At 34.0% G+C, this 72,089-nt stretch overlaps 2 protein-coding genes and 1 pseudogene across 2 annotated transcripts; 1 reads left to right on the forward strand and 2 right to left on the reverse strand.

Annotated features, from left to right (window-relative positions):
• Window positions 1-25,131: 25,131 nt before the first annotated feature.
• On the forward strand, window positions 25,132-25,708 carry LOC116422565 (annotated as a pseudogene).
• A 3,179-nt stretch (window positions 25,709-28,887) lies between these two features.
• Window positions 28,888-30,036, reverse strand: LOC105749654 (gastrula zinc finger protein XlCGF49.1-like). The gene has a single exon (XM_031959883.1). It carries the CDS (start codon window positions 29,869-29,871, stop codon window positions 29,221-29,223), a length of 651 nt encoding a protein of 216 aa, XP_031815743.1. The 5' UTR covers window positions 29,872-30,036; the 3' UTR covers window positions 28,888-29,220.
• Window positions 29,916-30,722, reverse strand: LOC111719628 (zinc finger protein 114-like). The gene has a single exon (XM_031959882.1). It carries the CDS (start codon window positions 30,595-30,597, stop codon window positions 30,043-30,045), a length of 555 nt encoding a protein of 184 aa, XP_031815742.1. The 5' UTR covers window positions 30,598-30,722; the 3' UTR covers window positions 29,916-30,042.
• Window positions 30,723-72,089: the final 41,367 nt, after the last annotated feature.

Here is a 72,089-nt window from a genome sequence, read left to right on the forward strand (position 1 = left end):
GCAAAATTTTCTCTCTTTATTGGGTAGGATTCAGTAAATTAGTCACCAGTTGGCTATCTGCTTAAAAGCTCTGAAAATCTTCCTCCTGGAAATGATAGTATATTGTAATTTGGAAACCTTTCCTGGAACAATGTTTGTAATGCTCTGGAAAAGAAAGGGGCCATGGAATTTTAAAAGATTGATCTGTTACTAATACCTAATGACTAGTATTTGTAAGGAGTCACTATCTTTTAATGTGGTTGCAGATTGATTGGATTAGACCAAAAGATCCAGGTGAAAATTCTTGATAACTGGCAAGAACAACTTCAGGGCTCTTATGTTTCTGGATAGCTTTCCTTAAATGTATTTCTTTTGTTAAATTTCTGCATATCTTTGTAAAATATAGTTTAACATGTTATCCCTTCTACATGTAAGGTATTTTTAAAAATATTTCTGTCCTTATAAATCATGTATCAATTATTCATCCAACAAGATGTATTGATTACCTTTTATGTGCAAGAAAATGCTTAGGGATACAAAAACAAAAAATCAACAATTTCCCCAAGAAGCTTAGGTTATTGGGGGAAAAGATTATTTATCTAAACAAGTGACAATTACAATTTGGAATTTGGAAACAGAATGATGAAAATATTAATAGTTGTTGAGATCAGGATTAACCCCTTAAAGGAAGCGGCAGTGTGGAGAATAGAAAATAATTGGGTTTGCTTTGAACAGAGAATATGAAGAAGAATATTCAAAAATAAAAGCTTCGAAAGACACAAAAGAAAGAAGCAACACATATTTGTGTATCAAAAGACATAAGAAATATGGCAGAGAAGTGAATTACTTATTTATCTATTGAAGTGGTATACTGGATAGACTGTTGGTTCTAGAATCAAGATGTGTTCAAATTTGGTTTTAAATACTTCTAAAATATGTGACCATATGCAAAGCTTCAGAATGCTACTTCAGATCTCTCATCTATAAAAGGAGTATAAAAAACCAGTACTTTCTTCCCAGTTTTATCATGGGGATTTTAAAAAAGGAAAATATTTCTATAGTACTTTATATATTCTAGCTATGATTATTATCTAAGAAGAATAATTCACTGGAACTTTTTGAGTAAAGGAGACACTATTGCATCAGGAACACAAAGTTCCATGACTTCCATCTAATATAGTCATACCCACGTAATTGTCAAGGGCTTTAAATGTTGAGGACCATGTCATCATTGACCTGCTAGCATAGTCACCAACTATTACCAACATTTGTAATATTTTCTTTGTTTGGGATCTCAGGTTGTAGAAAAACTTACATGCATTAGTCTTCTCCTTTGATTCATAAAACATTTCAAAGGATTCATACACATAGAGAAGAGCACACATAAAGAAAATCACTCAGGAGCAATAGTTCTCTATAGGCATACTTCTGTCACAAAGAAGTCTTGCCTAGTTTTGGGCTTTTTTTAATTTTGTGACATACAATTCAACTACAACTTTTTTTATCTCTCTCTCTTTTTTATTTTATTATTATAGCTTTTTATTTAAAAGATTACATGGGTAATTTTTCAGCATTGACCCTGGCAAAACCTTCTGTTCCAACTTTTTCCCTCTTTCCCCCCAACCCTCCCTCAGATGGGAGGTAGACCAATACATGTTAAATATGTTAAAATATATGTTAAATACAATATATGTATAAGTATCTATATAGTTATTTTGCCACACAAGAAGAATCCTGTAGAGGGCTGAAACTTCTGAGTCTTTGCATTGAGGTCCGTTCAAGCACTTAGGGCTAATTACCGATTGGACAATACTCTATGAGCATATGCTTGGAAAATGGTCCTTCCCACTATTCTGTGCTGGCTCAATGATTGATGTATACAGAGGATTGTAGGAGGGACTAGGGGGTGGAGTAAGACTAGCCAGAGACACACTTTGGCGGTAGATGAGCGAGAAGGCGGTGGCAGAGATTATGCTTTCATCTTGTTCAATCCTGCATCTAAGGACCAAGAATAAAGACTAAGGACTTTTACTTATCCTGACTCCAGATGATTCTGGGGTGTCCTGGGGTGCTAGCATGGTCGTCACAGAACTGGACTTTGAAATAAGGTAAAATTAACCTGAGAAGGAAATAAACAATACAAGCAGATAAAAACGTATGGATTGCAAATGCTATGTAGTGGTTCACACTCATTTCCCAGAGTTCTTTTGCTGGGTGTAGCTGGTTCTATTCATTATTGAACAAATGGAACTGATTTGCTTCATCTCATTGTTGAAGAGAGCCCTGTTCATTCAAATTGCTTATCATATAGTATTGTTGTTGAACTATATAATGATTTCCTGATCCTGCTCATTTCACTCAGCATCAGTTCATGTAAGTCTTTACAGGTCTTTCTGAAATCTTCCTGCTGGTCATTTCTTACAGCACAATAATATTCCATAACATTCATATACCACAGTTTATTCAGCCATTCTCCAATTGATGGGCATCCATTCAATTTCCAGTTTCTAGCCATTACAAAAAGGGCTGCCACAAACATTTTTGCACATATAGGTCCCTTTCCCTTCTTTAAGATCCCTTTGGGATATAAGCCCAGTAGTAACACTGATGGATCAAAGGGTATGCACAGTTTGATAAATTTTTCAGCATAGTTCCAAATTGCTCCCCAGAATAGTTGGATGTATTCACAATTCCACCAACAACATATCAATTCCCAGTTTTACCACATTTCCTCCAACATTCAGTATTATCTTTTCCTGTCAGCCTAGCCAATCTGAGAGGTGTGTAATGGTATCTCAGAGTTGTCTTAATTTGCATTTCTCTGATTAATAAAGATCCAGTCTGCTATCCACCTCCACTTTATGGGAGACTTCATCCCATTCACATTTATGGTTAAAACTATTTATTCTGAATTTTCTGCCACCTTATTATTTCCAGATTATGCTTTGCTTTTTCTTCTCCCCCTTACCCTTTCCCCAATATTAAACTTATGGGCACCACTTGCTTCATGCAGCTCTCCCTCTTTAGAATCACTCTCACTCCCTTTGAGTTTCTTCCTCTTACTTATACCTTTCCCTTATTACTCTTTTCCTTTTCCCTTTTTCTCTCCCACTTTTTAATCAGGTCTGAGAAGTTTTTTATGTAAACCAAATATGTCTAATATTTTCTCTTTGAAGCAAATCTGATGAGACTAAGGTTCACATAATGTTCCTACCCCTACCTAAATTCCCTCAGATATGATAGGTTTCCTTTGCTTCTTTATGGGATGTAATTTCCCTCTTTTTATCTCCCCTTTTCCCTTTTTCTGATACTCTCCCCTTTTCACCTCTACTTCCCTTTTTTGTATTATTACACTAAAATCAAATTATACATGTGCTCTTTATGTGTGACCATAACAAAAATACAGTTCTCAAGAGTTCTTTTTATCTTTTATGCTTCTCTTGAGTCCTATATTTGGAGGTCAAATTTTTTGTTTAGCTCTGGTTTTTTTCATTAGAAACAAATGGAATTCACCTGTTTCATTAAATGCCCATCTTCTTCCCTAGAAGAAAATGCTCAATTTAGCTGGGTAGTTTATTCTTGGCTGCATTTCAAGTTCTTTTGCCTTTCAGATTATCAGATTCTAGGCACTTCGATCCTTTAATGTGGAAGCAGCTAGATCTTGAGTGATCCTTATTGTGGCTCCTTGGTATTTGAATTTTTTTTTGCCTCCTTGTAATATTTTTTCCTTAGTCTGATAGTTCTTAAATTTAGCCACAATATTCCTTGGAGTTCTTATTTTGGGGTCTCTTTCAGAAGGTGTTTGATGAATTCTTTCAATGCCTATTTTACCTTCTGATTCTATTACATCTGGGAAGTTCTCTTTGATGATTTCCTGTAAGATAGTGTCTAGGTTCTTTTTTTTTTTTTTCATCATAATTTTCAGGAACTCCAATAATCCTGCTATTATCTCTTCTAGATCTATTTTCCAGGTCTATTGTTTTTCCAAGTAGATATTTAACATTTTTCTATTTTTTTCATTTTTTTCCGTTTTGCTTGACTGATTCTTGATGAATCATTCATTTCTATTTGTTCAGTTCTTATTTTTAATGACTTATTTTCTTTATTAGTTTATTTCTTTTTGTATATGTCTAATTAAGTTTTTAAATGAGTTGTTTTGCTCTATGGAATTTTTTCCATTTCATTTTTTTTTTACTGAGTTATTTTCTTTTCCCAATTCCAAATCCTACTTTCCAGGGAGTTCTTAACTTTTCCAATTCACATTTCAGGAAGTTGTTTTCTTTTTCCACTTTATCAATTTTTTTCTTTTAATGAATTATATGCCTTTTCTGTACCCTCTTGCAAAGCTTCTCTTTCTTTTTGCCATTTTTCTTCTAGCTCTCTTTTAAGATCTTTTATAATTTCTTCTAGGAGGCTCTAGGAGAGCCTTGTGTGATGGGGATCAGGTTACATCCTCTTTTGGGGAGTTTGTCTGAAGACTTTTCTATCAGTCTTATTGGGGTTGGAAACCTGCTCTCCTTCTGTATAGAAGCTATCAATAGTTAGAGTTCACTTGGCTTTTTTAATCATTTTTAAAAAATCTTTTAGGGTCTGCCTTCAGAGCAAGGAGGTTATCAGCTTCCTCTACAGAACAGGGATAAATAGATGGACAGTAGCTGTCCTGCAAATGGGCTGCAAAGAGCAGCTGAGATGTGGAAGTGCTATGTGAAGAGCCCTGCAGTGGAAGTTCCACTGCCCTGGGCAGAGCCACCCTCTCTTCCCCAACTTGTGCAGAATTGTGGCTGCCCTGGTCAAAGCCCCACACTGCAGAATGCAGGTGCACAGCTGTGTTGTGGTCCATGCTGAGTCACTTCAGGTGCTGGGTGGGTGTAGCCAAGTCCTATTAAATTCTGGCGCTTTGGAGTAAACTCTACCTTTGGCATTTGTGTAATTTCTCTGCTGATCTACTGCTTTGCAACCAAAGCAGAGCATCCAATCTGTAGTAGAGTCCTCCCTGCAAATTCTCTACCTGTGGAGACTGCTCCTGCCCCTGATCCACTCAGTGTGCTAGCCTCTGTGTTCTGCCTCCCTGCCTATGCTGGCCTGCTCCCTTTGATCAGGACAAACCTTTTCTGGTGATCTGCCAGATTATCTTCAGCTTGTAATTTGTTGTACTCCCAATATTCATGAATTTTACCAGTCAAGCACTATTTCATAGGCTGAATTTGGTAATTAGTAGTGAGGGTAGAATGACAAGTATGTCTTCTCTGCCATCTTGGCTCTGCCCCCTCCCCCCTCTTTTATTTTATCTGCAGGTAACATTAGGTTGAAAAACAGATTTGAAAATTGTTAAGAGTTATTGTTGTTTACTTCTTCCTTCAGTTCAGCCATTCTGACTCCTTAATTTGTGCATCAGTGTTTTGCCTTCTCAAATTCCTCTTTGCTTCTCCTCTTTTGGAAAAGGAATATATACCTGCAGTGAAATAACATTACACTTATTATTTATTGACATTAACATAAGTGTATTTTTTTTACTGAGGCAATTGGGGTTAAGTGACTTGCCTAGGGTCACACAGCTAAGAAGTGTTAAGTGTTTGAGGCCAGATTTGAACTCAGTTCCTCCTGACTTAAGAATTGATGCTCTATCCACTGAGCCACCTAGCTGGCCAATGTAAATTTGTTAACGGGATTCATTTGCTCTATATCAGCAAGTTGAGATTATGACACAAAGGATTGTTTTTTGGGGAGGATCAAAAGGATAGAAATAAGATGAATTAATGCTCTCTAGGATGGGTAGTCTTGAGTAGGAGCCCTAAAATGCATGGAAACATCTTAACATAAATGAGGACCTTAAAAGGCAGTGAATAATGAAATATGATAGGAATCAAAAAGGAATAAGGGAGTGTTTAAGACAAACTTCACCTTTCTATTTGTGGCTGAAAATCCTCCTTTAGTTTGTGCAAGTGTACTACAATTGCAGCATTTTCTAGCCACAAGACCCTTATCGAAACAATCTGTCTGGAAATCAATCTTATTAATTAGATGATGACAACTCAGAGAGGTTGACATGGATTGATATAAAACAACATTTGGCAGCTCACTACTGCCACTAGAAAATATGATTGATGGGACTAATCTGAACTTTCTTCAGTCAGGACTCAACTGCATTAGGAATCTGGTGCAACCTCTTCTTTTCCAATAATTAAAATAGTGTCTTTTTCTTCTTCAGTAAGAGTCCCAGCCACTAAAAAATACAGCCAGATACCAGAGTTTTCATCTATCAGTTTGCTAGGGGTTTGCAGGTTTAGTTTAGTTTAGTTTTGTTTATATTTTTGTGAATTCTAGTCTCTCACTAATGCCATGAATTTTGTTGTCAATCTCCCAGGAGGAAATAAAGTAATGACATGTGAGGCTAGATTTCTTAAGCAAGCCTTTACAGAGAAATTGAGACTTCCAAACTCATAATAAAAAAAAAAAAAAAAAAACTTTTCCCTTTAAGAATGCCATAGAATCTTGAAGTCAGAAAGGTCCTTAAAGGTCATCTAATCTAATCTGTGATATAGAGGAATTATTCTTTCTACAGTAGCTTTAATTGGTTATTGAGTTTCTTATTAAAGACCTCTAAGAATGGGAAGCAGACTGGTCTATGAAGATACCACTCCTTTATTAGCTATTCCTAATTTTCATTAAGTTCTTCCTAATATTTTGTAAAAATCTATCTCTCAACAATTTTTATGTAGTGATACTAACTCCTACCTTGAAAACAGCTAAAACTGGCTATTTAAATTGTGAGTTTTGGTAGTAGAGAGAAACCATTCTCTCCCCATCCAGTGAAATAATTCCAGTGATGAGAATGATAACAATGAGGGTTGGAAGGATTTTATTTTTTTTATCTTGGAGAAAAGTAGATGATGGAGTTTTCTGACAGAAAAAGCAAGAGATCCAGATGATCAATTGTGTACAGATATTAAGATTTTGGTATAGAAATGGTTGCTTCATGGGTGGATAAGAGGTGATGGAACTGTTCCTAAAAAATTAAGGAACCAGTGAAATTTTTTTTAAATTTATGTTTTCTTTGCTTCCGGTAAAATGGCTGCATTTTTGTCTCTTTTTGTTCTTTAAGTCTGCTTATAATTGCTGATCTAATCCATAGCTTTGAAAGTATTGTTCTTTGACACAAAATCTATGATTGATTAAATCAATTTGCAATATAGCTGTATGTGACTTCAACACTGCGGAGAGCAAATAGAAGACCCCACACATTTTTTTTGAAATACAGAGGATAAAAAAATGATCAGCAACTTAGAACTTTCCCTGATCATTAGGATCATATATGACCTGGTGGCTCCACAAAATGCAGGGGAGAAGAAAATCAAGTATTTATTAAATATCCATTGTGTGTGAGGCATTGTTATAATTGATTGAGAAAGCCACCTTTGTTATGATATTTTTTATTAACAGTGATTACTTATAATGTTTTGGGAAAAAAATGAAGAGGGAAAGACCTACATTAATACATTAATAAGAATCACTTTACTCCTATGCTAAAACCCAGATAAGAAGTCCATGTATTAAGGATTTGGTGACAAATACTCTCAGGCAGATTTTTCATTTTGAAACAGGTTTGTGGAGGGCCAGAGAAAATAGAATTCCTCTAAGAGAAAAGAAATGTTTATTTTTTCCCTTTTTTTAATTAAAACTTTTTAATTTTTAAAACATATGGATGGCTAATTGTTCATCATCAACCCTTGCAAAACTTTGTGTTCCAATTTCCCTTTCCTCCCCCCCATACCCTCTTCTAGATGGTAGGTAATCCAATTTATGTTAAACATGGTAAAACTATATGGTAAATCCAATATATGCAAACATATCTATAGATTATCTTCTTGCTCAAGAAAAATCAAATCAAAAAGAAAAAAATGAGAAAGAAAATCAAACTCAAGCAAACAACAATAAAAAAGATTGAAAATAATATTTGTGATCCATATGAATTCCCACAGTCCTTTCTCTGTGTATAGATAGCTTTCTTCATCACAAGATAATTGGAATTGGCCTGGTTAATCTCATTATTGAAAAGAGCCATGTTCATCAGAATAAATTATCATATGATCTTGTTATTGCTGTGTATAATGATCTCCTGGTTTTGCTTATTTCACTTTGCATCAGTTCATGTAGGTCTCTCCAAGCCTTTCTGAAACCATCCTGCTAGTCGTTTCTTACAGAACAATAGTATTCCATAGCATTCATATACCATAATGTATTCAGCCATTCTTCAATTGATGGGCCTCCATTCAGTTTCCAGTTTCTTGACACTACAAAGAGGGCTGCCACAAACATTTTTGCACATATGGGTCCCTTTTCCTCTTTTAAGATCTCTTTGGGAATATAGTCCCAATAAAAATACGACTGGATCAAAGTGTATGCATAGTTTGATAACTTTTTTTTAAAATTTTTAATTTATTTTTATTTTTAAAAATTTTAATAGCTTTTTATTTACAAGTTATATGCATGGGTAATTTTACAGCATTGACAATTGCCAACCCTTTGTTCCAATTTTTCCCCTCCTTCCCTCCTACCCCCTCCCCTAGATGGCAGGATGACAATTTGATAACTTTTTGAGCATAGTTCCAAACTTCTCTCTAGAATGGTTGGATCCATTCACAGTTCCACAACAATGTATCAGTGTCCCAGTTTTCTCATATCCCCTCCAATATCTGTCATTATCTTTTCCTGTCATCTTAATCAATCTAACAGGTGTGTAGTGATATCTCAAAGTTGTCTTAATTTGCATTTTTCTGATCAATAGTGATTTAGAGCACCTTTTCATGTAGCTACAAATAGTTTTAACTTCTTCATCAGAAAATTGTCTGTTCATATCTTTTGGCATTTATCAATTGAAGAAGGATTTGAACTATTATAAATTTGAGTCAATTCTCTATATGTTTTAGAAATGAGACCTTTATCAGATTCTTTGGATGTAAAAAATATTTTCCCAGTTTATTGCTTCCCTTCTAGTCTTATCTGCATTAGTTTTGTTTGTTTGAAAACTTTTTAATTTAATATAATCAAAATTATCTATTTTATGATCAATAATGATCTCTCGTTCTTCTTTGGTCACAAATTCCTTCCTCCTCTACAAATCTGAGAGGTAAGCTATCCTATGTTCTAATTTGTTTATAGTATCATTCTTTATATCTAGATCATGAACCCATTTTGACCTTATCTTGGGATATGGTGTTAAGTGTGGGTCTGCACCTACTTTCTGCCATACTAGTTTCCAATTTTCCCAACTGTTATTATGAAAAAGTGAATTCTTATCCCAAAAGGTGGGGCCATTAGGTTTTACAAATACTAGATTGTCATAGTAATTGTCTATTTTGTTCTGTGAACCTAACCTATTCCACTTATCAACTAGTCTATTTCTTTGCCAATACCAAATGGTTTTGATGATCACTAGTTTATAATATAGTTTTAGATCTGGTACAGCTAGGCTACTTTCATTTGCTTTTCTCTTCATGAATTCCTTTGAAATTCTTGACCTTTTGTTCTTCCATATGAATTTTGTTATTATTTTTTCTAATTCAGTAAAATAATTTCTTAGGAGTTTAGTTGATATAGCACTAAATAAATAGATTAGTTTAGGTAGTATTGCCATCTTTATTATATACACTCAATATATCCAATAGTTTTGGATACTTTCCCAATTGTTTGGATTTGACTTTATTTGTGTGGAAAGTGTTTTGTAGTTTTGCTCATATAGTTCCTGACTTTTCCTTGGCAGATAAATTCCCAAATATTTATATTATCAACAGTTATTTTAAATGGAATTTCTCTTTATATCTCTTGCTGTTGGATTTTGCTAGTGATATATAAGAATGCTGATGATTTATGTGGATTTATTTTGTATCCTGCAACTTTTCTAAAGTTGTGGATTGTTTCTAATAGCTTTTTAGTTGATTCTCTGGGGTTGTCTAAGTATACCATCATATCATCTGCAAAGAATGATAATTTGATTTCCTCATTACAGCATATAACTATTTAGGCTTGAAAGATTACTGTTTTTGCACTAATTCCCAGCACCTACTCTTTTTGCATTCCTTCCCCAATTATGAAACTTTCATCCTAATTCAAAATGCAGAAAATTAAATAAGTGTTCAGGGCTTGATTCTCTGAATGTCTGTATGATTTATTCCACCAAGTTAAGTAAGAAATTATTCCCTAAATTTATACTAAAAGTGTAATTTTCTTTTTTATTATTTAAAAAAAAAGTTGGATTAGATGATGAGACCACAAAGAGTACACTCAGGCAGATAAAGTTCAGCAAGAAAATCCAGATATTGATGGAGAAGGGTTAAGAAGAAGATTATTATGTGCACTTGTTGTAGATATTATATATCTATTATTACCATTTAAATTTGTCTTATTTACCAAAAAAAAAAAAAAAACTGCCACACTCCTGACTATTGAATTTATAGTCATTGTGATATAGTTAACAGTGAAATAATAGAATCTAACATAACTACTTTGACTAAAGGACCATATCTTGGAAGATTTTTGATGATTTACTTGTTTTATAGGTAACAGTTTTGCTAAATAACGATGTAAAGTAAGCAAAAATTACTTTCCCAATACTTCTAAGTCAAACTTCCAAGATATCCTCCTTTCTGATAAAGCATCATAGCAGTTCCCAGAGAGTAAACACTAATCTTGGGAATTGAGGTGAGGATAATGAGTAGCAATTTTGAAGAAAATACTTTTAAGAAATATATAAGAATTTAGATGACAGTATTTCCTTAAAAATAATGTTACGTTGGGAATATGAAAAAATAATGGAAAAAAACATTACATTTAAAAAATGGAAGCAACTATAAACAATTCCCAAGAACTTAATGTTGTTTGACTTGAGAAATCACTGGATCCAGTGATATGTGTGTATTTGACATATATAATGCAAAAAAAATGTATCAAAGGAATAAGCTATAATGTAATTGCAGACTATCTGGGAATCTAGGAAAGATTTTTCTTTTTTTCCCCAAAGGAATTTCTCTGAGTAAATTAACATTTTATCATTAGAGTTTGATTTTTGATGAGAAGGGTCTTTAAGGCTTTTTGGTCTCCCAGATTTTCCTAATAAAATGAAGATGTCCTCAAGATAGGGTATAGAATTATACAATTTAAATGTTGGAAGGGATATTATATAACAATCTAAATCCTTCCTAAAACAGACTGTCCCTACAACCGAGCAAAAAGGAACCATCATTTTTCTTGAAGAATTCCAATGATAAGGAATTCTTTATTTCATGGGGTACTATAATACAATTTGGAAATCTCTGAGTGGTTTTAATTAAATATATATTAAGATAAACCATTATTTTTTAAAAATCATATCATTATAATTATATTATTATATTATTATATATCAAGTCCTGAATTTCTGTGGGATATACAAATTGCAATTAATGAACACTCAATAAGTGTGATCTGCAACTTAAATCAACATAGAAAAATCTAATAGATGAATAATGGGTATGATTCAGATTAAAATATACAGCTAATTAGGTAAATCACTTGGTGTATATAAAGGATTGTTGAGCAGCATGGACAAGAATTGGTCAATATTTGAGCAATATTTATATTGCTCAGAATGTTCTATATTTCTATACATAACCATATTGATGAAATCATGGATGTTTTGTCCTTTAAAAACATGTTATTGTGTCCATCTATTTCCTCATGATCTATATACTTAATTTTATATGTGTATAGATAAATACATTTATATGTATATAAATGTATTTATCTACACATATGTTTATATATAGACATATTACTTTGGAAGAACAGGTGAAAATCTTGGTATGTTTATTAAATTGATTTGACTTTCAATTTTGGTATCTCTATAAAAGCCTTTAATTTTTTTGTGTTATGGTCCATAAATTAAAAATTAGATAAACAATACAGAATTCCAAAAAAAAAATAAAGGAAAAACCAACACTCTGTAAAGGCAATTCTATGATATTACATGTCTTGTGAAAATATTTCTGATTCAGGTTAGAATTACGTAAGCCTGAACTTTTCTTATATTCCTAATAATTTGGGAGTAGTTATTTGAGCTAAGATTTGAATATCTATCACCAGAAAATTTTAAATTTTAATTTAATTAAAATTTAATAACGTTCTTAGATCCTCACAATGAAATGAAATTTGGAATCTCTTTGGCCTATAATCTTATCTTGAGATTCCATTGTCAAAACTTGGTCATATACAAAGGTAAATTGGCTTAACAACCTATGATGAGAACTATAAAGAGTATCCCAAGGCCCCATTTGATATCTCTCTAATTAGATTTCCTAGTGCCAGTTTCTTTTTCTTCAGGGCCCCCAAATTTCAACCATTAAAATCACCAAAGGGCTAGAGAACAAATCAGGAGTATTATGGCCAGAACATCATGACTCCCCTGCCCCCACCATAATGTCTGGTAGATTACTTTTTGAGTGTGAGGCAACTGGGGTCAAGTGACTTGCCCAGGAACTTTCAGCTAGAAAGTGCCTGAGTCCAAATTTGAACTCAGGTCTTCCTGCTCTATCCACTGCACCATCTACCTGCCTTAGTAGATTCTTTTTTGATTAATATACAGGTATAAATAAATTTAAATGATTATCTGTCTCATTTAATTCAGGTCAATGAAAATTGACTAGACATTCTGTGTATGTGTATTGACTTGAATACTTTTAATTGTTTCCCCTTGGGCCTAAAAAGAGGAATATAGAGGGAAAGAAAAAAAATATTGACATATTGCCTGATCATTTCTGATGATCCTAGCAAAGAAAGAAAAATAATTGCATCTCCCTTCTTATCTAAAATCTTGGTGAGCCTCTCATAATAAAAGCACAACTTGCATAAAAAAAAAATGATGTTCTGGCCGAGATTTTTCACTGTACTTCTTCCTTTGATCTTGTTCTCCTAACTTCATTAGGATAATAGTCTCTGAGTAGAACACAAGGCTTTGATGCCATGAACAAAAAGATGACCAAGAAGGAGACAGCAGAGTCAGAAGATTCTATACTTTGAAAATATATTGCTCTATGGACCAGTTTTACCTACAATCGATGAAAGTCAACAGATCTAGAATCCCTGTTATAACAGAGTGAGGGATTTGTATATCTCCTATTACATTCTTTTGAGATAAGCATTTATGAATTGGAAACATTTCCTGTTTACACAAAGTCCATTAAGAGAAGATAAAAAATAAATTAAGCGAATAAGTGAATAAATGAAAGTAAATAAAATCATCTTGTGCTTATTATGTGCTAGATATTATGTTGAATCCTGGGGTTACAAATAAAAAAGTAAAAATTGTCTCACTCAATAAATTTATTTTCTAATAGAAGGAGAACATGTATATAAGGGAATGGTGTTCAGGAAAGAGAGCTTGAGTCTGGCGACTCACAAAAGTGTTGAAGAGCTTTCTTCATTCCTAATCTGACTTGGATATCTTTCCTATGAAACATTACTTGACTTGTCATTTATATCACCTGTATATTTTCAAAACTCCCACAACTGTGTACTGAACCCCCTTATTTACTTAGAAATTCACAAATTTTGCATAGTTTCTGTTGTTTTGCCTTCCTCCCTTTCCTTCAAACAGATTGTAAACACATAATAATACCTGGTATAGTATAAGTCACATATGACATTGATTCCCTCAATAGTGTCTTGGATTATACACCTTAAATGCCATCTTCCTTAAATTTATAGAAAACTATCTTCCTGTTAATCCTTTCCCCAGATTTTCTACATGAATGGGAAGTGTTCCCAATACATGCATATACTAATATCCCATAAAAAAGTAAATGTGATGATTAAATCTTTACATCACTATCTTAGGTTCTTAAGTTGGAAAATAGATATAGAAAGAAATACCTAAATAACTGCATCACCAGAAAGAGGAATTCTTTTTTTTAAGGACCTGAATAGATTTATTTTTATTTTTTTATTTTTTTTCATAATTATAGCTTTTTATTGACAGAACCCATGCCTGGGTAATTATTTACAACATTATCCCTTGCACTCACTTCTGTTCCAACTTTTCCACTCCTTCCCTCCACCCCCTCCCCCACATGGCAAGCAGTCCTATGCATGTTAAATATGGCACAGTATATCCTAGATACAATATATGTATGTAGAACTGAATAGTTCTCTTGACTCACAAGAAGAATTGGATTCAGGAGGTAAAAATAACCCGGGAAGAAAAACAAAAATGCAAGCAGTTTACACTCAATTCCTAGTGTTCTTTCTTTGGGTGTAGCTGATTCTATCCATCATTGATCAATTGAAACTGAGTTAGATCTCTTTGTCGAAGAAATCCACTTCTTTCAGAATACATCCTCATACAGTATCACTGTTGAAGTATATAATGATCTTCTGGTTCTGCTCATTTCATTTAGTATCAATTCACGTAAGTCTCTCCAAGCCTTTCTGAATTCATCCTGCTGGTCATTTCTTACAGAACAATAATATTCCATAACATTCATATACCACAATTTACCCAACCATTCTTGAATTGATGGGCATCCATTCATTTTCCAGTTTCTAGCCACTACAAACAGGGCTGCCACAAACATTTTGGCACATACAGGTCCCTTTCCTTTCTTTAGTATCTCTTTGGGGTATAAGTCCAGTAGCAGCATTGCTGGATCAAAGGGTGTGCACGGTTTGATAACTTTTTGACCACAGTTTCAAATTGCTCTCCAGAATGGCTGGAGAGAAAGAGGAATTCTAACAATATTAGTCTTCTAGGTGAAGTCTAGCCACAGAAATATGTGTATCACTATAAAAAATCCATCAAGAAGATTTAGTTATGAGTACAAAATCTAAATTGTTAATAATTGGTCCTCTATTAGAGCTATAAGCTGAATCCTTGTCATTTCCTGCTACATGTATGAGATATATTTTCCCTAACATACTAGATAGCTTATTCACACAACAAAGTCAGGGGACACTCCTGAGAGTTCCTTTTGTGCTTTCCATGACTTTTCCAACAAGTATACATATACAAGGAAAATAAAGTTGCTGCAGGCATTAAACTGACTCAATTGACTAGATAAAATAAGTAAGAAGCTATAATTATCTACATATGCCTTCTTAGCATAGCTATAACTACCCAAATGATCTTGATATTCTTGTAGTTTCAGAGAGGACAGGCTGAGAAAGAATGTTCATCCAGGACCATTTGATGGGTCCTCTCTCTCTCTCTCTCTCTCTCTCTCTCTCTCTCTCTCTTTCTTAGCAATATGTCAGGTCTTCAAATACTTTCTCAGTAAATAGTACCACAGCACAGGACCCTATTACATTCATCCTCTCCACATTTCCTGCACCAAGATTATAAAGGATGATTGAAAGGAGAATTTTGGTCCTAAAGTGGCACCAGGGGGCTGCTACCCAAATAGTAAATGAGAGAATTCAAAATGATACCAAGAGGGAAAAGTGTGACCTGGAGAAAAGAGGAGCTTATAGGTTTAATATGAATGGTAATCCTGGAACAGGTATATAGAGGATAAATGCTTAGCGCTTTTGGTTCAAAACATTGGCAGTAATAGACTTCCTGCTTTAACCCCCAAGATATACATACCAGTACATGTTTTTGAAGCTGTATTGGGATCAGTCTGGTTAAAATGGCTTAAAATTTAGGTAATTACATGTTGATAATCACAAAGACCACTCTACCCAAGGGAAAAAAATAAGTGAAAAGAATAGGGTAAGATAGAGAAAGGGAGAGCACTTTGATTAAACCAGAACAGAGAATGAATCAAAGGGAGTTGTGATTCAGACATTCAGCTGATAAACATTATTAAGGGATTTCTCTGTGCTAAGAACCATGAAACTACAAAGAAAAACAAAAACAAGCAAATCAATCCCTATTTTAAAATAAATTCTAGAAAGGGAAAATCATGTAAATAACTAAAGAGAAAAGATGTATGCAAAGTAGATGCAAGATAATTTCAGAGAGAAATGGAATGATTTCTTGGGATAATGGGAAAATAGGTTATAATAAGATTGTAGAAAGCCTTGAATAGCAAGCGAAAGAGTTTCTATTTTATGTTGCAGAAAATCAGGATCCAATGACATTTTTTGGAGCAAGGAAGTTACCTATGCCTATAGGAAGATTATTTTGACAGTAGTGTAAAAGGTGTGCCCACTTACTGGAATATACTTCTATATTATCCTTAACTGTTAGAATGCCTGGTTTAATTCAAATTTGAGGTCAAGCACCACATTTTGCATGAATCTTTTCTGGGTTTTCCCAGCTACTAGTAACTTCCTATGTAAAATTATTCTGGGATGATCGATTAACAAACATTTGTTGAGAATTTTTAATACTCTAGACATGTGCTAAGTGCTGGGGATGGAAAAAGAGATAAAAGATAGCCCCTTCTTTCAAGAAGGTTGCAATTTAGAGGAAGAGACAACATGCAAACAAATATATACAAAGCAAACTATATACAGGAAAAATAGAAATAGTTAAGAGAGAAAAGGCACTGGGATCGAGTGATTGGGCAAAGTTTCTTGCAAAAGATGGGATTTTAGTGGGACTTAAATGAAACCAGGGAATTCAGCTGTGGAGATGGGAGAGTGTTCTAAGCATGAAGAGCATCCAACTAACTAGAAATGAGACAGAAGATTTTATTTGTGGACAAACCAAGAAGCCAGTATCACTAATGTCTTTTTGTTATGCAGTGACTTAATTTTATTTTTTATTTGTTTAAAAATTTCCAATAGTTACATTCAAAACAATTTTTTTCACATTTCTTTTTAAAACTTTTTTTTTTTTTTTGAGTTTCAGGTGCTCTCCCTTATCTCCACCCTAGTGAAAGTAAAAACCCTCAAGGAAAAATGAGTTTTAAAAAAAAGAGAGAGAGAGAGAATGCTTCAAAATCTAACCAGATAGATACAACCATTTCCTTCTTTGGGTATGGACAGGATTTTTCATCATAAATCCTTCAGAGTAGTTGTGAATAATTGTACCACTCACTGAGCATAGCAAAGTCATTTATAGTAAGTCGTTCCTGAACAGTGCCACTCCTTTGTATACAGAACATTTCATTTTGCTTGAGTTCATGGAGAATTTTCCAGGTTTTCTTTTTTCTTGCTCATCCTGCTCATCCTTTCCCATAGAACAATAATATTCATTCATACAGACACCTCACAATTTATTGAGCCATTTCCTAATTGATGGATATCCCTTCAATTTCAAATTTTTGGCCCTGAGAAAAGAGTTGCTATGAATTTTTTTGTACATATAGGTAATTTTCCTTCACCCCCCAAAATAAAACTCTTTTGTTATTCATGACAAGTAGTAGTGTTGTTAAGTCAAAGAATATGCATGAATTTATAGACTTTTGGGCACAGATTATATTTTTGATGATTTATCAATTGAGGCATGGCTCCTATTTTTTTTATAAAATTGATTCATTTTCGTCTATGTTTCCTTTATCAGGGAAAGTTGCTTTGAAATTCTTTTAACCATCACTATTGTTAACAATATTCTCTCCTATGTTTTTTCTCTCTTCTCTCATTCTGCCCCTCCTTAAAAGCGTTTTGGCACTGACCAATCCCTCCCCTAATATTTCCTCTCTTTTATCCTCCTTTCCCCTTCCTCTATCCCATTCTCTCCTATATTCCTGCAGGGTAATTCTATACATATATTGAGTATGTATGTTATTTCCTCTTTGAGTCAATTCTGATGAAATTAAGTTTTACTCTCTTATCCCCTTCTTCTCAACTATAAAACCTTTTTCTTGCCTCCTTTTTATGGCAGATAATTTACATCATTACACTTCTTCCTTTTTCTTTTTTCCCAGTACCTTCTCCTCTCACCCCTTAATTTGTCATTTTTTGTAAGTTTATTTTTAATAATTACTTTAGGAATCAAAGTTAGAGCAAAAGGGGAAAAAACATGGGAGAGATTAAAAATAAACAGGAAAAAAGAAGGGAATATAGCATATGTTGATTTACAATCGGTCTCCTTAGTTGTTTTCTGGATGCAGGTGGCCTTTTCTGTCCAAAATCTATTGGGATTGCTTTGGATCAGTGAAGTACTGAGAAGAACCAAGTCTTTCACAGTTGATCATTGCAAATTCTTTTTTTTCCCCTGAGGCAATTGGGGTTAAATGACTTGCCCAGAGTTACACAGCTAGATAGTGTTAAGTGTCTGGGGTCAGATTTGAATTCAGGTCCTCCTGACTTCAGTGCCAGTGCTCTATTCAGATCATTGCAAATTCTTGCTGCTACTGTATACAATGTATTCTAAGTTCTGCTTGTTTTGCTCAACATCAGTTCATGCAAATCTTTCCAGCTCTTTTTAAAATCAGTTTGCTCATCGTTTATTATAGAACAATAATATCCAATTACTTTCATGTACTACAGCTTATTCAGCCATTTCCCAATTGAAGGACATCCACTCCTTTTCCAATTCTACAAAAAGAGCTGCTCCAAATATTTTTGCACATGAGGGTCCTTTTCCCTCCTTTAGGATTTCCTTGGTATCCAAATCCAGTAATGGCATTGCTGGATCAAAGAGTATGCACAGCCCTTTGGGCATAGTTCCAGATTGCTCTCCAGAATGATTGAATCTTTCACAACTCCAACAACAATGCAGTTTTCCCATTTCCCCTCTAACATTTATTGTTATCTTTGCCTGTCATTTAGCCAATTGGAGAGGTGTGAGTTGGAACGTCAGAATTATTTTAATTTGCATTTCTTTAATCAAAAATGATTTAGAGTATTTTTTTCATATAACTATAAATGGTTTTAATTTTGTCATCTGAAAATTGCATGTTCATACCTTTTGACCATTTATCAATTGGTCATTGACTTGTTTTCTTATAAATTTGACACTTCTATATACATTTTAGAATTGAGACCTTTATCAGAAACACTAGCTCTAAAGATTTTTCCCAGTTTTGTACTTCTCTTTTAATCTTGTTTCTGTTGGTTTTGTTTGTGCAAAACCTTTTAAATTTAATGTAATCAAAGTTGTTGATTTTGCCTTTCATAATGTTCTCTAGTTCTTCTTTGGTCATAAATTATTCCTCCCTTCTCCAAAGATCTGATAGGGAAATTATCTTTGTTCTCCTAATTTGTTTATGGTATCATCCTTTTTGCCCAAATCATATATCCATTTTGAACTTATTTTGTTATGGTATGGGAGACGTAAGTCTATGTCAAGTTTCTAACATATTATTTCCAGTATTCTCAGAAATTTTGTCAAATAGTGAGGTCTTATTCCAGAAGCTAGAGTTTGAGGGCTTATAAAATACTAGATTGCTATAGGCCTTCATTATTTTGTTGTGTGCATCTAATCCATTCCACTGATCTAGCACTCTATTTCTCAGCCCATATGAAATAGTTTACTTGATTGATGTTTTGTAATATACTTTTAGGTTTGGTTTTGCTATGCTACTATCCTTCGTATCTTTTATTTTTCCCCATTAATTCCCTTGATGTTCTTGACCTTTGATTCTTCTAGATAAATTTGGTTATTATTTTTTCTAGTTCTATAAAAATGATGTTCTGGCGAATTGATTGGTATGGCATTGTACAAGTAGACCAATTTAGGCAGAATTGTCATTTTTGTTATATTAGCTTGGCTTACTCATGATTGAGATTTTCCCACATATTTAGATCTGATTTTATCTGAGTGAGAAGTGTTTTATAATTATGTTCATGTTATTCTTGGGTTTGTCTTGGCAGGTAGACCTACAGGTATTTTATTTTCTCTACAATAATTTTAAATGAGATTTCTCTTTCCATCTCTTGCTGATGGGTTTTGTCAGTAATAGAAATGCTGATGATTTGTGTGGGTTTATTTTATATCCTGAAACTTTCCTATAGCTGTGAATTGTGTTCAGTGGATTTATGGATGATTTTTTAGGATTCTGTAAGTATATCATCTACCTTTAGATGGAAAAATGTTCTATTACATCATTTTAGGTGTTCTAATGTAAGGTATGGTATTGGAATAGTTGGAAATTGTAAAAAAAGAAACAAAATATCTGACCGAGAACTCCTTTGGCTCATTGATGACTGGAAGAAAGATTTATTTTACAATCCTACAAGAATGACTGCCTAGGCTAGTAGACACACTTTTGGAACCACAATGGTAGTGTTTTATTTCCTATCCTGAAGAGAAAGTCCCTCCTCCAATTCTCCATTTATTGGGTTTTATAGAAATTAGAGAATGTGAATCTCCATCTCATTATATAGCCAGTTCCTGCCCCCAAAGAGCTCATATTTTTATAAAAGCAAAGTTTAGAGGGCTCCTGTTGAAATCTAAAGGTTCCTCCCATCATGATTAGTCTTTGATGTTCTTGTGGGTTTTAGTTCCATTTCTTCCATTTAATTTTCATAACTTTTTGGAAACCCAATAAATTCCCATTCATTTCTCATAAAGGGCTAAATTATGATGGGCTTTGAATGATGATTGTCTAGATAAGAATAATGACAATGAGAATGGAATTAAGAGATACATAAAAGACTAAAGGAATAATATTCATAAATTAGTGACTGCTTTTGTAATGAGGAAGAAAGAATAGAAAAGTCACAAATGACACTAAAGGATTAATAGAAGGTGCAATGATATATCATCTGACCCTGCTCTTATATATGTGAATATGACTTGCCTGCCTAGCCACCTTTTTTCTTGCTCATACATTTCACAAATTTTGAGGAAATCATCTAATTACAAAGAAGCTTTTCTTTGATTGTATCAATGTTTCATGAATACCAGCATATTTATCAGTTTGTCCCTTTCAAAACATATGCCTCTCATCTTTCCTTCTATGGTACAGGATATATGTCCTTATTGACTTATTTTGTGGCATTTTTGAGGAACACATTCATTGCTGGCAATATACCAAGAATCACTTATACACATTATGCATTTTTCCTTTGTTTCTAGAAGCCAGGAAAAAGAATGATGTCATTAAGTCAAATGGACATGCTGAAAGTAAAAGGCAAATGAATGTAGATTAAGGAATCGAGAGTTTAAGTGATAGTGGAATATTCAAGAGAAAATGTCATGGATAAAGCTTTAAATAAAGACTTGAACCTGGTTGTGGCAACATCTTAGGACTAATGGTTGGCAGAGTGTTACTTCTTATATTTATGATCTTGTCCATATTACTGAGCTTCTCAGTTCCTTGGTTTTCTTATCTGTAACATTAGGAATATGGATTAAATATTATCTGAAGTCTCTCTTTTAGTTCTAAAGTTTATGATTCCACTTCTCTAAGGAAGAAAATATATGAAGAAAACGATTGATAGACTAAACTTTGGGAACTCCCCACTATCAAAATAAAGGGAATGTCAAGACTTCGGAAGTTATTGGAGTAGACATAAGAGAACTCTGAAGAAAATATAAATAACATAGCTTTATAAAAGTTGCAAGAAGAGTTTCCAACAATATAATGAAGCCTTTTTTTTAATATAGAAGGAGATGTTGTTATTTTTCTGATTATTCTTAGTCAAGGTGTTCCACTTGTTTCACCATCAGATTGCAATTTATAATATATAGAAACTCACAGATTCCCTTTTGAAGCAAGTGTTTGAAAAAAAATTCAGCAAGTAGTACATTTTTTTCTTAGCAAAACTAGCTTTTAAAGCAAAAATATAATAAATTTATCAGAATGGTATTGTTTAAAAAAAAACTTTAACTCAATTAAGAACTTTCTGTTTTAATACTTTCTCATTTTAGAATCTGTTGTGGCATAGCAACTTGTTTAATTAAAGTCATGCATTCCCAGAGCTCTTCTTATTCTGAATCTACTGCTCTTTCCAGCACACCATTACTTCATAGTTCTATTATTCTGTCTGAATATCTTAGAAGATTAACTAAGAATTACCAAATTCTTCTAAGTGTTTCTGTGGCTTGTGTATTTTGATTTGGTTTGATGCCAGTAAGTTTTCCTATCTGGTCTTCTCATTAATTTCTTTTGTTTAATCTTCATTTTAAAATTTTTCTTATTTTTTTATTGGCACACCCCTGTAACACTATCATATATGTCTACATATGCATGTGCCCTTACATATACCCATATATACCCACATATATTGACACACACACATATATGTATACATCTGCATTTTCCCATAGGTAAACATGAATCTAAAACTGTTTTAATATGGCTGACATATAATATAAATTTCTCCCTTGATTGAAACTTTAAATTTGACTTTGTCTAAGATCAATGATTACTAGTGTAGAGGTCTGAAACTCCAAAAAGGTATACTTGAATCAGACAACTGAGCACTTAAGGCTAATTACCTATTCAATGTGAGATAATAACTCTATTAGCATATATTTGGATAATGGACCTTCTCACTATTGGTGCTTGCTGAATTTTTGGTGTTAAAATAATTGTAGGCAAGGATAAAGGTGTGTGTGTGTGTGTGTGTGTGTGTGTGACCAGAAGCATTTGGCAGTAGGATGAGGAGGAGAGAAGTTGGTAATTCTAGACTCCAGAATCCAGGATTCTGCTTGCCTGCCTCCTTCACTTCACCCCCTAACGATCAAGGGACTTTAATTTATCCTGACTCTGGCTATTGCCAATGCCCTCCAGGGAGCTAGCCCATACTTTACAAACTAGACATACTTTTTTATTCTAATAAATTCTACTCCTGATCCTTGTTATTTGTGTATATCTCTATTTCCTATCCTTGTTAAGTCTTCTGCTTTAATTCTCCTCTTTAACTTGTTTTGCTATTACTTAATATCCCTCCACTCTTGAATCCTTCCTTTATCTTCCCCCACCACTCTCCCCCTTTATTCCTTTCCCATTAATCTATACACATTGTCTCACTGCCATAAATCTACCCATTTTTCTATTCCCCAACTTATTCTATTCCTTCCCCCAGTTTCTTTATAGATTTTAGAGGGTGCTATACTCTCATGGGTATATATACATATATATATCCCCCATTAAGCCATTCCCAATGAGTAGGTTTTCACGAATGAGTTCTTCTTACCTCTAATGCCCCTGTGTCTATTTTTCCTCTGCACCTTATTTAGATAACCTAATTTCTATTTTAACTTTTTCCTAGACAATTTTGATTTTCACTTGGGTTGTACTCAACTCTGACTAATCTTTCTTTTAATCTACCCAGTTACTGAAAGAAATCTTAAACATATAGAATATCTTTCCATGTAAATAAAACAATTAGCACATGTTGAGTTTGAGTTTTTTGGAATTAATCTTTGATGTTGGCTCTTATATGTTAAATTTTCTATTAGGTTAGGATTTGATTGAGACAAAGTCCTAAAAATTTGCAAATTCATTGAATGTTGATAGGGTTTTTTGGTACAATATTATGGATAATTTTGTAGGATACAATATTTTTGGCTGCAGGACTATTTTTTTTGATTACTACTATATATTATTCCAGGATCTTCAGTCTTTTATTGTAGCTGCTGATAAATCTTATAGAATGTTAATTGTAGCTCTGACCTATCTGAATTTTTGTTTGTTTGTTTGCTTCTTGAAGAATTTTCTCTTTGATTGGGGCTTTTTTAAATTTGGCAACAATATTCCTATGTATTTTCCAAAAAGGACGTCTTTGAGGTGGTAGTTGGTGGATTTTCTCCTATTTCTACTTTACCCTCCTGTTCTATTACACCATGACAATTTTCTTTAATTATTTCTGTTCTATTGGGTCAAGGTTCTTTCTTTTTTTTCTGATCATAACTTTTAAGTAGTTCAATTGTTCTTATATTTTCTATTCTTGATCACTTTTCTAGATCTGTTCTTTTTCTTATAAGATTTTTCATATTATGTTTTATATTTGCATTATTTATATTTAGTTTTGTTACTTCTTGGTCTGTTATAGCTTCATAGCTTCACTGGCTTCTCCCTGCTCAATTCTAATTGTCAAAGGCTTATTTTCTTCTTTGAAACTCTGTACGTCTTTTTCTAGTTGGTTAACTTTTTTTCATCATCTTGTTTTTCTTATATGATTTTTAATTTTAGTTTTTTCTCAATCTTTGTCACTTGATTTTCAGTCTTTTTTTGAGTTCTATAAATTGTGGGTAGGTATTCCATTTGATGTTACTTTTTGGGGCAGAAGAAGTTTTTTAAACTTTACTCTCATCTTCTGAAGATGAACCCTGGTCTTCCTTATTCCCATAGTGAGTTTCTATGGTTTTGTTCTTTTTTCTTGGTCTATTTTTTTAAAAATGAGAGCAATTGATATAAGCACCTCTAATAATGGGGTGAGAGAATGGTGCCTCTAGCTTCACTTTAGTTTTCCCCTCTGACTTGTAACTCCAAACCAAAAGCTCCACTTTCCTGCAAGTTCCTTTCCATTGCGAGCCAGCTATAAATCTTTTGAAAGGCTGAAGCAAGGAGAGGCTGTTTGGAGAACTTTAGGAGATTTGACAAGTCCAGTTTCCCAATTCACAACTCATATCTGAGCTCCTTGGGATTATTTACTGATAGTTAACATGACCAAAGTTTATTTTGAGACAGGATGCTTTTAAAAATGAAAACAAATAACAGGATAACATTTGTGTATGTATAAAAGAGAAAACTATGCTTATGGTGGAATATGAAAGGGAAGCTTTAAGAAATAAATTAGTTTAAGATGTAACTTTGAAGTTGCCTGACTCCACCTTCATTTCACTCATTGCTTCATCCAAGATTCATGACAGTTGCTTGTATCTGACTCACTGCTTCTGCACTCACCTTATGCTGCTTTCTTCTTACCAAAGGCTGTGTCTCTGCAGCACAGTTGGGTTTGGCATTCCTAATTAGCAGAGATTCCCTTGGTCTTTCTGCTGATTTCCCATACTGTCCAGAAGGGGAAAGTTCCTGTAGTTGGGGTTGAGGCTCCAGCCAAACCCAGACAGTTCCAGGGATCCCCCTAGCTGTTCTGTGGAACTAGACTGGTGATGTTTGCACCTCATATGGAATAAACTCCAGCCTGGATTCTTTCTTCAGATCTCTTCTGGTAATTCCAAAAGGACTCTTGTTCTGCCCTAATCTTCTTTATTTTTTACCAGTCTATGTTTGCTCTGAGACTCAAATTTGTTCTATAAGTGGGGGAAATCTGGAGAGCTTGAAGTTTACTGAGTTAGCACTTTTCCTGTGGTGAGACACAGTCCCTGCTGGCACTGGAACCATGGACTGTTATCCTGTGTGCTGTTGTAGGACTATAAAAAAAAGCCGTATCCAAATGGGAGTTCTTCATGCCAAGATAAGAATCTTTGATATTGGTAGAAAGAAAGCAAAACTGGATGAATTTCCATTGTGTGGCCATATGGTGTCAGATAAATATGAACAGCTGTCATCCTTAGAAGCCACTTGGATCTGTGCCAATAAATACATAGTGAAGAGTTGTGGCAAGAATAGCTTTCATATTCATGTGTGGTGACATCCTTTTCATGTCATTTCCATCAACAAGATATTGTCATGTTCTGGGGCTGATAAGCTCCAGACTGGCATGTGGGGAGCCTTTGGGAAGCCCCAGGACACTGTAGCCCATGTACACACTGGCCAAGTTAATATGTCAATTTGAACCAAGGTCCAGAATAAAGAACATGTAATTGAAGTTTTCCATAGGTCCAAGTTCAAGTTCCTTGGCTGCCATATGATCCATGTCTCCAAGAAATGAGGATTCACCAAATTCAATGCTGATGAATTTGAGAGATGTGATAATTGAGAAGTTTCTCATTTCTGATTGCTGTGGGATTAAGTAAATCCTCAGCTAAGGTCCCTTGGATAAAATGGTGGGCACTCCACTTGTGAGGGGTGTGTGCTATATTCTGACCTTTTGAAGGCATAAATAAACCTAGACAATTGCTAAAAATAAAATTACTGAGCTACTCTGTTACCTCCCCCAAATCCTCCCACTTCTTGTTAATTTCTTTAGGAAATATACTTAAGTGATAATCACCAAGTTTCTCTAGTTTTCTCCAGAATATAGGTTGGATATGCATTAAAAAAATAACCTCAAGTTTCAATTCAAAATGAATTTCAATTGAGTAAAACATTCTTTGTTTCTTCACCTGATTTTCTGTTTCACTCAGGATACTTTGGGGAAACAGCAGATTAGCCTAATTAACCACATGATCAAGAGGTTTATTTGATTAAATATATATGCAATTTAATTATGATTTATTACATTTTCTATAAGAATTAGACAAAAAGAGCCAACTCTCACAAATTTTACTTCCCAATATGTATAAGACATATCAAACATTTATATGTATTTTATCTTATTCCAGATGAAAATACTAGCAAGACTTAAATTTCTTTTCTGTATAGCAGACCAGTTGTACTCTTAAAAATTGATATTGATCTCTTCCAAAAATATCCATAGACTGAAGTAACCAAGAATAATGCTGAGTGGAAATTGTGGTGATGGGGTACACCTTTTTTTCTCCTAGAAAAGGTAACTCTTTTACTGATGATAATAACAGACAAGTAGGATATGGGAGAGGGGGGAAATATGACTATCAGCCACCAATTCAAATAGTATTTGGAGTATTTATTTACTTTCTCCTTTTATCTTCCTGTGTCAAGATATTTTCAAGGGACAATAGGCGACTACCCTTTAATTCTTACCAAGGAATGAAAAAATATTAATCTGATTTGTTTGTTGAAGACAGTCTGGACCAGCTAATTATCTGTTTATTCTTCATGATGAATCTTGAAAGATTGTAAGACCCAGCTGAGCACAACAGTCAACTTTGTGAGTTAGAAAGAAAATTGTACAGAAAAAGGCAAAGATATTACTGTATTACAGAAAATTTTTCCATTCCCTTTTCTCTTCCTTAAAAACCAGGATAGCAAATATTTGCATTTGTGATGACTGCTTCTTATGGTTGAGGCCAGTTGTGCAAAGAAGTATGCATCTGCCATAAAAAGAAATAAAACAAAAACTAAGCAGTCACTTCTCCCTGTTTCAAAAAAACTAAATGATTGATTCTAAAAGAAAAAAAGAAAAGACAAATAAACATTATTCTTGTGTAATACTCAATATTGAATAGGCCTTTCTCTGTACTATGTGGTTTATATGTATATTTTTAAAAAGGCCATATGTTTCTTGTCAAGGAATACTAAATTTGACATACAACTGGTTTAAGGGCCCTAATGTCAAAGAAGATTGGAGTGCCTTCTATATTTCAAACAGTGGAAATTAAGTCAAAATGATAATTTTTCCAATTTGTTTCCAACTCTTATACATGTATAAAATATAGTTTATGTTCAAATCTATGATGTCTACATTGGAGAGTTTTATTTATAAATTCATTGATTCCTTTTTAAATGAAAAAAAAATTCCACATTTGCTCTAATGTATATTTATATGATACAGAAGATTTGACTTTTTTAATGTGTCTATTTCTTGGTTGTGGATATTCTCTGCCATTGCCTAATTATGATAAAAATGATTTTAAAGGTTCATATAGGGCTAGAGCAATCATTCTCAAAGTCTGGATTGGAGAGGTCTGGGAGTCCTAAGATCTTTTTAGTGAGCACGCTGTAATAGATCCATCGTCATCAATATCACCACCATCATGATTATTATCATCAGCTATTTTTATTTCTAATAAATATTGATATAGTTCACATAAACATTTGCCTGATCTTTAAATCTTTTTTGAGTATAAAGGAACCAATTTTTGTGGTGTGGTATTAGAAAGGCACTAAAAGCTGAACTAATGGAAGTTAGGAAGTTTGAGAAACTTGAAGGTCAAGATACTTTAAAAAGGAAGCAATTGTGGTGGGAAAGTCTCTGAGACAGATTCTGAACTTATTTTTGAAGGAAGTAAAGTGACCTATGGATACATTAATGGTAGAAATAAAGATTTCAATAAATTTAAAAAAGAAGTGGTTGCTTACAATTGGTTAGTAGTCTCCAAAAGTGATCTTGGACAATAAGGAGTACATCAACCCCTTTTGACCATTTGTATCAGAAGGAGAGATCATTTTAAAGAATATGTTAAGAAACAGAATATCTTTAGGAGATAGCTTGATTTTATTGATCACCAAAAAGAAGAAATATAGGATAAACATGACAAGGCTGAAAAGGAGTTTAGTGATGGGAAAAAATTATCAAAAGCAAGAGAAAGAAAGTTAAGCATAACTTTTAAAGTGAGAAGGTGCTGGAAAGGGGAGGATATTAACAATTCCAGGGTAGAAGATTCACCCCCAATCCTGCAAGTAGCTTGATACTATTTTGTTTTCAGTAGAGTTACAATGAATAATAGCAAAGGATTAAGAATTTATTTTTTTTCAGCAAGTATACAGGGCAAGAAGAATATGACATGATTGTCATAAAGAATATGATAATACATCTAGAACAACCTCATCTCTCTCTTTCTTTCACAGATCTCTTCACTTTTAAGGTTAATAGGAAGAATAAAGTCTTCTTGAAATAAATAAATAAGAGGAAGAGGAGTTTCTTTTCTTTTTTCTTTTTTTTTTTTGACATTTTTCCCCCTCTTGGAGATTTATTTTATTTGATAAAACAGAATAAGAAAAAAAGAAAATTAGAAAACAAATACAAAACAAAATAAAGCAAAACAAAAGAGAACATTGCCATGTGCCCAGCAGAAAATCAAGGAGGATTCAAAATACATAACAACAAATTACCACATCAAAAAAGGATATATTAGTAGAAGAAATTATATTCCTGAATGTCCTTTTAAAAATTTTCCTTGTAAATTTTTCTTTGGCTCTCTGCTGTGCACCTTATTTACTTTATTTTTTTCTCTCACTTTCATCTCCACCATCCATAAGCAAGATACAGTTAAGAAAAGATATATTTATGTGCGTGTGTGTGTATATATATATATATATATGTGTGTGTGTGTGTATATATATATATATACACACACACATACATACATATACATTCTCTTTTTTTGTGTTTTCTTATGAATTTATTTTCTTAAATATTTCTAAATTACATTTTAATCTGGATCAGCCCATTGGAGTGTTTTTCTTCAATGATTAAAGTAATGAGGTTTTTCACCATCATGAGTTCTATAGTACTGAGGATGTGCTTTAATCAGAGGGACTATGTATTCTCTTATGTCAGGAAAGACCTGAATTCAGGATGTAGGCTTTCCCACATTCAGTGTGCTGGGAGGGTTTCTCTCCAGTATGAATTCTCTGATGTCAAGTTAGCATTGTGCCCCAGAAAAAGGCATTCCCACCACCACTGCATTTAAAAACTTTCTCTCCAGTGTGAATGCTGCTGTGATTAGTAAGAGCAGACTTCTGAGAGAACGCCTTCCTGCACACACTGATGAGGTTTTAGTCCCAGGTGAGTTCTCTGATGCCGAACCAGGTGTGGCCTTGTTTGGAATGTCTTCCCACATTCACTGCATTCATAGGGTCTCTCCCCAGTGTGAATTCTCTGATGTTGAATCAGCTTTCTGTGCTTGGGAAAGGCTTTCCCACAATCACTGCATTTAAAAGGCTTTTTTCCAGTATGAATGTGGCAACGTTGTCTGAGTTCAGATTTCAGGAAGAAGATCTTCCACCATTCAGTGCATTCACATGGTTTCTCTTCAGTGTGAATTCTGTAGTGCTGTGTAAGATATATTTTCTGCCGGAAGGCCCTTCCACATTCACTGCATTTGAAAGGTTTTTCTCCAGTGTGAATTCTGTAGTGATGTGTAAGATTTATTTTCTGACGGAAGGTCTTTCCACAGTCATTGCATTTGAAAGGTTTCTCTCCAGTGTGAATTCTGTAGTGCTGGGTAAGATTGGCTTTCTTTTGGAAGACCTTTCCACATTCACTGCATTTGTAGGATTTGCTTTGACTTTGAATACTAGAATGTTGAGTCAGATCTGCCTCCTGACAGGATGGTTTCTTACATGGAGTCTTTTCAGAGGACTTGTTTCCCATATGAGTTCTCTGCTGTAGACTAAGTTTGTAATCCAGGAGAAAATAATTCCCATTTTCATGAAATTGCTCTTCAGCATGAATTCCAGATGTCTTAGTGTGGTCTAAATCAGAATGGAAAGCTTTCTGACATTTCTTCCCCTCAGAAAAATTCTTTTGTGCATAGATTGCAGTTCACTGTCTTTGGTCTGACTCCATGGTGAAGCTCCTTCTCTGATTATCACTGTTATGGAGATCTCTTACTACAGATTGTCCCTGTTGTGGAACGAGGACTGGCTTTGGGCTGGAGGTTTGGCTGTACGCACAGGATTCAGAGGCTCTGACTTCAACAGCAGCTTCTGTTTGGATTTCTTTTCCTTCCCTACAATGTTTCCCCTTATTGTTTTGCTCTTGCTTGAACCTGCCATAATACTCCCGGGCTTTTCCCATCTCAGAGGTGCAAGGGTCATCCCATAAGGATCTAGTTGGGGATAAGTCTTTCATAAAAACACTTAACTTTGGAGTTGACTCCTTAGTCTGAGGCCTAGTGCCCCCATCTAGGCAGGCCAGGTTCCTGTAGTTCTCCAGCATCACGTCCCAGTAAAGTTCCTTCTGGGAGGGGTCCAGGAGGCCCCACTCCTCCCGGGTGAAGTCCACAGCCACATCCTGGAATGTCACCGATCCCTTGGGGGAGCTAATGGTGAGGAACGTAGGGGCCAGGATGGCCCTGCTCTCCCCTGCACCCGGCATGTGGGGTCCCTGAAGGCTGAGCTTGTCTCGGACCCAGGACCAGGGCTGCAGCGCGCTAGGACAGAGGTGAGTGGGCTCCCGCCGGCTCCCGCATAGAGGATCTAGAGCAACCTCCACATCACCATTGTCGCTCGCTGGGCCGGGGGCGCACCATTGGCCGGCGGCCGGAGGCGGGGCGCCCCCAGACCCCGGCCCTTCTCCCTGGGCTGCAGTTGAGGACCATACATACACATTCTCAACCCCCCCCCAATACACGTCTTTCCTATCCCTGCTGTCTCTTTAATCAAATTCTGCTCCATAACTTTCCTTGAAATTACTTAATCTCCTTTCACTTAAGAATTTTTCCATTGTCTCCTTCCCTCATCCTTTGTTTCCCCACCCACTCTTCCCTTCCTCTTATTTCTTTATGGATTTTGAAGGGTGCTATACCCTTCCTGGTACATATGTAGTGTTGTCTATTGTACCTATTCCTAATGTGAGTAGGTTTTTCAGAACTATACGCCCTCCTCCCCCTTCTAATGTTTCTGTGTCTCTTTCTCCTCTGTAAACATGATTTGTAAAACATGATTACTGTTTTTACCTTGAATCTGGCAATCTTTCTTTTGAGCTATCCTTTTGTTGATGTGAATCTTTTTTTTTTATTTAATAGCCTTTTATTTACAGGTTATATGTATGAGTAACTTTACAGCATTAACAATTGCCAAACCTCTTGTTCCAATTTTTCACCTCTTACTCCCCACCCCCTCCCCCAGATGGCAGGATGATTGATGTGAATCTTAAACTTACATTTTGCAAAGTAAAAAAATAAACAAACAACAACAACAAAAACCCTACAATTTGTCCATGTTTAAATAGTTTGTTCATGTTAAATTCCTTAAAATTGACCTTTCATATTAACTCATATATTAAATGTTCTGTAATTTTGGATTTGGTTGATAGAAAGTCCTGAAAATCTACAAGTTTGTTGAATATCTGTTTTTTCTCATTCAGAATTATAGAGAATTTTGCTGGATATGACATTTTTGGCCACAGTCCTAGTTCTTTTGATTGTTAGTAGATATGATTCTAGGACTGAGATATATCTATTGCAAGTTGACTAAGTAATTAATGTACATGAATTCAGTTGGCAGAGAAACATTACATATATATCTATATCTATATCCATATCTATATCCATCTCTTTCTCTATATATGTATATATAAATATGGATATAGATATAGATATAGATAGTTTGTTTGTTTGATTGATTTTGTTTTGTGCGGAGGCAATTGGGGTTAAGTGACTTGACCAAGATCACACAGCTAGGAAGTGTTATATGTCTGAAGCCAGATTTGAACTCATGTTCTCCTGACTTTAAGGCTGGTGCTCTATCCACTACACAGCCTAGCTGCCCCAAAATATTACATTATAATAACATTTGTAAGAAACCAAATTGGTTGCTTGCCATCTGGGGGAGGGGGAGGAGGGAGGGAAAAAATTGGAACAGAAGTGAGTGCAAGGGATAAAAAATTACCCTGGACAGGGTTCTGTCAATAACAAGTTATTAAAAAGAAAAAAAGAAACCAAATTGGGAGTGGTGATGAGAGAATCTGCATGAAAATAAGTCCAATCAGAGTGATAATACATTCCCATCTGCCTACAAGCAATCTCTAATATAAAACACTTTTCATTCATAGATAAGGGGAAGCCTTATGAAATAGCCCAAGATCCAAATGAACCATTTGCTTATTTCCTGGGACATCTGTAGACAACTGTCATATGAACTGTTGGTGAAATGTAGCAATAGAAATTATGATAAGACAACTTGCCAGAGAAAATGCTAATGAGGTTTGTAGAAGAATTATACTAGGACTACACAAAGATGTTCCTTTAGAGGAGATCAATAAGATACTGTGCCACAGTGGGCACAAATGCCTTTTATACCCAGGCTATGATGCAGAATATGGAGCGATGTTAGGATTCTTAAAAGGTGCTAAGTAAGTGGAACTGATGAGATAATGATTCTCTAATTTACATGTACTTAGTACTTACTAAAATTACACAAGATTCATACCTTTAAGAGAGCATATATAAGGAAGAGCTGTCAGGGTCAGAGATGACAAGCCCACTAGAAGTTCTGGGAGCCTCAGCCAGACTCAGGATTCAGTCGAGTAGATTCACAAGTCAGAGAAGGCAGATTAAGCTCTCTCACAACCAGGACTACAGAAGGCCTTTAGAAAACTAGCTGAGCCCCAAGTGAAGGACACAAAACTTTAAAGGAGACAATACAGGATTTAGACTTTAATACCTGGCTGCATTTGTGGTGATTACTCACAACTGAAATTCAAGCTACCTTCAGAAGCCCCCCAAGAAATCTGCTCCTAGAGAACATTATATTTTACAGAAGAGAATATTACATTTTGGTGCCAGAACATGGGACCAAGAACTTTCATCTGTGACCCAGAAATTAGGGTGAATACAACAAGGAAACTTTGTTAAAGGGCTAAAATAGTATTTCAGCTAAAATGGGACAAATGTTTAGAAAACCGCCTTCTTTTCCTCTTGAAGGAAAATGTGTCAAAAGTTTGGTCAGAAAACAGCCAATAACTTTAATTATTTTGTGTCTTACAAACCCAAAGACCCCAGATTTTGGGATAAGAATGCATTATTTGACAAAAATTGCTGGGAAAATTGGAAAATAGTATGGTAGAAATTAGGCATTGACCCACACTTAACACAGTACACCAAGATAAAGTCAAAATGGGTCCATGATCTAGGCATAAAGAATGAGATCATAAATAAATTGGAAGAGCATAGGATAGTTTACCTCTCAGACCTGTGGAAGAGGAAGAAATTTATGACCAAAGAAGAACTAGAGATTACTATTGACTACAAAATAGAAAATTTTGATTGTATCAAATTGAAAAGTTTTTGTACAAACAAAACTAATGCAGGCAAGATTAGAAGGGAAACAATAAACTGGAAAAACATTTTTACAATCAAAGGTTCTGATAAAGGACTCATTTCCAAAATATATAGAGAATTGACTCTAATTTATAAGAAATCAAGCCATTCTCCAATTGATAAATGGTCAAAGGATATGAACAGACAATTTTCAGATGATGAAATTGAAACTATTACCACTCATATGAAAGAGTGTTCCAAATCAATATTGATCAGAGAAATGCAAATTAAGACAACTCTGAGATACCACTACACACCTGTCAGATTGACCAGAATAACAGGGAAAGATAATGCAGAATGTTGGAGGGAATGTGGGAAAACAGGGACACTGATACATTGTTGGGGGAATTGTGAACACATCCAGCCATTCTGGAGAGCAATTTGGAACTATGCCCAAAAAGTTATCAAACTGTGCATACGCTTTGATCCAGCAGTGTTTCTACTGGGCTTATACCCCAAAGAGATGCAAAAGAAGGGAAAGCGACCTGTATGTGTCAAAATGTTTGTGGCAGCTCTGTTTGTAGTGGCCAGAAGCTGGAAAATGAATGGATGCCCATCAATTGGAGAATGAGTGAGTAAATTGTGGTATATGAATGTTATGGAATATTATTGTCCTGTAAGAAACGACCAGCAGGATGAATACAGAGAGGATTGGCGAGACTTACATGAACTGATACTGAGTGAAATGAGCAGAACCAGGAGATCATTATATACCTCAACAACAATACTATATGAGGATGTATTATGATGGAAGTGGATTTCTTCAACAAAGACAAGATCTAACTTAGTTTCAATTGATCAAGGATGGACAGAAGCAGCTATACTCAAAGAAAGAACACTAGGAAATGAATGTAAACTGCTTGAATTTTTGTTCTTCTTCCCAGGTTTTTTATACCTTCTAAATCCTATTCTCTCTGAGCAACAAGAGAACTGTTTAGTTCTGCACACATATATTTTATCCAAGATCTACTGTAACCTATTTAACATGTATAGGACTGCTTGCCCTCTTGGGGACTTTGTGGAGGGAGGGAGGGGAAAAATCGGAACAGAAGTGCGTGCAAGGAATAATGTTGTAAAAAATTACCCTGGCATGGGTTCTGTCAAAAAAAATTATTAAAAAAAAAGTTTGGTCAGACTGATAAAAAATAAAGTTTTAATTGTAACCTGGGAGCAGATCATTGATTTTTTAAAAAACTGTACAGTATACATCTCCTTGGTTCTTTATGGAAAAAGAATCGGATCTAGAGGAATGGAAATTAGTAGGAGAGCAACTATGTCAATTCTACAATGAAAATGGACCTGACTCAATTTCCAAAGACACACTTAATACATATAATTTAAAACAACTGGCTTTAAGAAATTATATAAATGTTAGAATAAGGAAAAAGATGTAAGAGCAGGAGGGGGATGTGCCAAATAATCTAGGTGAAAAAGATGAAGAATCAGATAAGAATGGAGTTAAGTACAATTCCAAGTGTGGCACTTCATAGCAGGAGCATTTCCTATCCCCTGACCTATGTCCCTCAACTAACTCTTCATGGTTGGAGGGAGGAGGAGGGGGAGAGTCAGTGACACAAACAGAACCACCTATTAAGCAGCCTATGACAGATTACAAAAGGTATTGGTTAATGCAAATCATGAAGGACAGGATATATCTGATTTAAAAATAAATGCATACACAGTGATTGAAGAGCTTGACTCTTCAAGTCAAAAAAGGAGAAGATACACTCTTTTTGATCTGGGAAAAATTAAGGATTTGAAAAAGGGTTGCACTATTTATGGGACTACATAGTTTTATGTTAAAATGTTACTAGATAATTTGGCTTATGAAATCTTAACTCCCAGTGATTGGAAATCCATAGCAAAGACATGTTTAGAACCTGGACAAACTTGTTGTGGCTTTTGGAGTATCATGAATTATGGAGGATTCAGCCAATGAAATAGGCAAACAGGAGTTAATATACAAGTAACTTTTGACCAACTAGCCAGTGAAGGTCAGTATGGAGAGAATTCAGCACAGATCATTTACCCCACAACAGTTTATGAACAGATTGCTACTGCTGCTATAAAAGCTTGGGGTTTCCTCTCAGGGAAAGATGAAGTTGTAAAGCCTTCACAAAAATAGAGCAAGATCCCAATGGACCTTTGCCAATTTTATGGGATGTTTGCATATAGCTGTCTCAAGAACTATTGGAGAAAATGCAGCTACACAAGTAATGATCAGACATCTGGCTAAGGAAAATGCCAATGAGGTTTGCAGAAAAATTATAAGGGAACTACATAAAGATGCTCCTTTAAAGGAGATCATAAGAGGCTATGCCACAATGGGCACAAATGCTTATTATACTCAGACTATGAAGAACATGGGAAGATAGGGTCCCTCTTGGCAAGGGACTTCTAGAGAAAATCGTTGATGTTTTCAGTGTGAAAAAAATAGGACATCTGAGAGCTCAGTGTAGATATAGAGTGAGAGGACAGGGAGATAGAATAAAACCCAAAAGCCTATGTACAAAATGCCACAAGGACTTCCACTGGACCTCAGAATGTAGATTGAACCAGGTAAATAAGAGGCAGGGCCCAGCTCCAAGATATCATACAAAAGAGAGATGGGGCATGATGGCAACTGAGTTTACACCTAGAGAGTCTTTAAAAGGTCAGGACTCTGATGTGATCAATCCACTGAAAAGCAATCAGATAGCAGAAAGGAATTACAATTGGGGAAAATACAGGCTTTTTAAACCAAAAGGGCAATGTCCAGTACAAATAGCTCCAATGTAACTGCCAGATGATGAGGAGAGATTTAGAAAATGGTAAATAGAAGGGAATTAGATAGGTTAACTTCTTGGGAGAAGAGGGTTTGCTTGTATTCCTACAGATGGAAAAGAAAACAGATGAGACAGAAAAAGAGAAAAATCAGCAAATAAAGGAGAGGACCTAAGAACAAAATCCTCAGGAATCATTGGACTCCCTAATACAAGATGAAACTGTTGAAGAATTTGAAAATCAGCAGTAATCATTGGATTCCTTGAGATGAAAAATTGTTCATGAGACTATTGCAGTACTTCAAAGCTTACAGGAATTATAGGATTCCTGGCACATGAACTAATGGACAATGGATTACTTTTGGACTATTTCTAGGACTTATGGACATGTATAAATTCTCATGTTGATTCAAATTATTTGTTACATCACTACTAGCCTGTGTTATATTGCTATGTGCTTATGTAATTTTGTGTAATGCCTCCCATATTGATGGATTTATGTCTACCTGTTTCAAGTGAGCCCCTTCAGAAACCCACTAATCTGATTTGATTTCCCATTTCCTTTGTTGTTTTCATCTCCCTTCCTGAGACGTCAGGGAGGGTGTGATTTCTGGTTTTTTCACCCCTTTTTTGAACAGTCAGGGAAGGCATGATCACCTTCTTTTTTGGGATTCTCACCTCCTTGAGAAGTCAGGGAAGTCATGACCACCTATGTTCTAAATCAAAAGAAAGCAGGAGATGTTAGGATTCTTACAAGGTGCTAAGTAAATGGAATTGATGAGATAATGATTCTCTAATTCCCATATACTTAGTACTTACTATAATTCCACAAGATTCACACCTTTAAGAGAGCATATATAAGGAGGAGCTGTTAGGGCCAGGGAGGACAAGCCCACTAGAACACAAGCCCACTAGAAGCTCTTGGAGTCTCAGCCAAGATCCAGTCGAGGAGATTCACAAGCCAGAGAAGGCAGCTTAAGCTTTCAGAATCAAGACTACAGAAGGCCCCCAGAAAACTAGCCAAGCCCCAAATGAAGGAGACAAGACTTTAAAGGAGACAATAAAGGATTTGAACTTTAATACCTGGCTGCATTTGGGGAGATTACTTAGAACGGAAACTAAGGTTGCCTCCACAAGCCCCCCAAAAAATCTGGTCCCAGAGAATATTATATTTTAAAGAAGAATATAACAGGAAGACAGGATCCCTTTTGGCAAGGGACTTCCAGAGAGACTCTACAATGCTTTCAATATGGGAAAGTAGGACATCTGAAAGCTCAATATTGGCAAAGAAGACAGAGTGGGACAAGATCAAAAACCCTATGTCCAAAATGCAACAGAGGTTCCCATTTGGCATCAAAATGTAGATTGACTCGGGGAAAGGAGATGCAGGGCTCAGCTTCAGGACCCCAGGCAAAAAACACTTAGGGCATGATGGCAGTTGATGTTACACCCAGAGCGTCTTTAGAAGTTCAGTACTCAGACATGACCAATCAGCCAAGAAGCAATCTGATGGGAGAAAGGGATTACATAATAAATCAGCCAGGAAGCAACCTGATAGGAGAAAGGGATTGCATTTAAGGAAAATAGAGTTGCATGCAGCAGGGACTACTGAGATATCTCCTAGAGAAGTGAAATCTGTCCTTGTCCAGCCTATAGATCCTTAGCCTCCAGGCACAGTAGGCTTGGTCATTTCACCTCCTGAGAGTGCTTACAAAAGTGTCCATCCATATACTTATTTGGGAAACTGGGGAATGTGTAGATAATATCCCAGTCACTAACATAGGTTACTTATCACCCATGAGAAATAGTTGCATCAGGTTTACTGATACAAACTCCTAATAGGCAATCTGATAATATTTACCCAGATTTTGACTCCAAGCACCAGAATCCAGGAATATTCTGGGCTGCAGCTGTTAAAGCTGACCATCTATGCTCAATATCTATGTAAATGGCATACAATTGAAAGGGTTGGTAGACATAGGTGCAGATTGCACAGTCATTAGAGGTTCCAGTTGGACCAGTAATTGGCCAAAATTAAGGCAAACACCTATATGTCTGGTATAGGAGGATCAAAAGCAGCTGAATTTAGTGCTAACCATTGAGATGGACATTTGAAGGCAAAACAGGAGTTTTAACTCCTTTTGTAGTAAATAAAATCCCCATCAATCTATAGGGAAGGGACATCCTACAACAGTTAGGATTACAACTGAGTACTTTAGCTTTTTAGGCAGGGCTACTATTGAAGGCCTGCCTACACTCTCACCTGGTCCCATGCAATGCAAAACTGATGCATTAGTATGGGTAGAACAGTGGCTCTTATCTAGTGATAAAATTCAGGCCTTATTAGATATAATACAAGAGCAATTTGACCAAGGATATCTACAACCTTCTCTAAGTCCTTGGAATTCCCTTGTATTTGTTGTAAAAAAAAAGAAATTTGGAAAATGGAGGATATTTACTGATCTGAGAAAAGTAAATGAACAGATGGAAACTATGGGAACTTTTCAACATGGATCTCCTACTCAATTGCCTAAAGAATGGCCTCTTTGGGTTATAGACATTAAGGATTGTTTCTATTCTATCTCTCTGGATAAAGAACATATAAAAAGATTTGCCTTTTCAGTACCCAGCATTAATTTTGCTGAGCCTTATAAAAGATATGAATGGATAATTTTGCCACAGGGAATGAAAAATAGCCCTACTATGTGTCAAATGTATGTTGCTGCTGCTCTTACTCCAGTAAGAAAAGCATTTGCAAAAGTAATGTTATTACATTACATGGATGATATAATGGGATGTGGATCTGAGGAGCAAATGTTAGAAGAATGTCTACAAAAGACCATAGAAACACTAAAGAACTACAAATTGCATATAGCTCCAGAAAAAATTCAGTCATGCTCCTTTTCAGTATTTAGGATATGAAGTATATGCTAAGATTCTTATAGTACAAAAGTTTTTTTCCTTTTTTTAAGAACAGAGAAGTTGAACATCTTAAATGACTTTCAGAAACTGATAGGGTATATCCAATAGATGCATTCAGTGTTAGGCTTGACTTCCTATCAATTGCAGCCATTATATGACATTTTAAGGGAGATAGTGCTTTAAACTCACCATGCCAGCTTACAAAAGAAACTCAAGAGTCTTTGAGAGAAGTTAAACTGGCTTTATCCAAGGTGGTTGAAACAGTCAATCCAAAACCTTTGGAAATATCAGCTTTTGCTACAAAAGTGGCTCCCACAGCAGTCCTTCATCAAGGACACAGTGTGATAGAATGGATGAACCTCCCAGCACAATCAGAACAAAACCTTACTTCTTACCCATTGCTTGTGGCTAGAATTTTTTTTAAAGGCCATTAAGTTAATAGTACAATTATCTGACAAGATATACACCTTTTATATAAAAGCACAAATTAATGTATGCTGTGAAACCATCCCAGATTGGCAAATTTTATTGGCCACAGCTCCAAATTTTACACACGGATCTCTATTAAATATAACGCTGCTATTATATAATTGGCAATGGAGTTTTTAAGAAAAGGTTTCTAAAGTTCCTCTTAAAGGACCAGCTATCTTTAAAGATGCATACAAACATAATATTTGCCCCATATACTCTCATGACAACTATAAAGAGATTAGTCAGAATTCTCTTTCAGTCCACTAAGCAGAATGAATTATATGCAAACATTCTAGCTCTTATTATCCAGGAGATATAAATATAATATCTGATTCAACTTATTCAGTAGGTGTGGTACAAAGAAATGCCATAGCCCAAATAAAATTTTTAGTTTCTAGTATATATCAGCTCATTAAGGAACTTCAAGAGCAAGTGAGAAAGCATCCAGGTAAGATTTATATCTTCCATGTCCACTTTCACAGTGAACTTACAGGTCCTATTTTTGATGAAAATTCAAAGGCAGATAGCCTTCTAACCATGTTAGTCAATACCTTTATTTCAGGTAGCCCAAGAATCTTATTCTAAATGTCATCAGGCTGTTCTAGCTTTATATTTGCTATTTGGGATAAAAAAAGAGGAAGCTAGGAGCATAGTAAAAGCCTGTATTGTTTGCCTTCCTTTCCATACTCCTATGCTCCCTGCAGGGAAGAACCCTCATGGTTTGAGACTCAATGAAATTTGGCAACTGGGTGTGACCCATTTTAAATCTTTGGTCATCAGTCTTTTATCCATGTTGTAGTGGCCTCTTTTTCAGGATTTATTTTTGCAATACCAGCAGCAAAGGAGATAGCCCAAGTGGTCACTGAATTCTTTATACAACCTTTTGCAATTATGGATGTAACACAAGCAATAAAAACATAATGGACATGCATATACTTCTTAACATTTTGCACACTTTTGTGCACAGTGGCATAGCTTTTTTATACACCACTGACATATCTTTTAATCCTCAAGGACAGGCAATAGTAGAGAAGAGAAACAGAAATCAAGACGCTCCACCAAAAACAAAAGAAAGGGGGAACCACAGGTAACGCCAGAGAACTTCTAAGTTAACTCTTTATACTATTAACTTCTTGATTTTTGACGAAGATGCACTGACTCCAGCAGACAAGTTTTATAACCCACCAGAAAGGCATTTTCCAGTGATAGCAGCACCACTATTTTTAGATAATCACCAAGTGATGTGGAGAGATCTAGAAAGTGGTGAATGGAAGGAACCAGATAGGTTAACTGCTTGAGGTACAGGGTTTTCTTGTATCTCTACAGATGGAAAAGGAATCAGATGGGTGCCAATGAGCATATTTGCCTTGTCTATCAGAAAGAGATGGAGAAGACTCCTGGAACAAAGGAGAACATTCATGAAACATCAGATGGTCCCATCTCTGACTGCATGTGCCACTGAAAAAGCATGACAGTGAACATCCCAAATTGTCAATGAGACTGCTGCAGGACTTCAAAATCTGCAGGAATCATTGCATTCCCTGACACATGAAGTAGTGAACACTAGATTGGTTCTGAGCTATCTCTTGGCTGCTGAAGGAGGCATATGTGTGACTGTTATTTATATACCCTTCTTCTAGGACTTATGGACATGTATAATTCCTCATGTTGATTCATGTTGTTTGTTACATCACTACTAGTCTGTGTTATATTACTATGTGTTTGTGTAATACCTTCCATGCTGATGGATTTATGTATACCTGTTTCAAATAAGACCCTTCAGTCCAGAGGAAACCTGCTAACAATATCTGGTTTGGTGTTCTCACTTCCCTGAGAAGTCAAGGAGGACATGATCACTTGTTTTTTGGTGTTTTCACCTTTCTTCCTTAAATGTCAGTGAGGGCATGACTCCTTGTATTCTAAAACAAAAGAAAGTGGGAGATGTGGAGGGCCAGAACTCTGAAGAAGTATCCTAGAAATAAGGATACTTACAGCAAGGTGTTCTCAGTGGAATTCATGAGATAATGATTCTCTAGTTCACATGTATCTAGTATGATATAATGATATAATCACTCTAGTTGGCATATGCTCAGTATGCTGTAATGATGTAATTGTAATAGAGTATTTAAGGGCTGAGAGAACTAGGGACCAAATCAGTCAGTCACAGTGAACAGACTGTGAAGGAGACAATAAAGACTTTAGCCTCTATTCCTGATTATCCTTGTGATAACTATCTTGCTGAGACCAAGGCCCATCCAGAGGACCTCCAGAAATCTATCTTGGACATTACATATGCTATTCTTGTGTTTTTAATTTGAATGAATATGTTATTCTGTTAAAATATTTTTCTATATAAATATAATTACATTATTTTTGTTGTTTTGTTATTGGCATTGTTAATTGTATTTTATTTTTGCTAGTATTAAACCAGTCCTGCATGCCTGGTATAAATTCAACCTGGACAGAGTATGATTTTTTTTGTGTATGTGTGCTATATTGCTGTAATTTCATTGCTAGTATATTATTTAAAATTTTTGCATCAATATTCATTAGGGAATTTGATCTGTAATTTTCTTTATTTTTGCTGTTCCCAGTTTAATATTTGTGTCTTAAAGTACTTCAGTAGAACTCTGTCTCTATCGAGATAGATCTCTAATAATTTATATAGTATTGAAATTTATTTTTGTTTAAATATTTGGTAAAATTTACTTGCAAATCCATCTTATCCTGGGGATGTTTTTCTTAAGGTCTTTATTTGTATCATGTTTAATGTGTTTTTTAAAGATTGGGTTCTTTACATATTCTTTTTCCTCTTCCAGTAATCTGAGTAATTTACAATTTTGAAAATATTCATTTATTTTAGATTGCAGCTTTTATTGGTATATGATTAGGAAAAATAGTTCCTAATAATTCTTTTAACTTCATCTTCTTTGGTTACTCAATCACTTATTTTTTTTCTGCTATTGACAATATAGTTTTCTTCCTTTTTATAATCACATTGATCAATAATTTTATATGTTGTTTCCTTTTTTTTTTTCATAAAACCTGACTTCTGGTTTTTTTTTTAACATTCAGTTCTTGAGTTTTAGGATTTCTATTTTATTGTTTAATTAGTGATTTTTGATTCATTCTTTTCCTGTTTTTTTTTTTAAGTTCCATTCCCAATGCATCTATCTGCTCTTCCCCCCTCACTATTAATATGTTTATAGATATTCATTTTCCCTTCAATGCTACTTGGCTGCATTCTACTGATTTTGTTGTTATCTCATTTTTGTCATTATTGATTCTTTAGATAAGTTATTATTTAACCCACTTATTTTTCAAGTTTAAATTATTTAATTTCAAATTCTAGTCTATGATTCTAATACACTTTCTTGAGTGTAATTTTATTGTGTTATGATCCTTAAGCATGGATTTCACATTTATGCTTTTCTGCATTTGTTAGGAAGTTTTTATGTTCTAATAAACTCTTAATTTTTGTGAAGTTGACATATCCAGATAATAAAAAGGTATACTCCTTCTTATTCTCATTAATGTTCTCCAAAGGTCTATCATATCTTTTTTTTTCATCTCTAAAAGACAGTTTCAAAATCTTTTAGAGAAAATACATCTAATTGTATGGGGAAAATATTACTTCCCATGACATCAGTATATTGCCCCCATTTTCATCTTTTATTTCTTTTTATTTTTAAATCGTGCCTTATTTATTATTTTTAAATATTTTATACTGCTTTTGAATAGTATCTTGCCCAAATTGCCCAAATATCCCATATATTAAAAATAATCCTCCCTATATTCTACCATTGTGATCAGTTACATCTATTTTTTCATAGACAATCTTATTGAAAAGAAACTCATTGTTTTCTCTACTTCTGTCATTCTTTTTATTTTTTTAAAACACTATACAATATGGCTTCTGATCCCACTTTCAAGTTAGGATGCTTTTTCCATAGTTACCATAATCCTTTAATAGTAAAAAACAAATAAGCAAACAAACAACAAGAACAAAAACAAAAACAAAAAACTAATGGCTTTTCTTTAATTCTCATCCCTCTTAATATTCCTGCAATATTTGACATTTCAAAATTTTTTGGGGAGTCTCTCCTTTTTGTATTTTCATAGTGCTGCTCTTTATGGCTCTTCTCAAACTTGTGTGCTTGCTCCTTATCAATGTCCTTGGCTCCAAAATTATCAGTATCAAAGTCATTAACTAGGAATATAATCCACAGATCTGTTTTATTTGTATCTCACAATTGGTGTACTGATAAATGATTTTCTAAGCAGATGACTCATAGGCATATTTATCAGTCCTTAACCTATCTTCTGAGTTCCCCAAAGATTATTTAACTGAACATCACAGAACTCCTTAACTTCCTCTTCAAGTCATTCTTCCTGAAGTTCTCTTTTACTTTTAAGGACACCACCTTCCAGTCTTCTGATATTGAAGTGTAAACATCATTCTCACTCTATCCTTCTAACTCATCTCATATATGTAATTCCTGGACAGACTTTGTCATTTGTATCCCCACTATATCATTAAGTATTCTCCTTTTCCTTCATATATACAATCACCATTTTAGTTCAGGTGCTTATTTCCTCTTACTTGGACTATTACAACATAGAAACCATAATTATTGCACAAATCTTACCAAAATTCTTAAAGCATAAGTCTAATGATGTCATCCCTTGATCAAAAAGTTTTAGTGGCTTCCTTTTGCTGCTTGGATAAAATACAAAGTTATCTTTCTGACATTTAAAGTCCTTCACAGCGTGGCTCCAACCTACATTTTCCAGACTAATTTTACTTTACTCCTACTCATTTTATGTTCTAGTAAAACTGGTCTACCTGCTGTTACCCATACATGACATTACATTTCTGAATTAGAAGCCTTTTAACATGCTGTTCCCAATGCCTGAAATATTCTTTTTAAAAATCTCTACTTCTTGAAATCCCTGATCCTTGAAATATTTGGTTCAAAACTTAGCTCTTACTAGAGAGTTTTTTTTTCTCTCCCCTCTCAACTCCAAATTTTCAGCCATCTCCAAACTCTTCTTAGCTATCTCCAAACTTCCATAATCTTTGATTTAGTTTTAAAATATCCTGCATCTTCTATGGGCATAAATTGCTTTCCTTCAGTAGAATGTACACTACTCGACAGTTGGAATTGTTTAACTTTTGTTTCTATATTCCCAAAGCCTAATACATAGAGAACTTAATAAACATTTGCTGACTTGAATTAATTTGCTTCCCTATTGCCTCTAGAATAAATGCAGACTTCTCAAGATAGGATTCAAGACTACCTACAGTCTAATTCCAATTTATCTTTTCAAGCTTATTTCATATCATTCTTTCACATAGTCTACTTTTCCAGGTAAACCAGATTACTAGATACCTCCTGAATTTGACATTTTATTCTCCCTTTTTCCCACTTTTGTGTATCATCAGGCCAATTGCTGTGACTTTATGTTCTTCTATTCAGCCTCTATAAATCATTCTTCCTTTATGGATTAGCTTAGGTATTATTATCTCCCTGCTTAAGCTTTTTATATTTAATCATCCTCCCCAGTCAATAAGAATCTCCTGAAATTACCTTGTATTTGCTTATCTCATATATATATATATATATATATATATATATATGTATGTATGCATGTGTTCCATATATATAATACACACAATAGTCTCATACTTTAGAATGTAAGCTCTGTAAGGATAAGAATAACATTGTTTTTGTATTCCCAAAACTTAGGCCAGTGTATGATCTATTGTATTTATTTAATAAATATTTGTAGATTTTAAAAAATGATTTAAAGGGTACTGTCACCATATTTTGGAATATCAAGATAAAAAAATAAGGAATATATATATATATTACAGCAGTGTGAAAAGTTTATTACTTTGTTATTTTTTATTGTTAGTTATTGTTATTACTAAGTTATTACGGTGTGAAAAATTCTTAACAAATTTGGAATGTTATTATCATCATTATTTTTCATCATCTTCCATCTTCATCAAACAGGAATGTGGAAAGCAGACTCATTTGTATTCAGAGGATCTAAGTTTAAATCCCAATCCTACAATTGCTCTCTATGTTACATAGGAAAAATCATATCTTCCTGGGCTTCAAATTCTAATGCTTAAAATGAAGAGATGGAGCTAGAAGATCTAGTGATCTACTTTAAATCTCTCTATTCTGTGTAAATGAATTTCCTGGTTCAATCTGGGTTAATATTCAGACCTTTTTTGGTTTCACTTTTGTTCTTTAAAATCATCCTATAATTGTGGTGTTCTCTTCTTTAAAATATCTCCAGCCAAGGTGAAAGTTGGAATGAATCTAACTCCACCTCTGAGAGTGAGCTTATGGGCTTCCTCCCAGAGTGCTCTGTGGCCCTAAGTGCTTTTTGCTTATCTGAGCTCTCTAAAAGTGTGAACACAAGCATTGTTTCTATCAGTTCCACTTAGTACCTTGTTTCAAGTTCTGGCCCATAACATCTCCTTGTAAGATCAGATTAATCATACTGAACCATGCTAAATTAAATAATTATTGTTTCTATCAATTCTAATGACTTAATAGCTTGTAAGGATTCTAACATCTCCCACTTTCTTTTGTTTTAGAACATAAGGTGGTCATGACCTCCCCGACTTCTCAAGGAGTGAGAACCCCAAAAAAGAAGGTAATCACACCTTCCCTGACTGCTCAAAAAAGAAGTGAAAACACCATAAAAAGAAGGTGGTTACACCTTCCCTGACATCTCAGGAAGGGAGATGAAAACAACAAAGGAATTGGGAAGGCAAATTAGATTAGCGGCTTTCTGAAGGGGCTCATTTGAAACAGGTATACATACATCCATCTATATGGAAGGCATTACACATAATTACATAAGCACATGGCAATATAACACAGGCTAGTAGTGATGTAACAAATAATTTGAATCAACATGAGAATTTATACATGTCCATAAGTCCTAGAAATAGTCCAAAAGGAATCCATTGTCCATTAGTTCATGTGCCAGGAATCCAATAATTCCTGAAAGCTTTGAAGTACTGCAATAGTCTCATCAACAATTTTTCATCTCAAGGAATCCAATAATTCCTACTGGTTTTTGTGCATCTTATGTTAGGGAATCCAATGATTCCTGAAGATTTCAAAGTTATTTTAACAGTCTCATTGTCAGCCATGCTCTTTCAGTGTCAGATGTTTCTTAAATCTTCTCCTTTGTTTTGAGGTTTTTCTCTTTTTCTGTTTCTCTCTGATGGACAAGGTGAATACGGCTCATTGGCACCCATCTGATTCCTTCTTTATCTGTAGAAATACAAGCAATCCCTCTCTCCCAGGTAGTTGACCTATATAATTCCCTTCTATTTACCAATTTTGGGATTTCTCCTCATCATCTGGCAATTACATTGGAGCTGTTTGCACTGAACACTGCCCTGTTGCGTTAAAAGGCCTATATTCTCCCCAACTGTAATCTCTTCCTGCCATGTGATTATTTTTAGACTGATTGATCACATCAGATTCCTGAACTTCTAAAGACTCTCTGGGTGTAACCTCAGTTGCCAGCATGCCCCATCTGCTTTTCTATGATGTTTTGGAGCTGGGCCCTGCCTCTCATTTCTCTGGATCAATCTACAGTGAGAGGCCCAGTGAAAGCCTTGGTTGCATTTTGGATATGGGGTTTTGGGTTTTCTCTCACCCTATCTTCTCATTCTATCTCCATATCTACAATGAGCTCTCAAATGTTCAACTTTTCCACATTGAAAACATGGATGAGTTTCTCTAGAAGTCCTTTGCCAAAAGGGACCCTGTCTTTCCATGTTCATCATAGTTTGGGCATAATAAGAATTTGTGCCCACTATGGCACAACGCCTTATGATCTCGTCTAAAGGAGCATCTTTGTCTAGTTCCCATATAATTCTTTTGCAGACCTCATTGGCATTTTCCTTAGCCAGATGTCTGGTCATTATTTCTGTGGCAGCATTATCTCCAATGGTTCTTATTACAGTTGTTTGCAAATGTCCCACAAAATCAGCAAAAGGTTCATTGGGACCTTGCTCTATCTTTGTGAAAGCTTTACTTCCATCTTTCTGTCCAGAAAGAGAACTCCAAGTTTTATTGCAGCCTTAGAAATTTGCTCATACACTGTTATGGGATAATACATCAATTCTCTGCATAATGACCTTCACCAGCTAGTTGGTCAAAAGCAATTTGTACTACAGCTCCTGTTTGCCTATTGCATTGGGCTTGAATCCTAGATAATTCATGAAACACCAAAAGCCACAACAAATTTTGTCCAAGTTCTAAACATGTTGTAGCTATGGATTTCTAATCATTTGGGGTTAAGATTTCATAAGACAAATTATCTAGTAACATTTTAACATAAGAGGAAGTAGCCCCATAATTAATGCAACCCTTTTTCAAATCTTTAATTTTTTTCAAATTAAAAGGAGTGTATCTTCTCCCTTTTTGACCTGAAGGGTCAAGCTCTTCAATCACAGGATATGCATTTATAAAATTAGATATATCTTCTCCTTCATTTTTTGCCTTAAATAATGCCTTTCTTAATCTTGTCATATTCTGCTTCACAGAAGAAGCTGATTGTATTTTTGCATCTCTCCCTCCCCCTTTTTCCTCCACCCATGAAGGGTTAATTGAGGGGGGAGGATCATGAGATGTGGAATGATCTAATTTCTCCTGCTGAGAAGTATCACACTCAGAATTGCACTTAACTCCATTCTTATCTGATTCTTCCTCCTTTTCACCTAGTTTAGTTGGCACCTCACCCTCCTGCTCTTTCTTCTTTTTCCTTATTGTAACACTTAAATAATTTCCTAAAGCCAGTTGTATTAAATTATATTATATGTCTTTGAAATTTGCATTTTTATTGTTGACAAGATTCTTCCTTCCCCTTTTCATTTCCCATTGAGTTTGGATTAGATCTTAATTTTCACCCAGTTGTGTTTATTAATTTCCACCATCTAATCCAATTTTTCCAGAGAAAACAAGGACATATGTGCTTTTACAGTTTCTAAAAGTTCAGTGATCTGGGGGGGCAGAAAGATGGTGGGAAGAACACGGACTTTCTGCTCTTCTTCCCCTATATCAATATTATATCGAGCCTCAAAAAGTCTTGACTCAACAAAGAAAGAAGTAGAACAACCACCGGCCGAAGAATATCTGCAGTCCCAAAAAGGTTGGTTCTGGGGCCGGGGAGATCAGACAGATAGAGAAATTGGTTCGAGGAGGCCCAAAGAAAGTGAAAGCACAGACCAGCACAAGCTACGCCCCAACCTCACTACAGGGCTTTTCCGGGGGCTGTGATCCTGCACGGGGGAGGACCCAGCCCAGGTTGCCTCCAATCTGCAAAGTGGGGAGCCGGCTTGGGGATAGAGTTTCAGGGCCAATTTGGATTGGGCAAAATGGGGCGAGTTCGGGGGTCTGTGGTCAGCTGCTAAAACAGTCCCACAAAAGGGTCCGCCGGGCAGTGACACTTTCACCCTTAGTCTCGCCAAGGGCAATCACTTAACCCCTCAGCCTACAAGAAGTTTGATAGCTGGCCAGTGCTGAATCCACTTCCTGTTGGGGAAGGAAAACCTCCTCGAGCACTCCTTACCTCGGCCAAACCAATTTACATCTCTCCCTGCCTCAGAAAGGGTGGTAACCCCTGGGGACCACCAAAGGCTTTTAAACAGAATAAAAAGAGAAAAGAAGATCAACACTTTATGCAGAAAAGAGCAGGTCAGCAAACCTGAAGAGACTTCAAACAGCAAAAATGCCCAGACTGTCTTCCTTTACATATCCTTGAAGAGACCATTAAAAGTCTCAAAAGAGGTAGAAATAAATGGGGAAAGGAAAGAGAAGCCCACAAAGAGAAAACTTCCTGAAATACAAAATGGAAAAAGTAAAACAATCCAGTAAAGTGAATTGGAAAAAATAAAGAATTCACTAGAAATAGGATCTTGGAATTGAAAAGACAAGAACACTCAAGAAAGTAGGATCTGTGAATTGAAAAAGAAAATAATTACAAAAAATTATGAAATGGAAAAAATTCCCAAAGACCAAAACAATACTTTAAAACCAATTGGACATATACAGAAGAAGTAAAAAGCATTGAAAAAATAATTTTTAAAATTAGAACTGAACAAAAGAAACTAATGATTCATTGAGACAGGAGAATCAGTCAAGCAAAACCAAAAAATTGAAAACTGGAAAAATGAATTATCTATTGCAAAAAACGACAGACTTGGAAAATAGACAGGAGAGATAATCGAGGATTATTGGACTTTCTGAAAACTATGAAAAAAAAGAGCCTAATTTAAAGAAATCAAAAGAGAACTGCCCAGATGTAATAGAACGAAGGTAAATAAGCATTGAAAAATTCAGAACACCCGAAAGAAACCCTAAATAAAAACCCCAAGGAATATTGTGGCAAAATTTCAGAACACAATTAAGGAAAAATTTTACAAGCAGCCAAAAAAAAACCATTTAAATACAGGTGCCACAATAAGGATCCCCAAAGATCGGCTGCCTACATTAAAGGAAAGAAGGGCCTGGAATTTGATATCGGAAAGGCACAAGAACTTGAGATAAGCAAGAATAAACTTAAGTTGAGCATTTTCCCAGGAAGAAGAATAAATAAAACAATGAATTCATTGTTTCAAAAAACCGAACTAAAAAAAATTTGATCTCCAAATAGAACCGGAATGCAGAAAAGGTAAAATAACTCTTGAAATTGTATTTGTTGTATAAAAAAGAATACATGTATAATTTGATTGTACTGATATAAATAAAAAGGGATAGATAAGAAAAGGAGATCAGAATAAGGGGAAGGAGGGATAAAAGGAAACCATCCACAAAGAGGCAAAGGCTTATCATATCTGAGGGAATTTAGAGGGGGAGGAACATTGTGTGGTCTTCCCATCAGAGTTGGCCAAAGAAAAAATAATTGACATTGTTTTAAGAAAATTCTCTCCCCTCATTAAAAACGGGGGGGAAAAGGAAAAGAAAAGGAGTAATAAGGGGAAGGGAAAGACTCAAAGGCGGGGAGGGGGGATTGTGAGGGTCATTGTTTTACAAGAGGGGTCATAAGTTTAAAAAGGGGAAAGAGGGTTGGGGAGGCAAGAAAAGTAAACCACAACGGGTTAAGGATGGTAGGAAAAATTTGAATTTAACCGTAAATGTGAATGGGATGAATTCCCCAAAAGGGGAGGCAGATGAACTGGATCAAAAGTGAACCCTTTATTTGTTTTAAAGAAACACATTTAACAGGAGATACATAAAGAGTAAAGGTAAAGGCTGGAGCAAAATCTATTATGCTTCAAGGAAGTCAAAAAGGATGCCTTTATCCAATCCAAAAGAAAAATTGATCTAATTAAAAGAGATAAGGAAGGAAACTACATCCCAAAGGGACATAAACAATGAAGGATATCAAAAAAATATATACCAAGTGGTATGGCATCCAACTTCCTAAAGGAAAGAGAGTTGCAAGAAGAAATAACAACAAACTGTAATGAGGAATCTCAACCCTTGCACTCCAAATTAGACAAATCAAACCACAAAAAAAAAAAAATTAAAAAGTAAATAGAATATTAGAAAAATTTATTTGGATCTTTGGAAAAGAAGGAGATAGAAAGGAAATTTTCTTCTCAGCAGTTCATAACCTATTAAAAATTGACCTATATAAGGAAAAAACCTTTAAAATTAAAATGCGAAAGCAGAAATAGTAAAGCTTTTTTCAGATCTATAATAAAAACTACATTCAACAAAAAAGTTAGGGAAATAGACCAAAAAAGTAATTGAAACTAAAAACTTCTTAAAGAATGATTGGGGAAGAAACAAATTAAGATACAATTAATAATTTCCCGATAATGACAATGATGAGACATCAACCAAAATTTTGGGGATGCAGCCAAAGGATAATGGGGAAATTTTATATCCAGAAAACGAATAAAAACAGGGAAAAAGAAAAGATTAATGAATTGGGCTTTAAACAAAAACTAAAAAAAGACCAAATTAAAACCTCCAATCAAATACTAAAATTGGAAATTTAAAATTAAAGGAGAAATTAAAAATATTGAAAGTAAAAAACATTGAATAATTAAAAAAAGGTTTTCTATAAAAAGCCAATAAAAAATAATTTGTTTGTTAAAAGGGAAAAAAGGGGAAAATGTTTAACCCAAAAAAAAAGAACTTTCCACCAATGAAGAGGAAAAAGAAAAATAAGGTTTTTTCCAACTTTATGGGAAAATTTAAACCAAAAAGATATACCCAAAAAATTTGACTTCCCAAATCAGAAGGAATAAAATTTCCCTATCCCACAGAAAAGAAATAAAATGGAATTAAAAACCCAAAAAACTCCAATGGTTATAATTTTAAAAATTTAAAGAAAAAATCCTAAAAAATTTTTGATAAAATAGGGAAAAACCAAAACTTTAGAAAGAATCCAATCCCTAAACCATGGTGAAAAAAAAAAAATTAAAACCAATCCAATAATTTGATGCTAAAATTTAAATAAGAATTGCAAAAGCGAAAACTTCAATAATAAAATATAAAATTTTAACCAAATGGGGGCAAAATTAGAAAACTTTTAAAAATTAATTGTTTAACCAATTAAAAAAAATGTCTTAATAGGCAGAAAAAAAGATAAAATCCAACATCCATTTATTAAAAACATAGATTAAAAAATATTCAAAATAACCAAAGCATATGAAAACCAAGGTAAAATTAAGGAAAAAAAAATCCCAAAAGATTGGTAAACGTTCCCTTACTTACCATTTAAAGGTTAAAACTATTGAATGGCCAGAAAGATTAAAGGAATAAGAATAGGCAATGAAAAAAAATATCACCTTTGCCTGACAGATTATTTAAGAACCCAAATTTGAAAAATTTTGAAAATAAACTTTAGAAAGGGTTTTTAAAAATAAACCACTAAGCATACATTTTATAATTTTCAAAACCCGAAATTTAAGAGAAATTATTTAATAATTGAAAATAAAATATTTAAATCACCGGAAAAAGAAATTTTGACAAAAACAACCCTTTTACACAAATTAATTGATTAACCAATTGAAAATTTAAACCTTGGAAAGGGGAAAAAAATAAAAAAAAAATTTTAAATAAATTTTTATTTAGGCTCCAATCAAAAAAATATTTTAATATAAAAAAACAAAAATTTCAATGGAAAAAAAAGGTCAAGAATTTAAGGGAATTAATGAAAAATAAATATTGGTTTGAAGATCAAAACTTATAAGAGGAAAAAATAGGATTCAAGGAATAATTGTTGTAGTGGAAAATTAGGTTGGGGAAAAAAAAATTAAGAAATTTTGTTTGAACCCAAATCCCACTTTTTGGGAAAGAATTACTGTTTTAAAAAATTGGGTTTAAACAAAAGGGAAATACTTGATCCATATTAACGGGTTTTTCCAAAAAAAAAAAGGGAGACCTATAAAGAATGGGTTTTAAATTAAGGAAAAGGAGGTTTCCCTAATTTGAAAAGGTTTTATGAAAAAGAATAAGGTCTTATGACAAAAATAGAAAAGAAACCAAACTGAAAGTTTTGAAAACAAAACAAGGACAAATTAAAAACAAAAACGGGAAAATTTTTCGTCAAAGGCTGTACCTTTTAAAAATAATAAAAAACTCATTTTAAAAAATAACCACCCCAAGAAAAAGGAAAATAGGAACAAAATTTAAGAAATTGAAACTATTTTAGCATATGGATCTCCAAGGTATTTCAAAAATTAAAATCTTTAACAAATGTTTTAATGACAGGAAAAATAATTATTTTAAAAAAAACTGGCATTTGCTTTTTTGGAGGGAAAATAAATTTTGGAAAAGTTTGGAACTGTTTTCCCAAAGTTATCAAATAAAATTTATAAAAATTATTCTGGGATTATACCCAAAAATATAAAAGGAAAACCTATATTGCCAAAATTTTTTGGACCCGAGGGCTCAAAAAATTCCTAGTTGGAAATCCTAAAAATTTTTTGTAATAAAATTTCTGGTTCTGGAAATCCAACGGATAATTTGAAACCTGGAAAGATTCACAAAGTCGGGGAAATGGGGGGGGTTTTAAACCCAACAAAAATTAATGATGACCATTCAGGACTGTTTCCCTCCAAAGAATCCCCTTTCCCTAAGGAGCAAAATTAAGCCGAAAAATTGGGAACAAAACCATTTTTTTTAATCCCTTATTTAGCCCACCCCATTTTGATTTTACAAAATTGACAATATTTAGATTATTTTTTTTTCACAAAATAACTTTTTCAGTATCATTTTGATCAATTTATATTTTAAATATTTAAAACCCCTTTCTTGATTGGGGTGGTAAGAGGATAACAAAGGTTTAAAAGTTAATAATTAATTTTAAAAAAGGCTTTATTAAAAAAAATTTAAAACTTCAAAATAAAAAACCTTGGCTTTTTTCCCTTGAAAGCCTTTAAAAAAATTTTCCTTTAAAAAGGAATTTTTCTAAACATCTGTCCCACCTTAGCTGAAATTCTACTTTAACTCTTTTAACAAAATTTCTTTGTTGTACTCACCCTAATTTCTGGGTTAAGGAAACTTTTCCACTGGATCAGGATTGAATCACTGGAATCAGGATTTTGTCACATGTTCAGATGCCAAAATGTGGTGTTCTCTTCTTTAAAATATCTCCAGCCAGCACCAAGGAGAAAGTTGGAATGAATCTGACTCCACCTCTGAGAGTAGGCTTGTGGGCTTCCTCCCAGAGTGCTCTGTGGCCCTAAGAGCTTCTTGCTTATATGAGGTCTCTAAAGGTGTGAACACAAGCATTGTTTCTATCAGTTCCACTTAGTACCTTGTTTCAAGTTCTGGCCCATAACATCTCCTTGTAAGATCAGATCAATCATACTGAACCATGCTAAATTAGATAATTATTGTTTCTATCGATTCTAATGACTTAACAACGTGTAAGTATTCCAACATATAATGAGTCAGACAGTTTCCTGACATAAATGAACATAATTGAGCCTTTCTTTGATGATTGAGAATATTTCAGGTCATGCAGGGTCATCATTCTCAGTTCTCACTATGAGAGCTGGAACTGGAGATTAAAAATTTGTAGGAGATTGGACTTAATCATTTCTAACTGAAGAATATCTTCTTAAAAGCCTTTTTTCCAAATAAATCCTGAAGGGGAAACCTTTTTGACATTATTCCTTTCTCTTTGAAAGAGCAATAAAAATATAAAATTCACTAATTGTTCTATTAAATTGAATCTCATTTTACTGAAATTTCTTCATAAATGAAAGAATACCTTACCATGGTATATAATGTATGGTATATAATATCAAGAAATCACAAGGTCCTCATCTATGTCCTATAGTTCTACCTCTGTTTAACTTTTTTTAAAAAGGAGATTGTTTAAGCCTCTCTCTAAAAAGTCCCACATTGTCAGTCATTAAAAACCCAGGGTAAGAGAAGAGGGTGCTGTTAGATTGCACTGGGGATAGAGCATTACCCTTAGAGTCAAAATGACATAAATTCAAATCTGGTCACAGACTCTTACTAGCTATGTGATCCTCAGTAGGTCACTTAAGCCTGTTTATTTCAAAGTCCTTATCTGTAAAATGAACTGAAGAAGGAAATGATGAACCACTCCAGTATCTTTGACCAAAAAAACCCAAATGGGGTCACAAAGATTTGAGTACAATGGAAATAACTGAACAAAAGTAACAAAAAAGTCAAAGATACAGATAAGCAAATAGGGTTTGTTGAGAACAAGGAAGGGGTCAGATGTATGTTAAAAAGAGAAACTGGTAACATTGAAAAAAAAAACCCAACAACTAATTACTCCAAACTTAGTTTTGCTCAGTAAAATTCCTGTAAGTCAGATTAACCTTGACATATATGTTGCTGAGAAAGGTTAAAAATATATATATATATATGTATAAATATATATATATATATATATATATATATATATATATATATATATGAAATTGTCTTAGTCTTTTAGGTAAAATAGATCTTGAGAAGGAAAAAGGCATTTTTCAATACATGGCTGATGCAGATTGAGTCTAACTTCCAGCATATTCTTTGAGTGTATGTTCAAATCTTCCTTTTGTACTAAAACACAAATCCAAATAAATCTGGGATATCATATGTAACATTTATAAAAGAGGAGTGAGTATTTAGCATGAATGACTAGAATAAAATTAAATTGAAAAAAAAAAAAGTATCTCAGAGTTTATGGAATCCTTATGGGTCAATCACCCTCCTGGTAGGAAATATGACTCTTCTGACTATTCCATATTTCTTTTTACTGACTTAGACCAAGGTTCTCAAAAGGTGAAGAAACTTGCCCATATTCACAGTATATACCAAAACCTCTGTTTGCCACCAGTGTCTATCACCATCTTCCCCCTTATATGTCCTTGTTTAATTTCTCACCATTTTCAAACTATGCCTTCTGGCCTCTGGCCCTTCAACTCTAGAACTTCAGTTCTTTTTTACAAGGATCTAAGCATCTAATAAGTGAGTTATCACTTCATCTTATTTCAAACAAGGGTAACATCAATTCCTAGGTATTTCTAATAGCACAATGTCCCCACCCCCTCTTTCCAATTCTAGATCCTAAAATATATTCTTTTTTTATTAGAAAGTAACATTCTTTAGTGCAGAGCTTATATTGCTTGCTTGGATTTCTATTCCTTAGAATATAAACACAGTGTTTATCACTTGGTCAGTACTTAATAAAACATTATTTATTTATATGTTCCTACTATAGCTTATCTTTTTCATTGCTTGACTGTCTCCATTCCATCTTCCTATACTTTTCTCTTTTCTTTTGTCATCAGCCCACCATGGAAAAAGTCATTACTTTCTCCACCCCAAATTCTTCATCATTTTCTTATTTAGACTGTTTTGTCTTGATCTTAAAAAAATTACATTTTAGACATATGAATTGAGAATGAGTGAAGTGTGTATAACCAAGAAAATACTATCCATAGTAGCAATGTAATTATATGATTTTCAGCTGTGATGGACTTGACTTTCTTCTACAAAGTGATGATTCAAGCTGATTCAATAGACTTGGGATGGGAAATGCTCTCCACATCCAGATATAGAATATTGGAGACTGAATGTGAATCAAAGCATAATATTTTTCAATTCTTTGTTGTTGTTTGTTTGCTTGCTTGTTTTTTCCTTTCTTGTGTTTTTTCTTTCTTTTTGATCTTATTTTTCTAGCACAATATGACAAATATGGAAATATATTTAAAAGAATTGCACATATTTAGCCTATATCAGATTGATTGCTATCCTGGGGAAGGTGAGAGGTAAAATTTGGAATGCAAAGTTTTACAAAAATGAATGTTGAAAACCATTTTACATATATTTTGAAAAATAAAATATTATTGAAATAAATAAAAATTAAAACAACATTTAAAAAAGGAGTTTATAGATGTAATTTTTATGGGGTTGACTAAGTCAATCAATCATATAACTCACTCTCACTTAAGGTAACTGAAAGGATGCTAATATTCCTTGTTACTTTAGCTAGGTTTATGTGTGTGGGAATATTAGTTGAATTAATCAATCAAACATATGCCTAGACATCATGTTACATCAATCAATTAAAGATATTTCAACTAAATATGAAAGGAAGTTTTTGAGAGAGTAGAAGATATTATTGGAATTTGTATTATCACCTTTATAGATTCATCTCAGGCTAGAGAATGACTTTTTGAACTTTGAAGGACTTTAGTATCAGAATTTTTCATACATAGAACAATAATTGCAACAATTTTGGTACTGGAAGCAAAAAAAAATGAACTAGATACACCACAGAAGAGTAGCTCCATGTGTTTATGGGAAAACCACTAGAAAATGTAGATCATACCTAAATGAAACATCTTAAGAACTCTAGCTAAACAACTTGAAGCTGTGAATCTACCCGTTTGTTAAATGCATCCTCTAAGCTTGAGCCTACTTTTCCCTGGACTCTGTATGTACCCTTGGGAAACTATGTCATAGACTTTGAGGGGTGGGTACTTTGTATCTCTGGTTCTTAACATGCTACTTTAATAAATACTCCTTTCCACAAGCTAATTAATTAATTTTCTGACATATCAACTAATATTCATGTAAAGCACAGTAGTGGAAGTTTATAAGCAATTACAGATTACAAACAGTTCTCCCTGTCTTCATATCTTGCATATCTCAAAGCTACCTCTGTGATTCTTAAGGAAAACAGTAGCTGCTGTCTGGAGATGCATCCTACCAGTTTGAATGGGAATTGAGAAGGTAGACCCTGTAATATAGGTCTAGTTAAAAGGAAAAATAAAGATTATTTAATTCAAATACTTTATATTAAAATAAGGAAACTAAATAGCAGAGAGTCTATAAAGCCCATTAGTCATAAAGGTAAAAAATATAGATTTTGGGTATGAATTGAATTGAACAATTCCTAAAATTACTTTCAAATCTGAGTGCCTAGAAAGTAGAATGGGGGTTTGAACTCCACTCTTTCAGTTCTTCCACTTCCAATTCAGTGCTTTCCACATTGAAAATTTGTTTCCAGAAGAATCATTAATCACCTCTAGTATCAATTGTACCCCAGCACAAGCAAAAATAATGTAAGCAACTGCATAGAAACATTTTTTGTAAGTCATAGATCAAGAGCAAATCTTCCCTTTTCTTTTATCCCTCTTACTTTTGAACTTCTTGACTAGCTTTGTCATGAAGCTAATGCAAGAGTGTTAACTCTTGAACCGAGGGAGAACTATAGCTGGTAGAAGCAATAGTATTTTTATCTCCTTATCAAGCCTTTAACTGTAATAGAGTAAAAATTTCAAAACTGGTTGCTAAAAAGCTGGGTAAAATGAGAAGAAATGTCAGGGATTTTTGCTTTTCCCTCTTCTTTCTGGGATTATTGTAAATTTAATAATATAGGACATGTGCTATAACATTAATATAATTTAATGTATCTCTACCTTAACAAACAAGAATATCTTGGTGTAAGAGAGGAAGAAAGCCCTGTTCCCCAGGGCCCTTGCCCTTTGTGTGCTCACAATGGATAATTAACTGAGCTTAAAACCCTTATCAGAATAAACTGGCTCTGTGCTCTGGGAGTAATGGAGCCAAAAAGGAATTCTATTCCTACCTCTTAAGGATACTTCTATGGGACATTATCAATGTCAATTGATCATAAATTATCAAATTTTAATAAGCATAAATTTCTGGATGGAAGGAGGTAGAAGTCTGGAAATCAGTGCTAAATTCACTATTAAGTTGAGGGAGGAAGAAATGTGGTGGAATTGGCCTTTGAGATAATGTACTTAAGATTCTGTGAGGGGAAGGAAATGAGACAGAAACGAATTTTTGGTAACTTCTGATTTTAGAATAATTTTTGATAAACGCTAAGATTAACTGTTTCTATGAGACTAAAAAACTGTTAAGTATTCTTAGCACCTCCTAAATTCCTGTGCCCTGCTACTCAACTCCTTTTGCCCTACTCTAGCCCATCCACTATATGAAATCAGCAAAGTTTGGTTTTTGAGTTACCCAATGCTGTATTTTGATTATTACTTTATCTTCCCTATATTGTTCTCTCCGTGAAATAATCAGAATTTTTCCCCTTTGTTTTCCAACTAAACCTTCTCCCAGATATTTTATCCTACAGCATTAATAAAAGACAAACATCTTAGAATTTGATTCCTTTCAAGAAAACTTGTAATTTAAAATAGATCACAATCTTAAGTTAAAGGAATAATTATCTAATAGTGGAATTTTTGAAATGATTGGAAAAATAAATCTTATATACCCTTTTGATATCATAGCTTTTTATTCTGTTACAAAGTAATATTGTTTGTGTGCATTATGGAGGTGGTACCTTGTACATAGTTAACACCCAAAGCTATTGTGTGTCATGAGGTTTTGGTGTCAGAAGGGAAGGAGAATGAGAACAATTCTTCTCCTTTCTACTATTAACAATTGTCTTAAACCAAATAAAATCCTTCCTCTAATTTAGTTTTATAATATTATTTTACTGTCTCCAGGTGGGAAAATTGGTCTTCATAAGTTTGGAGAAATACTATTTTACTCCTCTGGGGACTGACATAAAAGGAGATAACACCTGAAGACCAATAATTCTGCAGCTTCTTTTCTCTAATTGATCAGTTCTGACGGAGTTACATCTGAGATTAGATCTCATTTTAAACCAAAGTGAAACAAAATTAGTAAAATTTTAGTTTGAAATTTGAAAGGGTGAGGCTAAACACAAGAACTTTCTCTCTGTCTGGTAAATGCTAGGGTTACCACCATTGGAGACTGGGTAATTTCTTAATGAAAGGACTTAAAGATGTCTTAACATTTTGTCCAGTCTTAGGCAGGACAGAATAGGTGACCTGGAAATGTTATTCCTCTATCCATGGCATTATATAGAATGAGAAAGAATTTTCTTTTAACAATAAAAAATACTGAAAGAAGTTTAAGTAATTCTGAAAACTTTATATCACTAACTGCAATTTAAAAATAGGTAACCATTTGTTTCTATAATGTCATGAGTGATTATAGAAAGGATGGTAATTCTTGGTAAGTGTGGCAAAACAAAAATGGCAAAACCACATTTGTGATGTCCAATAAAACAGTTGACATAACGTTTAAAGCAGTTGTTGGTTAAAGGGAGGGGAAACAATAAGAGATATCAAGAGATCATGATCAAGAAAATACCATTTCTCAAGCTTTTGCTCCTCATTTAATTAAAAACATGACATTATAGTGGAATTAATCATTTAATTGGCTTGTCACATTTCTGTCAGTTCACAGAGTGAATTTTCCCAAATGATGGATAGAAAAATAAGCAGCTCATTTTTGCACAAACAAAATCAAAACAAACTAGATTAAAAGGGAAATAGAAACCTGGGGAAAAATTTACAGCTAATGTTTCTGAAAAAGGTCTAATTTCTAAAATATATAAAAATTGTGTCAAATTTACAATAAAACAAGTCATTCTCCTATGATAAATGGTCAAAGGATGTGAATAGACCATTTTCTACTGACAAAATTAACACCATCTATAGTTATATGAAAAAATGCTTTAAAACATTATTAATTAGAGAAATGCAAATTAAAACAATTCTGAGGTTCTATCTTACATCTCTCAAATTTGCTAAGATGACTGGAAAATATAATAATAAATGAGGGGATGTGGGAAAACTGGGACACTAGTGAATTGTTGGTAGAGTTGTGAAATGTTCCTACTATTCTGGAACTATGCCCAAAGGTCAATAAGACTGTGCATACCCTTTGACCCAGCAGTGCCACTACTGGATCTATATCAAATCAAAGATAGGAAAAAATCAAAAAAAAAAGGGAAAAGAATCCACATGTGCAAAAATATTTGTAGCAGCTCTTTTTGTGGTATCAAAAACCTAAAAAATAGTAAGAAGTCCTTCAATTGGAAAATGAATAATTTGTTATATATGAAGGTGAAAGGATATTATTGTCCTATAAGAAATGATGAAGAGACAGATTTCAGAAAGGCCCAAAAAGATTTATATGAACTGATGGTGGGAGTGAAACAAGCAGAATAAGGAATACATTTATACAGTAACAACAAAATTATGAGATGATCAACTATGAAAGACTTGATTCTTCTCAGTAGTTCAATGATCCAAGGCAATTGTAATAAATTTTGTACAGTAAACACCATCTACATCCAGAAAAAGAGCTATAGAGAGTGAATGTAAATCAACACATGCTGTGTTCATTTCATTTTTTTCTTTTTTTTTCTCTTTTGTGTTTTCCCCCTTTGTTCTGATTTTTCTCTCCCAACTTATTTAAAAAAAAATGTGTGTTAAAAAGCTAACATACATGTATAACCAGAAAAACTAAAATCATTAAAAAAACAAAAAAATTAATTATATGTTTATTTTGGGTTTCAAGTTCTGTTTTTCATTCAACAGCAAAACATTGTTAAAATAGAATTCCATATCTCCTTTTTATCACAAACACACACACAAAAATGAATGAAACACTAGTATGTACATGTCAAGATCCAACTCCTGGTTAATGTGTCATTGTTAGCTGGTGAATTCTTGTATTAATCAAAAACTTCAGCAGTTTCTTGCACATAGCAGTCACCAAATAGATGTGTTGATTGATTGATTCATTTCCAAGAACAAAGGAAGTTTGCCCATTAATTAGCCTTATTGTTCTCTTTCTCACACACTTGAATTACTAACAGGGATTGTTCTTTATTACTTTGTGAATTTAGTGATAACAACTTGGCAATTTCTGATGAAAAATCATTCCACTAAAACCAATATCTTTCTCATATATCTCTTTTAAGAGGGTTCTGGGAGGGTTCAGACCTATGATGTTTATGCTATATGTAAATCTCTGTAAACTATGAGGATTGGGAACTGTTCTGCAATGTATTTAATATTAGAGAACTGCTTAGGATAACTTCCATTTTAAAGGACTTCAATGAGATCATGCAAACAGTATATGTCAGAGATTTAAAAAAAAACATTTCTTAAACATTTTTTTTTTAAATTTTGACTTCTAACTTCTCTTTCTTTCTCTCCCCATTTCCCTGAGATAGTAGGAAGTATGCACAATATATTTCCATGTTGTGAAAAAACAAAAAAACAAAGACAAAAATGAGAAAAATAAAGAAAGTGAAAATAGAATTCTTCAATCTGCATTCAGACTCCATTAGTTCTTTCTTTGCATGTGCATAATATTTTTTATCATAAGTCTTTTGGAATTAGAAGATACATTTTGCTGGATAAAAATTGAAACTCTTCATTTTTCCTGTATGACTACAGTAGTGAAATTCAATGAATACGAAAAGTATGAAGATGTGTTCCTAAGCAACATGGAACATGGTTCCTAAGCAATGGAATGCAAAGAAGAAAATATATATGACCAAACACTTCAATTCTGAAGAGTGGGTGATGGCCAGCCCAGATGATCTACAAATCTAATCTTGCAATTTCTCATCTGAAAGAAATAACAGTTCCTAACAAAAAAGTGCTATTGACTAAATCATTCAAGAAAAGACCTGATGTTAAAGCTTTAGATTTCCTGCAGAAGTGATGGATGTTTTGATCTAAAGAAAGATGGCATAGACTGGAAAGGAAAAAAATCCAGTTGTTTCTGGTGAGGGAAAATTTTCTTAATTTTAATAAAGCAAATACTTTTTTTTACAGATGTAAAAAACCCAATTTGTTATTGTTGATAATAAAACCAGTACATATCCACCCCCCAACACACACACATGTATAATCTCATGAAATAGGAAGATGGGAAGGCTTGAGAAAATGTTTTGAATTACAATAAAGCAAATACTTGTACAGACATAAAGAAAAAACCAATTTGTTATTTCTGTTAATAATAAAACCATACATACACACATACACATAATCTTATTCTCAAATACTTTTTGATGAAAGATGGTAAACATAGACACATATTGTGCACTGTGTGATTTCTTTGCAGTAGAGGGCTTCTAGTAATGATCTTCTATCAATTCAGATCAATGCCCAAGAAAATTATAATAATCTCATAGAATTTCCTGGAGCAGTGGGAGGTATTTTTCCTTATTTTAATTTTCCCCAGTTACATGTAAAAACAACATTTTTATAGCCATTCCCCAAATGAAGGGCATCTACTCATTTTCCAAATCTTTGTCACCACAAAATGAACTGCTGCAATCACTTTTTGCACATGATGGTTCTTTTCCCTCTTTTATGATTTCTTTGGGATACAGACCCACTAGTGGTCCCCTATTGGATCAAATATGCAAAGTTGTATAGCCCTTTGGATATAGTGTCAAATTGCTCTCCAGAATGGCTGGATCATTTCACAACTCAATCAACAATGCATTAATGTCCTAGTTTTCCCACTTCTCCTCTAACAGGTCTATCATATCTAAATTTTCTAAGATTCTATTAATCTCCTTAGTTTCTTTCTTATTTATATTGTAGTTAGATTTATCTACTTCTGAGAGGGAGATGTTGAGGTATTGCAGTAGTATAGTTTTCCTGTCTATTTTTATCTTCTCTAAGAATTTGGATGCTATACCATTTGGTGTACAATACAATACATTGTATTATACATATATATGTATTGTACATAATACATACAATGCAATATTTAGTATTGAAACCTTTTCATTTTATATGGTACTTTTAATAAGATGTGGCTTCCTTCCTTATTGCTTTTAATTACATCTATTTTTGCTTTTTCTTTATCTGAGATCAAAATTGCTACCCCTGTTTTTTGTTTTTTGCTTTGGTTGAAGCAAAATAAATTCTGCTCCAGCTTTTTATCCTTACTCTGAATGTATTTCTCTATATCAAATGTGTTTTTTGTAAACAACATAGTATAAAATTTTTGTATCTGTAGAATTCACATCTGTCTACTTCTGTTTTATGGGAGAGTTCATTCCATTCATATTCATAGTTATGATCACCAGCTGTGTATTTCCCTCCATCCTATTTTCTTTCCTATTTTCTCTTTTGTTCTTTCTTTCCATCCTGTCCCCTCCTTAGTAGTATTTTGCTTCTGATTCACCCTGACCTTAACATGTCCTTTCTTCTATCACCTTTTCTCTCATTCCTTTCTCCTAATGTTTGTACCTTCCCTTTTATCTAGCCCCTTCTTTTTTTCTTTGCCCTTTCATCTCCTACTTTCTTATAGAGTAAGATAAATTTCTATACCTGACTAAGTGAACATGGCATTCCCTCTTTGTGTCAAGCCTGATGAGATTAAGCTTCAGACAATGCTCATTCCCCACCCCCACCCCCTTTTCCTCCATTGTAATAGATCTTTTGTGCCTTTTCATGTGATCTAATTTATCCCATTTTACCTCACCTTCCCTCTTTTTCTAGCACAATACTTTCCCCACTCCTTAATGTATTTTTCTTTAATGTTATTATATCAGTCACTTTATATACATACCCTCTGTCTCTGTGTGCCTCTTCTAATGGTCCTAAGAAAAGACACAGCTCTCAAAAGTTATAAGTATCAATGTCTTATCTTGAAATGCAAATGATTTAATCTTTAAATAATGCTTTTTCCCCTTTTCTGTTAATATTTCTATGCTTTCCTTGAGTCCTGAATGTGAAAATCAAATTTCCTTTATTGTTCTGGTCTTTTCAATAGAAATGATTGAAAGTCCTTACTTTATGGAAGATCCCTTTCCTTCCCTGAAAGATGAGGCTCAGTCTTACTAAGTAGTTTATTCTTGGTTGTAATTCCAAGTCATTTGCCTTTTGGAATGTGGTATTCCAGGCCATTTAATTCTTAATTGTAGAAACTGCCAAATCCTGGGTAATCATGACTGTGGCTCCTTGACACTTGAATTTTTTTTTCTTTTTTCTTCCTTTTCCTGGTACCTTGCAGTATGTTCCCCTTGAGATTATAGTTCTTGATTTTTGCAATGTTTCTTAAGGTTTTCCTTTTGGACTCTCTTTCCAGAGATAGATTCTTTAAATGAATATTTTGCCCTCTGTTTCTCATATATTTGGGCAGTTTTCCTTGAGGATCACCTAAGCAATGCTGTTCAGGTCCTTTTTGGAGGTAGACCAATAATTTTAAAATTATCTCTCCTGTATCTATTTTCTAAGTTGATTTTTTCCCAGTAAAGTAACTTACATTTTCTCCATTTTTTAATATTCTTTTTGGTTTATCTGACTGATTCTTGATGTCTTAAGTATTTCCCATGTGGTCATTTTGTCCTGTTCTGAGTTGGTGTTAATCATTTGGTTAAGGTTCTTTTCTATTTCTTGCTCATTCTCTCTCTCTCTCTCTCTCTCTCTCTCTCTCTCTCTTTGTCTTTCTCTCTGTGTGTGTCTCTCTCTATTTGTCTCTGTCTCTCTGTTTCTGTCTCTTGTCTATCTCTGTTTATCTCTCTCTCTCTGTCTCTCTTCCTAATTTGTGACTTTTAAGATCAAGCTCTTTGAAATTCCATTTAAAGTAACTACTGATAATATAAAATATTTAGGAATCTATCTGCCAAGGGAAAATCAGAAACTTTATGAGCAAAATTACAGACCACTTTTCACACAAATTAAGTCTGATCTAACCAATTGGAAAAATATTAAATCCTCTTGGATAGGGTGAGCAAATATACTAAAGATGACAATATTACCTAAACTAATCTATTTATTTAGCGCTATACCAATCAGACTCCCAAAAAACTATTTTAATGACCTAGAAAAAATAACAACAAAATTCATATGGAAAAATAAAAGGTCAAGAATTTCAAGGGAATTAATGAAAAAAAAAATCAAATGAAGGTGGCTTAGCTGTACCAGATCTAAAATTATATTACAGAGCAGCAGTTACCAAAACCATTTGGTATTGACTAAGGAATAGATTAGTTGATCAGTGGAATAGGTTAGGTTCAAGGGATAAAACAGTCAACAACTATAGCAACCTAGTCTTTGACAAACCCAAAGACCCTCAGCTTTTGGGATAAGAACTTACTGTTTGATAAAAATTGATGGGAAAATTGGAAACAAATATGGCAGAAACTAGGCATTGATCCACACTTAACACCGGACACCAAGATAAGGTCAAAATGGGTTCATGACCTAGGCATAAAGAATGAAATTATTAATAAATTAGAGGAACACAGGATAGTTTACCTCTCAGACCTGTGGAAGGGGAAGGACTTTATAACCAAAGAAGAACTACAAATCATTAGTGATCACAAAATAGAAAATTTCGATTATACCAAACTGAAAAGTTTTTGTACAAACAAAACTAATGCAGACAAGATTAGAAGGCAAGCAATAAACTGGGAAAATATTTTTACAATCAAAGGTTCTGATAAAGGCCTCATTTCCAAAATATATAAAGAATTAACTCTAATTTATAAAAAATCAAGCCATTCTCCAATTGAAAAATGGTCAAAGGATATGAAACAGACAATTCTCAGATGAAGAAATTGAAACTATTTCTAGTCATATGAAAAGATGCTCCAAGTCATTATTAATCAGAGAAATGCAAATTAAGACAACTCTAAGATACCACTACACACCTGTCAGATTGGCAAAGATAACAGGAAAAAATAATGATGATTGTTGGAGGGGATGTGGGAAAACTGGGACATTGATGCATTGTTGGTGGAGTTGTGAACGAATCCAACCATTCTGGAGAGTAGTTTGGAACTATGCTCAAAAAGTTATCAAACTGTGTATACCCTTTGATCCAGCAGTGTTACTACTGGGATTATATCCCAAAGAGATTACAAAGAAGGGAAAGGGACCTGTATGTGCACGAATGTTTGTGGCAGCCCTTTTTGTAGTGGCTAGAAACTGGAAACTGAATGGATGTCCATCAGTTGGAGAATGAATGAATAAATTGTGGTATATGAATATTATGGAATATTGCTGTTCTGTAAGAAATGACCAACAGGATGATTTCAGAAGGCCTGGAGAGACTTACACGAACTGATGCTGAGTGAAATGAGCAGGACCAGGAGATCATTATATACTTCAACAACAATACTATATGATGACCAGTTCTGATGGACCTGGCCATCCTCAGCAACGAGATCAACCAAATCATTTCTAATGGAGCAGTAATGAACTGCTATGCCCAGAAAAAGAACTCTGGGAGATGACTAAAAACCATTAAATTGAATTCCCAATCCCTATATTCATGCATTTTTTATTTCCTTCACAAGCTAATTGTACAATATTTCAAAGTCTGATTCTTTTTGTACAGCAAAATAACGTTTTGGTCATGTATACTTATTGTGTATCTAATTTATATTTTAATGTACTTAACATCTACTGGTCATTCTGCCATCTGGGGGAGGGGGTGGGGGGTAAGAGGTGAAAAATTGGAACAAGAGGTTTGGCAATTGTTAATGCTGTAAAGTTACCCATGCATATATCCTGTAAATAAAAGGCTATTAAATTTAAAAAAAAAAAAAGGGAGATCAAGCTCTTTACCTTCTCATCCTCCATCTTTCTTTCTTCCCTCCCTCCCTCTCTTCCTCTTTCCCTCCCTGTCTCCTTCTCTTCACTTCCTTCCTTCCTTCCTTCCTTATTTCCCTCTCTTCCTCTCTCCCTCTCTCTCTTTCTTCTTTCCTTTTCTCCTTCCTTATTTTCCTCCCTTTCTTTCTCCCTCCCTCCCTCTTATTCTTCCCTCCTTCCCTTCCCTCTTTTTTTCTTCTTTCCTTCCTTCCTTCCTTCCTTCCTTCCTTCCTTCCTTCCTTCCTTCCTTCCTTCCTTCCTTCTTTCCTTCCTTCCTTCCTCCCTCCCTCCCTCTCTCTTTCTTTCTTTGTTTCTTTCTTTCTCTCTTTCTTCTTCTTCTTCTTCTTCTTCTTCTTCTTCTTCTTCTTCTTCTTCTTTCCTTCCTTCCTTCCTTCCTTCCTTACTTCCTTCCTTCCTTCCTCCCTCCCTCTCTCTTTCTTTCTTTCTTTCTTTCTTTTCTTTCTTTCTTTCTTTCTTTCTTTCTTTCTCTCTTTCTTTCTTTCTTTCTTTCTTTCTTTCTTTCTCTCTTTCTTTCTTTCTCTTTCTTCTTCTTCTTCTTCTTCTTCTTCTTCTTCTTCTTCTTCTTCTTCTTCTTCTTCTTCTTCTTCTTCTTCTTCTTCTTCTTCTTCTTCTTCTTCTTCTTCTTCCTTCTTTCCTTCCTTCCTTCCTTCCTTCCTTCCTTCCTTCCTTCCCTCTTTCCTGACTTTTTTCTTAACTTTCTTGTGTTTTGTTTCTAAACAAGGGACAGTCCCTTCTGCTCTCTACACACAATAGTCTAATTTCCCAGGCTTGCAATTTGCTTTCTGTGCAAGGACTGCAGGCTGTTCCACTAGTCTGCTCTGTTACTAAACCTGGATAGAGGGTCTCAGCTGAGCAGCTTCCTAGCTTTACTGTGCCTGTGGAACTGGCTACTGAGAAGTATTAAATGACATACATTGTTAAATAGTTATTGCATGTCCAAAATAGGACTTGAAATAAGTTGCTCCTGATTCCAAAAATGGTTCTTTATACACCATGTAAAGCAGACACATTCAAGAAGAGAAATATTCTCTTGCATATTATCATAAAAATAATTTTTTATTAAATGGTCAGACAGTAATAGATACATAATAGTATATGTGTTTATTCCTCACTTTTCCTTTTATCCTTTCCTCTTCGTGATCATTGGAAAGTAATTGCTCAATCTCTCAGCAACTCTTCAGACTATAAAATACAGAAGGAATCTGTATAAGTTTCTAAGTAAGTTTCTGAATCTGTCTAAGTTTCTGAAACAAAAGTTTCCCACAATAATGAAGTCAAAGATTCACAAAATGGTCAAAACACACAAATGAGTGTATCTGTATACACATATGCATATGAAAATAGTTTGTGTATGCTTTTATGTGTATATCAATTGTTTCTATGATAGAGAGAAACAGACACCCAGACACCCAGACATAGAAAAAGACAGACAGAGAAAGAGAGAGAGAGAGAGAGAGAGAAAGAGAGAGAGAGATCATTGTACATTTGCTAACATGCTCATATGCTGAGCTTTGAAATTTTATTTAGGCTAGCACTTGAACCAATCTATTTTTAAAGCGATACTGAACACCTAAAAACTTTGTAGCATCCAACCAAATTTGGCTTCTGCAACAGAGTCCAAGTTTACCTATAAAGCACAAGAAACCAGAGAATAAGTTAGTGAAGAAAAAAAATGCATACATATTTAAATGCACATTTTTGTAGACATATGTCATTCATATACAAAAATTGAAATCACATATAATAGAAAACTTAAAGCAAGAGACAATTCTTTTTCATTGTTCAATTCTTGAGCATTAAGCAAATATCATGTGATTTTTATAATTTATTTGGGAAATTATCAAGATATTTTAGATTCAGATTTTTAATTATACAAAGTAAATTACCAAATTATATTTTTTCAAGATTTAGCACTTGCATGTAAAAGTTACCTAATAGTTACTGCATTCCAATAATTTTTAAATTACATAAAACTGACATGTATAATGAGTATTTCCTTGTAATTGATTAATTTTGAATTCAATGGTATTTAACTGAATGTTAGATGATATAACTTTTTTGGGGGTAATAATAAAATATCTGAGATGATCTCCTTCTGGTTTTCATATTTGAAAACTATATCAAACAAAATGGAGGAAACATTTCCAAAGCATTTAATATATAAGATTTTATATATTTACTTTTCCAATGTAAGCAATTGTGAAGAAATATATTTTCCATAATTTGTTTACTGTTTTGTTTTGGTACAAAAGTTGGATTTTACTGTTTTACTGGCACAAAGAATTCCATGAGATGAAATTTCACCTACCAATGAAGAGTGGCATCTCATCTGCAACTCATTATTTTAGCTATTTGAAGGAACTGAGATGGTGAATGACTTGCCCCAGATCTCACAACCAATGTGAAAATTTTGAAGAAGGTTTTGGTATCTCTGAGGCTGATCTCTTTCCCCATATCATGCATCCTATTATTTAATCAATGGTGAAGACCCCCCCCCCATCCCCAATTCTGGCCTCTAGTAGTAGAAGAGTTAGGCTATAGAAACCATATTTCAGGTTCTGCCATTGACAGATTTTGAAATAAAATTTCTCAACAGTAGAATTACATTACTGGGATGAGGGTTCTTAATGAATGACTATAACTAATACGAATTTGTGGGGGAAAAATTCAGACAGTGATCTGTTTAGTCTAGGAATTAATTGATCTTCTTAACCTCTCTGAATCTCAGTTTCTTCTTCAGTAAAATGAGAGCAATAATTCTTTTTTTTTTTTGCCTCAAGAATTAATTTAGCTAACATGCACATTTCTTTTCCAAACTTAAAGTGTTATATGTCAGTTATTATAATAAAATTTTCTTCATCTTTATGTCAAATGCAATTCAGTTATAAAGTATTCTAGGACAAAACAATTTCCTACTCTTGTTTTCTTACATTAAAGCTTAGAAAATTATTGCAGAATAAACTGGGGAAACATTTTTACATTTAAACGTTCTGACAAAGGCTCATTTCCAAAATACATAGGGAATTGAATCAAATTTATAAGAATTCAAGTCATTGTCCAACTGATCAATGGTCAAAGGATATGAAAAGACAATTTTCAAATGAAAGAATTGAAATCATTTCTAGTCATATGGTAAAATACATTTTGATGAAATGAAAAAAGAAAACAACTCCTTGAAAAACAGATTTTATGAAGTGGAAAAAAAACATACAATGAACAAAATACCTCATTTAAAAGTTCAATGGACTGAATGCAAAAGGAAATAAAAAAGCTAATTGAAAAAAAAATTCACTAAAAATTAGACTTGAGCAAATGGAATTGAATGATTCAATGAGACATCAAGATTCTGTCAAATTAACCCCCCCAAAATGAACAAGTAGAAAAATATTTAAAATACCTCATTGCAAAAACAATTATCCTGGAAAATTTACCCAGGAGAGACAATTTAATAATTATTGGACTACCTGAAAACATGATGAAAAAAAGAGACTAGGCAACATCTTTCAAGAAATCATCAAAGAAAACTGTCCTGATATCGTAGAATCAGAGGATCAATAGCCACTGAAAAAAATCACCATTCACCTCCTGAAAGAGACCCCAAAATAAAAATTTAAATGAATATCATAGATAAATTTCAGAAGTATCGGATTGAGGAGAAAATTCTACAAGCAGCTATTAATAAACAATTCAAATATTGAGGTGGCACAATCAGGATTACCTAGGAACCAGCAGCACCCACTTTAAAGAATGGATGTATCTGAATCTGATATTCTTGAAAATCAAAGATTAATTGCAGCCAAGAATCAACTATTCAACATTATGTTTCAGGAGAAAAGCTGAACATTCAATGAAATCAGTGTATTTAAGTTATTATTGATGAAAAGACTAGAGCTAAAGAATAAATTTACAGAATTTACAGAACCAAAAGAAGCATAAAAAGGTAAAAAAGAAAGGGAACAACTGTTTCTTTTAAAAGTTATAAAGTATACATCCCTATATGGCAATATGGTACATGTAATTCTTAAGAACTGTATCACTGTTATGGGCATACTTAGAGGGTGTTGGTATAATTTGACTTTATTGTGATGATACAGAAAACAAACTAGAGATAGAAAAGGAATTGTACTGGAAGAAGAGAAAAGGGGAGGTAAAATGGGGTAAATTAGATTTCATGAAGAGGCAAAAAAAAATTTAAAATTCAGGAAAAAAGAGAAGAACATTTATGAACATTTATAAAACTTAATCTCATTGGATTTGGATCAAACAAAGAATATACACATATTTAATTTCATAGAGAAGTTTGTCTCACTCTATAGGGAAGTAGGAGGGGAAAAGAGGAAGAAAAAGGGTGGCTAATATAAAGAACAGAAGTAGAATGGTAATGGGATAAGAAAGGAGGGACTTTAAAAGG

Source organism: Sarcophilus harrisii, chromosome 3, assembly GCF_902635505.1.
Source record: "Sarcophilus harrisii chromosome 3, mSarHar1.11, whole genome shotgun sequence".
NCBI lineage: Eukaryota > Metazoa > Chordata > Mammalia > Dasyuromorphia > Dasyuridae > Sarcophilus > Sarcophilus harrisii.

Bases quoted from the DNA above. Each gene is read 5' to 3' on its own strand.
- LOC105749654 (XM_031959883.1), bottom strand. From the start codon at position 29,871: ATGGGAAACAAGTCCTCTGAAAAGACTCCATGTAAGAAACCATCCTGT.
- LOC111719628 (XM_031959882.1), bottom strand. From the start codon at position 30,597: ATGCCGGGTGCAGGGGAGAGCAGGGCCATCCTGGCCCCTACGTTCCTC.